Raw genomic sequence first — 66,051 nt, 5'->3', positions numbered from 1 at the left:
GATGAGCCTACTTCTGGTCTTGATTCGACCACTGCTCAGAGGATTGTGTCCATTTTGTGGGAACTAGCTCGCGGTGGAAGAACGGTCGTGACAACAATCCATCAACCTTCTAGTAGGTTGTTTTATATGTTTGATAAGATTCTTCTCTTATCTGAAGGTAACCCGATCTACTTCGGGCTTGGATCCAACGCTATGGATTATTTTGGTAGCGTTGGATACTCCCCATCTGTGGAAAGGATTAATCCATCAGATTTTCTCTTGGATATCGCAAACGGTTAGTCTCTCACCTTGATTTATTTATCATTCATATAGCCTTTTGTCTCTTTGTTGAAACTAAAATTAAAACATGAACATATTATATCTATAGGTGTTGGATCAGATGAACTCCAAAGACCAGAGGCTTTGAAGGAAGCTCTAGTTGCGGTTTACAAGACAACTCTGTTGGACAATGTTATCAATGATCTTAAAGGACAATATGGTCATTGTACCCAATCAATAGAGAGTCTAGGAGATTCCAAGCATTTTGGGGACTGGCCAACGACTTGGTGGCAGCAGTTTTGTGTTCTCTCGGAGAGAGGCCTTAAGCATAGGCGACACGATTCTTTCTCTGGCCTAAAGATCGGTCAGGTTTTTGTCGTGTCTTTCTTATGTGGTCTCCTTTGGTGGAAAACGGATCTTTCACACTTACAAGATCAGGTATTTTAATATATAAATATAATACATGTATTTGCTCAAAAATAATAATAATAATATAATATAATATATATATATATATGTGATGCAATTACTTGTGGTTTATTGTTGTAGATAGGGCTATTGTTCTTTGTGTCATCCTTCTGGGCATTCTTCCCTCTCTTCCAACAAATCTTCACGTTTCCTGAAGAGAGAAGAATGCTTGAGAAAGAACGTTCCTCGGGCATGTACAGGCTCTCGTCTTACTTCATGTCCCGAATTGTCGGGGATCTTCCAATGGAGCTTATTCTACCAACCATTTTTCTCATAATCACATATTGGATGGCTGGTTTAAACCCGAAACCTGTAAACTTTCTTCTGACCCTTCTGGTCCTACTCGCCCACGTCCTTGTATCTGGTGGGCTAGGACTAGCCCTAGGTGCCCTAGTGATGGATCAGAAGACAGCTACGACACTCGGGTCAGTTATAATGCTCACGTTTTTGTTAGCAGGAGGATACTACGTTCGACATGTCCCAGTGTTCATCGCTTGGATTAAATACGTATCAATAAGTTACTATACCTATAAACTACTGATATTGGGTCAGTACACAGAGAGTGAGTGGTATCCTTGTGGTGAAATTGGGAACTCGAAGTGTCATGTTGGTGATTTTGAAGGTATTAAGCTTATAGGGTTTCATAGTGGATTGGCCTCTTCCTTTGCGTTGGCTGCGATGCTTGTTGGCTATAGAGTTGTTGCCTATATTGCTTTGATGAGAATTGGTAAGACCAAGGCTGGCTAATACTTTAGCTATCTCCGCCTTTTTTGGGTTTTAGGATTTTTTGAGTAAGATCGAATGTACAACTTTAATAAGTTCTTATTGCATTACTGTTTTTCATTAGAATCTTTAGTATAATCTATATTTGTGATGAAATATGATGAATTATGTTTCAAAATATTTTGGCCTCTTTTGTTGTTGTGTTTTGTGTAATTAATTGGTCCCGCTCAAGTGGTCCTCTGACAAGTCAAATCTCATTAAAGAGAGTTATATCAGAATCTAATAGTAATGTGAAGAACATGTTATGTGTGTGTTTTGTGTAATTAATTGGTCCCGCTCAAGTGGTCCTCTGACAAGTCAAATCTCATTAAAGAGAGTTATATCAGAATCTAATAGTAATGTGAAGAACATGTTATGTGTGTGTTTAAAAGGAAAGTTCAAAGCCAATTTAATGTTTGCTTATTGGTTTATACGTTCCAAGTCCAACACACTTTATGTAATTGTTCGTACATGTAAAGCAGTAAAGGTATCTGACCTCGCGCGTTTTCTAAATTCGAACGGCTAGCTGATGCAATTCTAGTGCAACTATATATGTTATTTGAATTGTTGGAAGAATGTGTTGAAGTAAAAATTATCTACATAGTCATTTAGACAAAAAAGAAGAGGAACCGTATAAAACCGTCGACCTTACCACCTACGACTAACATAGATGAGCCTAAAATTCAGAATGGAATTGTCACACCAATAACTCATATACAGACCACATTCTGCATATCTTTTACAAGTGGTTTTGAATTAATTAAGCGATGCATTTAGAAAGCATAATGTCTTTTTTTTTTCTTTTAGATAAAGCTTCGTGATCACCTCACGGTCCTCACCTTTTTTCCTTTAAAGCTTTAACAAACATGTAACTTCACAAAGACAGCATACATTACAGACAGGCAATATATATATGTGTATATGCGTGTACAACTCACAATTTGTTAGATGCGTCCATATACAGTAAAACCTTTTAAAAATAATATTATGACTTATAATTTTCTTAATTTACAAAAAAATTAAATATCAGAAAAATTATTACTGTATAAATAATTGTTTTTAGTCCTTTAATATTTAAGTACTCTTAAAATGATGTTATACTTATAAATTAAAATAAATATACTAATACAAAGATATAGAAAACCTTCCAGTAATGATGATAATAATAGTATCACTTATAGATCATTTTTATTGTGTTATGACTTTTCGTGTCATTTTTGTTGCAATTTATTCCCTTATAGATAATTTTGCTCGTTGAAACACACGTAGGAGTGCTTCAAGGCGGGAGTAGAGCCAACCGCATCGTTCTTCTAGAGCTTGTTCGGCCATGCTCGGCAACGACAATTCCAAGGTCTGTGGGGAGGTTGTTTTCTCCATTGCCCAAAAAGTCATATCACTGAGTTTTTTTAAAAACTCATTGCCTCCAAATCCATATCATTATATAAATATTTTTTGACCTTTTGTCAAGATTATAAGAATATTATACACTAACTGAATAGCGATCGCGGAGTTTCATTCAAATCAACACATTTTGCAGTTATGCGAAATCGTTGAACCAAACTCTTGTCGTATCTTTGCTAATATTCAAAATTATTTTCTTATAAAACAAATGGATGAGCATGTCCTCTCAATGAACAAGAATACTCCACGTCCACTAAAATCTAAAATTCAAAAGCAGTCGAAAACGAAATGCAATTATAATAATTAAAAGAGAAATAGAATAATCAAGAAGAAGAAGAATAAAGAATCAAAACTATTATATAAAGGCCTGTGAACTATCCAGCATGGTCTATTGTTTTCACTTGTCAACTTCTAAGGCCATTTATAGTATTTCTTGAGTGAAAGAAAACCTAATTAATCTTTTGATTTGAGTATAGAAATGGAATAAAATATATTCTCTTATGAGAACTGAGATTAATATTCAAACAAAAATTATCAAAACAATAGCCTCCTGGTTTTTGAAGTTTGTGAAAAAAATTAACAATAAAAAGACTCATACTTTAAAAATTAACCAAGCGTAGGAACAAAATAAATCAGACGTAAATTAATAGTGAAAATACATTTCTTCTACATTTACTTAGACAATCTCAGTTGTATAATTAGAAAACGATATTTTGTCATTATATTTCATTAATTTTCTCTAACCTATATACGTGTCTCAAGTTAACGTTGCCTTTCTATTTTTATAGTTAGAACTTTTGTAGTTTGTACACTTATTAAATAGTTTATGGTATTATTTTCATATTTATTTTTTGTCTAGTTTGACTATCTCATTCAAGGCTTGCCTAACTCTCCCAACACGTGTACATTTCACACGAGCAGGACATTGCCTTCCACGCATGTCTAAGCCTTGTTCAGTAGAGATTTATCTGTCGAATAGTTAGTGCTTCTTCCTTTTCTTTTTCTGACTGCAACGTAGTGAGTGCTTCATCAAAAGAAAAATCGAACTATTATTTGGAGAATCCTGATAGAGATACACATCGTTGTTAGCCTTTTTCAGAATTCTAGAAGAAAGGACAACTGGCTTGGCTTGACACATGTCAAATTTATTTCCTCTATTCCTGACGACGGTTCATGAACCCGAACGGCACTAACATATATAGTCGAATAATTGACTTTGAAAGCTTTGGTGATGTTACTATAACTAGCTAGAGGATGTGCTCAGTATAACTATTTATAAAGTTTTATTTGTCACGAATGAACCAAGAAAAAAATAAATTACTGCGATAATGTTTTCTCATACTAAAAATACATATACACAAGAATATTACGCACATTTATCTCGCTCGAAAAGATTGTACAGCTCAGTCGGCAGTTGCATGTACGTGGCTGTATGTCAATGGTCCAAATGGTCCACAAAGAAAATCGTGTTTAGATTTTACAACAGTAAGACAAGAACGACCGTACTTATCCTCGAAGAGCCTTTGCTTTTTTTTTTTTTTTTTTTTTTTTTAAACTCTGGTATCTGGACAGTAACAGCTCCAACCTGGGTGGCGGACAGTGCACCTCTGCCTCTACCACCAAGCTACGAGCTTGGTTGAGCCTTTGCCTTTTACACAGCCTATATATAAAGCAGCTACTTGCATGGTTGTCTAAAAAAGAGATCGACGAACTTAAACATCTAAACACATTATTTTATCTCCTGAAGAATCGAAGTAGAGAAAAAAATGGGCGTTAGAGAGAAGGATCCGTTAGCCCAGTTGAGCTTACCTCCGGGTTTTCGTTTTTACCCGACAGATGAAGAGCTTCTTGTTCAGTATCTCTGTCGGAAAGTTGCAGGCTATCATTTCTCTCTCCAGATCATCGGAGATATCGATCTCTACAAGTTCGATCCTTGGGATTTGCCAAGTAAGCAAACAGTAGAGTGTTATTTTTAATTTTGTGTTTAATTTGAGAAAATGTTAAAAACTAAGAGACTATTATTGTAAAGTTGATTACTTTATGGTGTTTTGTGATGTGTTCGCGCGCAGGTAAGGCCTTGTTCGGGGAGAAGGAATGGTACTTCTTTAGCCCAAGAGACCGGAAATATCCGAACGGGTCAAGACCCAATAGAGTAGCCGGGTCAGGTTATTGGAAGGCGACGGGTACGGACAAGATCATCATGTCGGAAGGTCACCGAGTCGGGATAAAAAAAGCTCTGGTTTTCTACGCCGGGAAAGCTCCAAAAGGCACGAAAACAAACTGGATTATGCACGAGTATCGACTCATCGAGCATTCTCGTAGCCATGGCAGCTCCAAGGTAACAACAACACACAGATTAAATATAGTAAAAACATAAATCGAAATCAAATCGCTAAACTCGTTCTCTTACAGTTGGACGATTGGGTCTTATGTCGAATCTACAAGAAATCGTCAGGATCTCAGAGACAAGCTGTTGCTTCTCCGGTACAAGCTTGCCTTAAAGACCACAGCACGAACATGTCGTCGTCGCCGTCTTCTTCGTCTCAGCTCGACGACGTTCTTGATTCGTTCCCGGAGATGAAAGATCGGTCTTTTGATCTTCCTCGGATGAATTCTCTCAGGACAATTCTCAACGGGAGTTTCGAATGGGCTAGCTTAGCAGGTCTTAATCCCATGCCTGAGCTAGCTCCGATGACCAACGGTTTATCGAATTACGGAGGTTACCACGCGTTCCAGTCGGCGGAGAGCGGGTGTAGAAGTTCGCAAGTCGATCAGGAGCAGAACTCGACCGAGTTGACTCAGAATTTCGGGTACAGCTCGAGCGGGTTCGGACATTCGGGTCAAATGTACGAGTTTAGGCAATGAGAGATGGGATAATGTCACATATGAGTGGACGCGGTAAAGAAAAAGTAAAAAAATCCTAGAGTGGCAATTATGTAAACAAATAGAGAATTATAATGGGCCTTAACCGATTCGGTTAGGCTTAGGATTCCAGAAAGCGAAGGCCTTGAGATTAGTTTTGACCTAATTTGACGGGCCGAAAATGTAATAGCTCACACTACGTTAATGGGCTCTTTTGAAATTATTTCTAACAGGAGAAAAGTAAATAAATATTATAAAGATAAATACATGTCCAAAGCGCTGCGTTGCGAATAAGTAAAAGAAAAAAATTATTGCGGTGAGCGTAGATCGAACACGCGACCTTCAGATCTTCAGTCTGACGCTCTCCCAACTGAGCTATCCCCACATTGCGAAAAAACACGTTAAAGTATTTAAATAGGCTTCAAATATTTATCTTATAATCGAAGTTACGAACTTGAGTGTTGGTTTTTGGCAAACAAATTCAGACGATGGCTTTGATCCCTCAGATGATCCTAAATAGAAATAATATAGAAATACGCATCCATGTGTGTATTTATGTCCTTGACATTGTTGCTACATTTTGATCTTTGTTTACAGTAGTAGCCCCAGTTTACGACTTGTAATGATTTGTGTAAATAATCATTCCTGGTAACAAATATTCCCATATGATAAAATCCATAAATATTAAAAAAATTCTGAAACTAAAGGAGAAGTACAAACTTGTAGAGATTATTTTGCTAGCATAAGCACAAGAACAAAAATAGACTACCCAACCTTGAACCTTAAAAAACTTTTCGCTTTGAGTTTAGAACAAAATCATTCATACAATTTCTTGGCGGAAAGAGTTCTCTGTTTTTTGGAAACGTTCTTGGAAGCTTTCTCTTCATACTTGTCGTTCTTTGCTATAGCTTTAGCCACAGCTTTCACCTTCCTTGCATTCTTCGTTCTCTTCATCGGTTTTCCTTTCTTCGCGCTTGTCCTAGAGAAAACATGAAATAAGCATCATAATTAAACGTAAGGGCAGATGCAAACTCAGACCAGAGCAAATTCACAATGGAAACTTGTAGCCAAGAGAAACCCAACCAAAGATTTATACAAATCTAACTAGCCAAACCAGAAATCCAAATTGATTAATAATATGATAATTTTTCGATCCAAGTTAACAAGTAATGAAACTTGAGCTTACAGGTTACGAGTACGAGCAGCGAGTTTGGCGTCTCCGGTCTCCGAAGTGTCCATGGCTAACCAAATCAAAGAATAAAGATTTGAAAATTAAACATCTGAAGAAGTCGAAGAAACGAGTAATAATAAGCAAAAACGCGATTTTCACCTTGGGGAGCAGATTCAGAGACGCTCTTAGTTTCAGACACATCCATGGAGGAAACGGCGTCGTCGCCTCTCTTCTTCTTGTTCCTGCTCTTCGTCATGGCGCCGATTTTGGTTTCTCGGCTTAGGGCAGGCAGGCGAGAACGAAAAAATCAAAACGAATTGAGATTACTTAACCTATTGTTGGAGCGGGTCAATCTACTAATACTCGGGTCCCTTTATTGGGCCTATAGGTTTCTGCTTAAAGCCCATTCGATTATTTATTTTCAGAAGAAGAAAAATAAATATTTCTTTTTTTTTTTTGAAAAAAGGCTTAAAAAAAATATTTCTTCATCGTTGCGCCTCGTTGGTTTTTCAAATTCTTTCTCTCTGGAATCTCTCTCTCCCTCTCTCCTTCTCTCTCTCTCTAATATTTTTCTTCTCGTTGGCAAAAGGTTCAGTTTTTTATTTACGTAAAGGTTTTGTTATTTTATTTTTTTTGTTTTTCAGTTTGATGTTCATAGTTTTTTCTGTTTGGTTAATTGTTTTTTTTTTTCCTGTTTGGTTAATTGTTACGACAAACTTTCCATATCTGCAATGTTGAGAGATTCTCCGTTATAATTTTTTTTTTCAGATTCCAATGTGTCTGTGAATTCTAGGGAAACCAATGACTATACCGCCGTCTCCTAGGATGAAAACTACACCTGATGAGACGATGGAATCTCTTAGCCAACATGATGATGCGTGCGAGAGGTTGAAGGATTATAAGTCTCCGTCCCTTCCCTCTCGACGCGCTTCACAAATGCCCTCGAATCGTCAATCGCTTCCGACGAGCCTCCGTGATACGATTTGTCCGGAGAGAGATACCAAAGAGAAGGATTGGAGCGAGAAAACGAGGACAGAGGAGCAGATCTCGGAGCCTGAATGGGTCAATAACGTCGAGTTTTTCATCACCAAGGTGAGATTACTTCTTTTGCAAGTTTCGCTGATCATTATTACAGGTTTTTTGCGTTTTTAAACTGCTGCTCTGTTTTGATTATTACAGAAACTTGGTGTTTGGTGTCGAGGTCCTAATGGGGAGTGGCACTTGGGGAAGATACAATCTGCTTCTGGTGATGCGGCTTGTGTTGTCTTGTCCACCACGGAAGTAAGTTCTTTTAATTTTTTTTTTTAATTCATATAACATGGATTTGTAAAATTTGGTTATCTTTAAAGGTTGTGGAAGTATCAATGAAAGAGATTCTCCCTGCAAACCCAGATGTTTTGGAGGGAGTTGATGACCTTATACAGCTTAGTTACTTGAATGAACCATCTGTTCTTTACAACCTCAGAGTCAGATACTCACAAGACTTGATTTACGTGAGTTTGCTCCATAAAAAAAAAATCTGGTTTTGTTTTTGATTGTTCTTCATTTTTTTTAAACAGAGTTTCATGTTTCTTTTCTTATAGAGTAAAGCAGGACCAGTTTTGATTGCAGTGAATCCGTGTAAGAATGTTCAGATTTATGGTAACGACATTCGATCAGCCTATCAAAAGAAGGGTTTGGTTGCTCCTCATGTTTATGCAGTGGCTGATGCAGCTTTTGATGAGATGATGAGAGGTCAGCATAATAATCTTCTTTTTATTTCTTCTCTAGTTCTTTTCCATGGTGTTCAAATAGTTATTTTCTGGTGTTTGCATTTTGAATTTTTCCTTTATGCAGAGGAGAAGAACCAATCTATTATCATAAGGTACAACGAGGCCTTCTATTCTGAATGTTTTTTTCTTTCTAATATATGATAGGAAAAACTAATTGATAGTATCATTCCATATAGTGGAGAAAGTGGAGCTGGGAAAACTGAGACAGCAAAATATGCAATGCAGTACTTGGAAGCTCTTGGTGGAGGTAACTTTGGGGTGGATAATGAAATCCTAAAGACTAACTGTATACTTGAAGCTTTTGGGAATGCTAAAACATCAAGAAATGATAACTCTAGCAGATTTGTGAGTAAATTTTACATACATTTCTTGATGTTTTAAGGATAACTCACATTATGTAAACCGACAAGTGGTCCGGATTCATAGTAGATCTGTTTTGATGCAGGGAAAACTGATGGAGATTCATTTTAGTGCAAAGGGAAAGATATGCGGTGCCAAACTTGAAACTTGTGAGTAAAGAATTTAACATTTGTCTGATTCTTTGTCATATTTTCTTGAATATTGGGCTCACATGCATTTTTGTTTCCTGTGACTACTTGGTGCTGAATGACCCACAGTTCTGCTAGAAAAGGTAATTATTTTTGTTGAGAAGTTTTAATCAAATTCCACAAGTTAGCTATTCATGGACTAATATGTAGTCTATTTGGATCAGTCAAGAGTAGTGCAGCTGTCCAATGGCGAGAGATCCTACCATATCTTTTATGAATTGTGTGCAGGTGCTTCACCAATTCTTAAAGGTAACATTTCAAAGTAAAATGTAGACATATATAAACTTAACTTTCTCATGGCTGAGAAGCTAGAAGTTGCTAGACCATTCCTTATGGTTTTACTCGCAGAGAGATTGAACCTTAAAGCAGCAAGTGAATACAACTATTTGAACCAGAGCAACTGCTTAACCATTGATCGCATCGATGATGTTCAGAAATTTCACAAATTGATGGTAACTCCTTCTGTTTCCTGTGCCTTTCTCTGTTTCCAATGTAGTAAATGCCAAAATTTTGTAATTTCTTATTTCGTTAGAGATTGCTTTGTCATTGTAGGAAGCTTTCAACATTGTTCAGATTCCTCAAGAATATCAAGAACGCGCATTTGCACTGCTTGCAGCTGTATTGTGGTTAGGGAATGTATCTTTTGAAGTCATTGACAATGAAAACCATGTGGACGTGGTAGCAGATGAAGGTAGAATACATTTTCTTGTCCTCTATCATGTTGAATTACTGAACTAATGATGCTTATTATTTTCCTCTTGCTTATGACAGCTGTCACTAACGTAGCTATGTTAATGGGATGCGACTCAAAAGAGCTTATGGTGGTTTTGTCTACATGCAAGCTCCAAGCTGGTAGAGATTGCATTGCTAAAAGACTGACACTGCCACAGGCGACTGATATGAGGGATTCACTAGCGAAAATCATTTATGCAAGCCTTTTCAACTGGCTTGTTGAGCAAATAAACACTTCACTTGAAGTTGGTAAATTAAGGACAGGAAGATCTATTAGTATCCTTGACATATATGGTTTTGAGTCATTCAAGGTTCGTAACCTTGCTCTAGATTTGTTAGTCTTTTATTTCATTTTGACTGTGTAATGATCAGGTCTCGTTGGTTTTAGAATAATAGCTTTGAACAATTTTGCATAAACTATGCAAATGAAAGACTGCAACAACATTTCAACCGACATTTATTCAAACTTGAACAAGAGGTGATCTTCTTCTCTCTGAAGCTTAAACTGTATGTAAATGTGTTTAATCTTATCAGTTAAATCTTCACTGTTCAGGAATATGAAGGGGATGGAATTGATTGGACTAAGGTCGAATTCAAAGACAATCAAGAGTGTCTAGATCTTATTGAGAAGGTAATATCTAGCGTGCCATCTTTAGATTTGGTACTCATTCTTGTTTTTTTTCTTCTATATTTTTTAAAAGACCATCTTGCACATATGATTGCTAGTGCAGAAACCCATTGGTTTGGTATCACTACTAGATGAGGAATCAAATTTTCCAAAGGCAACTGATACGACGTTTGCCAACAAGCTGAAGCATCATTTGAAGGCTAACTCTTGTTTCAGGGGAGAAAGAAGAGGTCATGGCTTCAGAGTTAGTCATTATGCCGGAGAGGTTAGTTTATTACACAAATCAAACAATTTAACGCTGCATGTTGTTTAGCTCTTATTTAAACTTGGGGTACTTATGAGAGTTTATTTACATTATGGTGTTTAATTAATAGGTTCTCTATGATACAAATGGCTTCCTGGAAAAGAACAGAGATCCACTGCATGTTGATCTTATCCAACTTTTGTCATCATGTAAATGTCAATTACTGAACCTGTTTTCTTCTAAGATGCGTGACAAGTCTCTAAAGCCAGCGTCCTTGTCGGAATCCATGAATCAAAGTGTTATTACAAAGTTTAAGGTAACATGGCTTGAGTTTTGCAGTTGAAACCTTACTTCTCTTACATTCAACTCTCTTTCTTTTTTTTTGCTTACAGAGCCAACTATTCAAGCTGATGAACAAGTTAGAAGAGACCACTCCTCACTTTATTCGATGCATAAAGCCAAACTCAAATCAGCTTCCTGGAATTTACGAAGAGAATCATGTTCTACAACAGCTTAGATGTTGTGGCGTTTTGGAGATTGTTAGAATATCAAGATCAGGATATCATACTAGGATGACACATCAGGATCTTGCAGCAAGGTTTGGTCTCTCAACTTTCACTGTTCCCCTTTTTGTTGATAGTTCTCTTGTTACAAACAACTCTCATGCATTCCTAAGCTTTTTTTTTTGTCATTGTTGGCTTGTGCATGGACTAGATATGGATTCTTACTGGACACAAAACTCTCCCAGGATCCACTTAGCACATCAGATTCTATTATGAAACAGTTCAATCTTCCTCCTGAAATGTATCAAGTTGGATATAGAAAAATATACCTTCGAACCGGGCAAGTAAGTTATTTTTACCTGAAGATATATTATGAATTGGTTTCATTATCTATCTACAATAGTAACACTTTCATATTTGTATTCTAATAGATTGGCCTACTTGAGGAAAGAAGAGAATATGTTCTGCAGGGTGTAATTGGATTACAGAAGCATCTTCGTGGTTACAAGTCTCGTGAATACTTCCACAATAGGAAGAAATCAGCATTGATACTTCAATCTTGTAAATCGTTGACATATGTCTCATGTTAACTTTATAGATATGCTTATTTGAATTTTTGGCTAAATTGTTCTGTTTTCACAGATATCCGCGGTGAAAATGCCAGGAGAAACTATATTGTGATGCAAACACCGGCCACAGTTTCCTCAGAAGTAACTAAAGAGCTTGATGCAGTCATTCACTTGCAATCTGGTAAAAATCGGTATCTGATGGCATCAAAGAACTTTGCCTTTCTATCTTGGATAATAATTTTTGAATCAGTTCGCTCTTTATGTAGTGGTACGGAGATGGTTCGTTCGTAAGCAGTTAAAAAACAGTGTGGAACTGAAGAAACAATCACACAATGAGAAGAAAAAAACGAGAAGAAAGTCAAGGAGGAAGGTTTCAGAAGTCAAGGTAATATTTTTTTTGCATGATGTATGCTATTACTATGTGTCTCTAAGTTATCTAAACTTTATTTCATGTTTAGGATCTTCCTTTAGAGAAGTTTCAAGTCCAACCTTGGGATCTAGCTGATCTCCAGAACCGGGTTCAGAAAGTCGAAACAGCTATAATGCAGAAGGAAGATGAAAACACTGCATTGAAGGAGGAGTTGCAGCGGTTTGAGGAAAGATGGATAAAGCACGAAACAAGAATGAAGTCAATGGAGGAAACATGGCAAAAACATATCTCTTCAATGCAGGTAAAAGTGGCTAAAGAGTGTTACACCCATCACTCATTTACATACTTATGATTGTAATATTATCTCTTTACCTTCAGATGAGTCTGGAAGCTGCATGTAATATTATGACTCCAGACAAGACTGCGAGTCACGGTAATGACTCAGAGGACACAATCTCCCCTGGAACTCCAACAAAAGAGCTCAAGGGTGGTAGCTTGGATGATGTTAAGGATATTTATGTAGAAGTTGATCAACGTAGAGTTGTATTCGATGAAGATGTGAAGCGTCATGTGGAAATAGACGAACTGGAACAAGTGTCGATTGCAATCGAGAAGCAGCATGCAGAAGAAGAACTCAGTAGACTGAAGTCAAGATTTGAGAAGTGGAAGAAAGATTACAAAGCGAGACTACGAGGGACAAAGGCAAGGCTCCGGTTAAATGGACACAGGAACTGGTGCGGCAAGAAAAGCTTTTGAAGTTAGATCTCGTTCTCATAATCATCTCATGTATCGAAATTCATATTAGTTTTAGGAGTTTTAACCATGTAAATTCCACAATTTAATCAAATTAACTATCTCTATAGAGTTACAAGCTAGCCGTAGGGTAAGAAAAAAAACCAAGCAAAATTGATCTATGATCGCATGGTTTCACACAGAGTAAATATTATGCTTCTGTCATGACTATGGACTTTAATTTGATGACTAATTCAGCTATGTAGCCTCCAAAAAAAACTTGTGTTTTCATCAACTTGAAGGTGGAGGATCTATTTTACATCTATTTTTTTAAGCAGCTAGTTGGATCTTAAACAATGAAGCAAAGAAAAGCTACTATCTAACAAAAAAAAAGCTACTATCTAACACCTTGAGACTAACTCGTCCTTTTAAAACTTTTTGCACAATGTGAATGTTCTTACAGAATCAGCCTTGAGTATAATTCTTTAGCTATGTGTGGAATAGGACATTCTTTAAGCTATCTTTCTAATAAAATGGTTACAAAATTTGTTGAAATGCATATTTCTTAGCTATGTTTTGGGGTTTTATGTAGTTTCATTAATAAAGTCTCCAGTTGTTTTCTATTCGCTTTTAGATATATAATTTCTCTGCAAATAATCACAATCAGATATAAAATTGTATACTATTATACTATGCATGGTACTAGTAATCACAATCCAGTCTGCTTTTGAACTTATGTGCAAAACTTACAAAATCAAAATCACAATGCAAAGACTAGTTTCAACATTTTTTATTCTTTTTCTTTCTGACTCCAAAAGCAAACAGAAAAATGTTAAGTACAAACCGGAAAAACGATTGAAAATGACTGAAAATGCTAGAATGCATTTTGATTTAACACTAAATAGATCCAAATATAGACTTGATAATTATCACAATGTGTCTGAACTGGTTAGACTGTTGGTCCGGACGCTACTTCACCAGCTGATCCCTTAAAGAGTAAAATGGTAAGGTTGCCAACGGAGAAATGGATGAAGCAGCCACTACAATGAGTCAAGAACGATCCGAAATGCGTCCCCGCAATACACTGCCACCCCAATCCGTATTTTCTATCAAATTCCTGAAAATTTTGAAAAATATATCAAAAATCTTTTTCTTTTTTTTTTTTGTACCTACCGTCTACATATATGATGAAAAATATATCAAAAATCTGTATACCAATGACCGGGAAAGCTACTGGTGGAGTTTGTTATAACATTCATTTTCATAATTTAATTTCATATATCATATATGTAGACGGTAGGTACATATACATGTCCAATCAATATTTATACGCTGACACACACTAAGGTTATATTAGAAAATATTTATACATTATATAACATGTACAGAAATTTTTATTTGTGAACCTTCTTGATGAAACGGGCGATTTGAGTGGGTTCGGTGACATCAAAGCAATCAAGGGCTTTGGCAGCCAAACTAAGAGCATCTTCCTTCATTGTTTGCTTCATATCTGTCTCACCCATCACTGCTTTCCCTTCTAACATCCTTTTACTTTTTCTTAAAGTGATTATTTAGCTTGAGAAATATAAGAGAACCAAGTGAGTTTATGCAACGTATATATGGAAAAAAATGACAGGGTGGAATGTGAATGAAGCTCCTAGATAGTGGTGGAGATTTAGTTGGAACTTACAAGAAGTTTGTTTTGTTTTTTGGTTGGTCGTGTAAATTCATCAACCACATGGATTTGCATGTACAGGTGATATGTGGTCAAAACAAATCATACAATCGATTTCAAATATGAATTTATACAACATAGATCATTAGCTATAATCATTAGCTGATCATTGTATTTGGATTTGGTTCAAGGGTTATATTTTTTTTGGTCCCATCACAATTTTTTTGAATTTTCTTCTCTTGACAATTGTCTCATAAATTAGGGTGAGATAACTTTTTAGAATAAATTTCTAGTTATCCTATTGAACTATACTCCCTCCGTTTTTTAATATAAGTCGTTTTAAAATTGTGCACATAGATTAAGAAATCATTAATTTTTTATATTTTCTAAACAAAAACATCATTAATTATTTAGCTAACCACAAATCAACCAATAATAAAATAGAAGGTATATTATCATTGGTCATATAACATTAAGTGTTAATAAATTTTACATAGAAAACCAAAAATATCATATAATTTTGAACATAAAAATTTCTTTAGAACGACTTATATTAAAAAAACGGAGGGAATATAATATAGTTGAAATATGGTAATTATGTATATGAGAGTTAAGTACACATTAAGCAAAATCCCTCTGATCTCATGTGAGAGTTAAGTAAACGACTTATATCCTGTACAAAATCACCAGTATCGGAAACGTGTCATATAATGCATATCATGTGTTTTAAAAACAATGTTGCTCTTATATTTTATGCACTGATAATAGTACGATATTGTAATATATGTCACACACAAGCAGTCAATGAAAATATAAAACTAATGATATTTAAATGAATGGCATAAGTTCAATAGTATATTTTTTGCGTCAATGTTCAAGTGTCCGGTTGGTGTTACCGTACAAATCATGGTTCATTCAATCAGTTTATAATTCAAGATCATGTTGAATATTACACATGTGACTTGGTCGTCTTAACTGTCATTATTTTTTTAGAAAAAGAAAAGAAATTCACTCCTCCTAATTTGGGATGTTTTGTGATTATGTTGTAAATAAAACAAATTGTGAGTGGATATGGTTGAACAAGTGCACAATCAAGATTACAGAAGCAAAATGAGTGAAGGGAAGAAGAAGGGACAAAACATATGGCCGTCTTCCTTTTGGAAGCTAATTGTTAATTAATGGGAAAAAATCAATAAAACAAGAAAAAATTGGAATGGAACTCATCTAACCAATCGAAGTCAAGTTTAATTAAATTTGGAACTCATAAATAATAAATAAGAAAATAGAGTCGATGTTATTTTTTTCATCAAATAACTTCCAACTCCAGTTTTTATGAGTGTCCGATATTTAAAAATGGTTGTTATAAAATTAATTGAAATTGAATTTTATTAACTGAAATATATAAAACAGGTTATACTTTCTAGATCACTTCCCAAAACTCGCTCATGATTAACTTACGCTGCCTTCTTTGGTACTCTCTTGTGTAGTTGTATGTGTATCCACAATATATGCATATAAGTATTATCACCGATCACTTACAGTGAAGATCTAATCAGAAATCCCAAAGAAAACAAATAGAGTGATATGATATACTATCAAATAGTCAGTGATTAGTAGTTGTGAAAAACAAACAAAAATAGTACACACATGGCGTCGGCTCTCTAACTTTAACCTAACTTCTCCATATATTTTTTATTGAAAACCTTAGAGCATGATTAATGGGGGTTATTAGGGTGGAATTCTTAGCGTAATAATAAAACCGTCTCTTAATTTTTAGGGAAATTTGTCAAAACTAACCCACAAATTGATTTTAACCCCAAACCTATACCAAACTTGAATTAAATGCAAAACTAACCTAAAAACCTTGTGAAATTACAGCACAGCCTCTTGTGACCAAACAAAAAGACAGAATTCATTTTTACGAATATAGCCTCAGTAAGTCGTCTGAGTCGTCCCAAAGTAAGTCTTCTGGTGTAGCTGATCTTAAAAATAATCTATAAATTTTTTAAAAAATATTTTGATAAGCGAAAAATTAAAATCATGTAATTATAACAGTTTTAAGTGATATAAATTAAAATATAACAAATTAAATTGAATTGTTTTCGACATAGATGAGTGTAGGTAGTGAATCATGGTATTCTTTGGTCTAGGGTTTGGCAACATATGTTGTAGTATTGTATGTATTCTTATGGTTAGATTTTGGAAAGCTTGAATGTTTTTTTGAAAAATTAAATTTTTACCTATACGTGTTTATTTTTGTGTATAGTAAACACTTTTGAAGTTTAATTTGATTTTATGAAGTGCTTAGTTAGTTAATTAAGTTTAGTGGTTATGTTTAGGGTCTAGACGGCTTCCATGGAAGTCGTCTAGTGAAGAAATTAAAACAGACGACTTACATGTAAGTCGTCCAAATATTCCCGCCTAAAATTTTTTTTAAAAAATATTTTTCCGCTTAAAATAAGTCGTCTGGGAAGTCTTCTATTTTAGTTTGCCACTAAAAATATTTTAATTTCCCGCTAAAAATATTAAAGTCTTCTGGACGACTTACTGGACGACTTACATGTAAGTCGTCTAGGAAGTCGTTTGAAACAAAAATATTTAACCTAATTGGATTTTTTGTCTCCCTATGTAAAGAAAAATTTACACATTCTCTTTCCTCCTCTCAAATGGCTGCAAGAAAAATGTAATGTTCATCATTCTAAAACTCTTCAACCTCTCTCTAATTTCTTTGACTTGAAAACACCAAACTTTATATGAATTTTTCAGTTTTGTCTCATGTCTTTCTTACTAATCTATCTTTTTTTGCAGGTTTTTAATCAGATGGTATTCATCTCCCACTCATTTAAAGGTAGATCTATTAATTTTAGATATGTATTTTTGTGTGTTCTATAAAGATAAATTTATCTAATTTTCCACTCATTTTCTCTGTTTTTAAGCCATTTGAACGTTTTTGGATATGCAAGTTTTTCAGATCTGGATTTGATATGCAGATTTTTCAGATCTGGAAGATTTCAGGGACGACTTACATGTTAGTCGTCTAAAATATAATGCACTAGACGACTTCCAAGAAGTCTTCCAGACGACTTCCTGGAAGTCTTCTGATGAAGTCTCCCTTTCATAATAGATCTGAGCGTTTTGGTAAGTTTTTATGTCTGATTTTTCTCCATTTGGTAACTTCTTGTTGTATAAAGTTCTTACTTTTTTTCCAAACTAAAACTCTCCAAACCCTCTCTAATCTTTTTGACTTGAAAACTCCAAACTTTATATGAATTTTTCAGTTTTGTCTCATGTCTTTCTTACTAATTTATCTTTTTTTGCAGGTTTTTAATCAGATGGTACTCATCTTCCACTCATTTACAAATCAATGAAATAATAGTTCAATAGCCTTTTTCTTATCTTTGGATCTCTCGTATGCAATAATAAACTCCAATGGCATTTTTCTCATCTTAATAAACAAGAATGTTGGTAACTTCATATTGATACAACATTTTAAGAAGCATTTTAACTCTTCTTCTAACTCATAACAATAATCATCATTAGTGTCTATAACAATAATACTTAAGAGATGGAAACAAACAATAGTAACTAGTCAAAGCATATCATATTTTTTATAAGTTTGTATTGAAAACCTTAGTCAAATTTAGTAAAACTAAGGGAGAAAACATATTTTGAAAATATGAGTTTTACATATCTTGAAGTTACTTACCACTCTTAAAAATACAAGTTATTCAAAAACTAGCGTAAAACACTTAAAAACTAGCGTACAAGACTTCCACGGAAGTCTTCTCGGATCAGTTAGAAACTTTAATTAACGTGAATGTTGGTAACCTCATAAATATCACCAATTAAGTTATAAATTTCATTCAGTAGCTCAAATATTCATTAATAAACAAGAATTAACAAGAAAATGCTAAAAAGTCTTTATAGTTTTAGAGAAAATGTAAGTTTATTAAACATTGACGCAGACGACATCCACGGAGGTCGTCTAGTAGACTTCCAGAGAAGTCGTCCATTTAGTTCATTTTTGTAATTAAAATTTTACAAAGACTCTGTTGTAATGAGTAGGTTAACTCCACAGACTCTGTGTTCATGTCCAGGTACTAATATTCTTTAGCCATTGCAACAAGATCAGCATATGTCGAACCTTCACTCAAAAATAACATTCTCGCTCCTTTGAAATGATCAACCACAACCATTCTCCATACACTGCATGTAACTGACACATCATCTGAAAAAAGTTAAAATAAAACACATTAGCAAACATAGAACAAAGAAAACGAAAGTTTATTAAAGATCGACGCGGACGACTTTAATCTAAGTCTTCCAAACGACTAAAATATAAGTCGTCTGGTCAACGCATATGTTATTTTTGCAATTGACTTTGAAATCTGTTATCTGAGACGACTGAAAAATAAGTTGTCCACTTTTGTTTGGTTAAAAAAAACTCCAAAAAAGCTAGACGACTTACATTTCAGTCGTCATAGGTTAGTTTTGCATTTGACTGGATTATTTCAGAAGTTTGACTTTCCTGGACGACTTACATTTCAGTCGTTTGGTAAAAAATTGAAATATCAATAATTTATTAAAACTCGACGACTTACAATTAAGTCGTCATAGGTTAGTTTTGCAATTGAAAAATAAAACTTTAATATTTAATTATATATAGACGACTTATAATTCAGTCGTCCGTCAGACAACTTACATGTAAGTCGTCCAGGATTTATGAGGTTTGACCAGAATCTCAGAATAAAATCCTGGACGACTTACATGTAAGTCGTCGGGCGGACGACTGAATTGTAAGTTGTCTGGGTATAATTAAATATTGAAGTTTTTTTTTCAATGGCAAAACTAACCTATGACGACTTACATGTAAGTCGTCGGGTTTTAATAAAATATTGATATTTCAATTTTCCACCAGACGACTGAAAAATAAGTCGTCCAGGAAAGTCAAAATTCTGACAAAATCCAGTCAAATGCAAAATTAACTTATGACGACTTACATGTAAGTCGTCTAGGTTCTTTGGAGATTTTTTTGTAACCAAACAAAAGCATACGACTTATATTTCAGTCGTCTCAAAAGACAGATTTCAAAGTTAATTGCAAAAATAACCTCTGCATTGACCACAGCCAGACGACTTAAAATTTCAGTTGTCTACAGCCAGACGACTTCCCTGGGAAGTCGACTTACCTGGGAAGACGTCTGGACGAACAGGAAAAAAACTCGATTTCATACCTTAAATTGGTGAGATAACTTCTTTAGCACACATAAGGCTTCTCCAACACACAAAATCTCAAACGAAAGTGACCCACCCAGAATCGTTAGCTTCTATGACTCTATGAACCATAAAAAAAATGTAAAATCAAATTCTTGGGTTTCCTTAGCTGAATGTGGAGAGAAAGTGAGAGAGATGTTGTGTTTAGTTCATATGAATGGAGAAAGAAGAAGGGTAAATCGATTTTGGGAGCATTAAGAGTTTCAAATTGGTTGTTCATGGTGGTTGGGGTATTGATGACAATGACAATCTTGTAATTACTTGAAGATGATGAGGGTGAGGAAGTAAAAATGTCATTTTCGAAAAGAAAAAAAAAATGATGGCATTTTCGTGAATTATATGAACTTGTGGGGTGAATAGGGCAAAACTAATTTCCAAATAAAAAGGAAGCTAGTTTTGTGTTTGACTTTGAGTTTTAGGTCAATTTTGCAAAAAGCTCTAACTTTTAACTAAAAAAACTAATAACCAGTCCTTAAATAATATTTAAAAACCGGTTATTAGCTTTTTGTAGTTAAAAGTTAAGAGACAGTTTCTTATATTTAAAAACCGGTTATTAACTTTTTTTAGTTAAAAGTTAAGAGACGGTTTCTTATATTCCGCTAAGAACCGGTTATTAGTTTTTTTTAGTTAAAAGTTAAAAAACGGTTTATTATATTCCGTTAAGAACCACACCCTAAGAACCTTCATTGATCATGCTCTAAGTATTTGCACACACACTGCGTGGGATCTCTAAAATATTTCCACACACAATTAATTAAGATTTGCTTACTACACAGGTAGGTGTCGTAGGTCTCTCTCTCGCTAACTGTATAACACACATGGGATCTTTAGTTGCTTTGTGTGGACGCAAGGTTTTTATGCAATGAAATCGGCAGTTCAGTCAGAACAAGCTGACCACCACACCAATGTGATGTGGCTGCAGCCAGGGCCGGCTGATGACCAGGGGCCAGCAGTGCACCCGCCCAGGGCCCATTGTTGGAAGGGGCCCATAATTTTTTTCTTTTAATGTAGTAGTGTAACTCTATTTTTTGTAAACTATACATATACGTTTTAGAAAAACGAAATTAATAAATACAAAATTTATAAATCTAACTTTATGGAAACAAAATCTTATTTATGTTAATTTGATTAAACTTTTACCAAATTATAATTAATATTAAAATATTATAATCAACATTAAAAGTAGTTATCTAATGTGAGCTTTTTAAGCATGAGTGTATTTCATCAATACGTCTTCAGTGACAATACAATTTTAATACTTTCAAAATCGTTGATTCTTCAAGGATTCTTACATTGTTGATTAGTTTATGTAAGTGATCTTTAATATTTTTTTTTACTATCCTGTTTTTTGTTTAGAGATCACTGATTTTTTTTTGGTAGAGCAAAATATTTTTTTCGTTTCTAAAACGTCTGAAGATTTTTTTTTTGTTTTCTTGTTTCAGGTATCCATTTCATTTTCACTTTCAGCTTCATCAATTCATTTTTTTATTCTTAAATCCAGGCGTACTTTTCTTTTTACTTAAATTTTAGAAATTAACTTGACTTTGAAGTATAGCCGACTAAAGATATTATATTTTGAAGGTTTTTGTAGGAACAAATTATTTCATTCTCAAGAAAAAAGAAGCTATAAAAAGAACAAGACTGTTTACTTTTATGGTTGTGCTTACATTTTCAAACGAAAACGATTTTATTTTACCCTGTAACTACAATTTCAAAATTTTAATTTCATCGGTTAAGAGTTAATTTTTTTAATTTTGCCCCAGGACCCGTAAAAAGTTTGAGCCGGCCCTGGCTGCAGCTAATGCAAATCAGCTATGTTTAGTGTCAACGGTAGCTGGGTCTGTTTGTAATGTTGAATAATTCTTTTGTTGTACATTCACTTTTAGAAGGACTAAAAATACATATCAATTGAAAAAAAAAAAAATACATATCAATTGTATATTTGTATTAACTATTAAATCAGTCTGTTTTTCAAAAAAAAAATTCCCTATATATTTCTTTTGCTCTTTGTTCTATTCTATTCATCCCATCAGCAAGCTTTTGATTCCAAAAGTGTTAAATTAATGTGTATTTTATCTATTAGTTTAATTAATAATTAGTAGTGAATATTTGTTTTTCCTTTTTTATTACAGAAAATAAGAAAGTTCGTTGCCGACATCGAACAACCATACACCTGTCTTAACAGACGTGTCACTGACCTTTCTTCCCTTTTTTTCTGTTCACGATTCACTGACCTTTCTTCCCTCATACCAATTCCAAAGCCTATAAAAATAAACTTTCCTAAAATATTTGCCAAACATTACCTTTTCTTTTTAATTTGCCAAACATTACTTTGATTTAACTAAGAGGAAAATTACAGCTTTCGCCACCAAATCTTTATCTAAAATTATATAAATAATAAATAAACTTTAGTAAAGGAGACTTTGCCGCCTTTCTCTCTTTACCTCTCGACGTGTTAGCCTTTTTTTTTTTCTTCCTCCTCAAGATTCTCAATTCGCTGACAATCTCACAATTTCTCGGCGAAAAAAAACATCTTCTTGATTCTCTGTTTCGTTTTCTTTCTCCGCTTTTCCTTCTTTCTAAATATATCTTTGGGAGGCGAAGAGACGGGCAGTTTCCTCCGATGTCGCGCCGTCTTTTCGCCTGTTTCCGCGGCAAGAAACCCTCATCCTCCACGAGTAAACCTGTCTCCGGTAACAACTCCGCCGCCGTCTCCGCTGACGTTCCTGCTGGCGACGGACCCGTTCTCGTCCAGCTTTTCTCGTCGCAGGGATGCAAAACGTCGCCAGCGGCGGAGATGCTGATGTCCCGTCTCGGCCGAGGTGATTTCGACGCTCAGATCCGTGGAGGAGAAGACGCTGGTTCTGGATCTCCGGCGATGGTTCTTGTCTTCCACGTTGATTACTGGGACTACAAGGGTTGGAAGGATCCGTATGGGTCGAGCCAGTGGACGGTGAGGCAGAAGGCGTACGTGGAGGCGTTGAATCTTGACACGATGTTCACTCCGCAGCTTGTAGTCCAAGGAAGATCTCAGTTGAACGAAAACGAGGAAGAGACGCTGCTCAAATCTATCTCTGAAGCTCCTAGGTTTCCTTCTCCTGCGTTCAAGGTGAGTTAATAATATTTTTCTGATGTTTTGAATTTAATGATGATTTTGATGTGAAACACTCTTTGGTTGCTGGTGAATGTGGTGGCAGAGATTCACAAATATAGGTTTAGTAGCAGATTCGTGATGATGAGGACTAGGAGGAATTAGGGTTATGATTTGATTAGAACTCAGGTTTATGTGATATCAAGGTGATACACTGAAACAAAGTTATGAATGTTGAAAGCCTCTCCATGTGAAACTTGCATAATAAGTTACTATGATTGACTCTTTACATATAATTTTTTTCTTCTAACATAGCATTTTCTTGCACACCGTGAATCTGTGTTAGAATAATATGTGTCTTAGAAATTATTTGGTTTCTTAATCAAAGAGTTGCTTTTAGATACAGGGCAATAATCTTTTGTCTTGGTAAACAGACTGTAATTTCTTGAAGATAGTTAATAAGTATATGACATTAGAATGAAAGGTAAGCTTATATGACATTAGAATAAACGAGTTTTGATGATAGATAAAGTTCCTAGGTTCTTGACTAATTAAACATCTATGAGAAACTTTCGATCAAACTTGTCTTCTTGTAGATGTATGTCATATTAGCTACATAGCTAAACTGTTTTGAAGTCAATGAGTTCATGTTAGATACGCTAACAACAATGTGGCTCAATATATTTTTATTGCTGTCTTTCTCTCTACACATGTAATAATTGATCAGAATTTTTGTGTTTAAAAAATAATCTTTTATTTCTCTCTTTTGCCAGGCGAGTTTCCAGAGACCAACCTCAGAGACACTGCAAGTATCACTAACGGGAGCTTTGAGGATGAAAGTAGACGGGGACGGACTAGACATAATGGTTGCGCTATATGAAACGGGGCTAGTGACAGACTGTGAGAGAGGAGAGAACGAAGGAAGAATGTTGTCGAATGACTACATGGTAAGAAAGATGGAGAAGATGTGCACTGTGAAAGACGTAACAGCCAAGAAGTCAGTGTCGGGGACTGCTCATTTCACGCTCTGGGATGGATTCAACAGCAGCAAATGTGGTGTCGCTGTCTTTCTTCAGAACTCGTCTCTTCATATCTTTGGTACTCGGAGTTTTAAGTTGCCTGATGAGATTTGAGTTATCCTCTTATAATCTGAAACTTTTTGCTTTAAAAATGATTTGTATTTTTGTCGCTCATATTTTTCGCTTTGTGAAGAATTACTGTTTGTACAGTTATATATGTGTGACTCTTTACAGGGTTTAGGACTAATATGTGTTTTTGATTTCCATTATTCTAATCGTTCCTTCATTCTCATGCTTAATCATTTGGATGTTATTTCTGTAACCATGGAAGTTCCAGTTCCAGTTCCAGGCCTTAAACTCTCATAAATCTCTCACATGTCATATTCGGCTATTTGGACGTTTTGAGTTGAGCCTTTTATAATTGATAGTTTTGTCATTCTGTTTACAGAAAAGCCAGTCCTGAGGGGATGTTGTATGAACCATTTGAATGTGAGAGTGTTACATAACCCAAGGAATAAATAAATAACAAACAATGTGTGACGTTTTAAGCGACAAGATTCTCCGCTCTTTTGGTATCTTAACCATTGAAACGACGACGTTTTGCCGATAAATCTCTGAAGGCTTCAAAGCCTTGCTGCTATCATCATCTCTCCTTGCCGATGATGATGAATCTCTGATGCGCAAACGCGGGAAATGAGACCTTCACTGTCCCAACAACACCAAACTCCATATCCAACAGAAAGCTAAAGCGAATCAACGTGATGATGTCAAAGCTATCTCTTTTCCGAGCAAATTCGCTTCCTTTCCCAGTCTTATCTTCCTACTCCGCTCGTTTCATCTCTAAACCCTATCTCGCACCTCCTAAAACCCTCATCCTCTGCGCCTTCTCCACCGTTCCGTACGGTCCGTCTCTTCTGAAAGGGAAGAAGCCTTCGCTGAACGACCTTAGATTAGCTTCAATAGGTCGAGACAGAGATGCCCATCGACGCAAAATCGAAGATTTCGAAGATTCAATCGAGAAAGGTGAGCTCTTGGACGAAGACGAGTTCACTAGGATTTTCGAGGTTTCCGCTGTTCGGGTCCCGGCGAAGGACTGTTTCGCGCTCGAGAATCGTCTCCGTGGCCATCTCCTTAACTGGCCTAGGATACGGAACATTGCTAGGGTTCCCGGAGATGAAATCGACGAAGACGTGGTGAAGCTATTGGGACGCGAGAGCGATGAAGAAGAGAGTGTTGTGGATTCTGTTGACAGGAGGATAAGAGGGAAAGCAGAAGGGGATGGGGAGAGACTGAGTACCGTGTTGCACAGAGATCAGCTCGCTAGGACGTTTAACTCAACTGGGTATCTCAAATTCAGAAACTTGGCTAAGATTTCTAGACCTAAGAGGAAGAGGAAGACAGAGAGAGCTGAGGGGAAGGAGAAGGTAAACAAAGGAAGCAGCCGCAATGAGTTCGCTGTGGTTGAAGTTGTGGAGGATCGAGGAGGAGGGGCTGAGGATTTTGAGGGGTTGCTTGGAGAAGGCTATGGTAGTAGTAGTAGTAGAGGAAGGTGGAGAGGTTCAACAAGGTTATTGCTTTTGGATGAGAGATATTCCGTTGATGAGGAAGTTCAAGACTTGCCTGAGGCTATCAAGGTGATAACTCCTCTCTAAAGTTAGTTCTCTGGTGTAGGAATATCTTAGAGAACTATATGGTTTTCTGATTGATAGGTTCTGTTCGAAGAAGCTAAAAAGACCGATGCAAGCTTAAGTTTCGAGCTTGTGAAATGTAGACTGACTCTGTTCTATGACTATTGGCCAATGAATGAGGTAAAATGATGAGCTTTGAATTTAGAAGATGAAGTTGGTTTGTTTGAAGTATGTGTTGTTGGTGTAGGTATTGGAAGCTTTGCTACCAAAGGGTATGATTGTGCCTTCAGCATTTGAGATGGTGGGGCATATTGCGCATCTCAACCTTAGAGACGAGCATCTACCTTACAAGAGGCTCATTGCTAAGGTTATTAGTGGACATTGCTTAAGTCTGAAACAAACAAAAAAAGAAGATCCCCAGCTACAGGAATTTAAATCTTGTGAGTTGTGTTGTATTTTTTTGCTATTTCTTGTCAGGTAGTTCTGGATAAGAATCAGCCAAAGATACAAACGGTTGTGAATAAGATTGATCCTATTCACAATGACTTCAGAACAATGCAGCTAGAGGTTTTAGCCGGAAACCATTCCCTGGTGACCATGGTTGTTGAAAATGGACTGCGCTTTCATGTTGATTTAGCTAGAGTGTATGTATCTTCTTCTTCATTAATGAATCTCTCTTAGTACCAAAATATATTTTGTCTTTCGAGTGATGACTGGAAAGTCTGAGTTCATAACTTGACAACTCTTTTTGTATTTTTTTTTTCTGTGTGCAAGATATTGGAATTCGAAACTTGGGACAGAGAGACAGAGGCTTCTACTTGGGTTCGACCAAAATGACGTTGTCTGTATGTTTGCTACTTAGATCTAACTTTAAGGGTACACCATGAAAAATATCGATGTTGCTCTCTATAGAACTCTCCATTTATGATATAGAACCACTAGTTACCCACTAAAAATGCTTGCCAGTCCATTGTTCTTCCCAATTTCTGGAAAATAACTTAACTGTTGGTCTTGAATCTTGCTGCTCTCTGTTGCAGAAGCATAAGTAGTTGCATCAAATGTCTTATCGGCGTTGCTAGTTTGCAGTTCTTCCGTCTATCTTGGTGTTGCTGTGTTTGATTTCAAATTACTATGTTGTTACTGAACAGGTGATGTTTTCGCTGGAGTGGGTCCAATCGCACTAGCTGCAGCAAGAATAGTAAAACGTGTATACGCCAATGACCTGAACCCTCATGCAGTAGAATTCATGGAGCAAAACAGTGTTGTCAATAAGCTCGAGAAGAGAATCGAGGTTAATACAAACTCCTAGCACTTTTTGCTTCATACTTTTAAACCATTTGTACATTTCTGAATCTTCTAGCTTTGTCTAGGTCTTTAACATGGACGGAAGAAGATTCATAAAGGCTATGTTTTCAAGCGACAAGGGTCAAAAAGTCACCCAAGTAGTCATGAATCTACCCAAAGATGCTGCCGAATCTCTAGGTTTGGATAAGTTTCTACTGTCAGCTTCCTCTTTTTTCTTGCTCACAGTCCCCTCTTAACTCCTTTACTTACGCAGATGCATTTCGAGGAGTATACAACGACAGGTATAGAGATGAAGGCTTATCTTTCCCAACCATCCATGTCTATGGATTCTCCAAGGCTGCTGATCCAGAATTCGACTTCCACGAGGTCTAAACCAATGAAATAAACATCTAATCAAATTTAAAACCATTTATCTAACTATTGATTTAATGTATAATCTGCACAATGTGGTTTTGAATTTTTGCAGCGGATACGGATTGCACTATCGGAGGTGGCCGTGGACGTCAAAATGCGGAAGGTAAGACTCGTGGCTCCTGGAAAATGGATGCTGTGTGCTTCCTTCATACTTCCAAAGAGTGTAGCCTTCTCAAGAAAAACCATTAATGTAGATTAAGAAAGAAAGGGCAATACATGGCAGATTATAGGGTCACATTTGCAAATACAAAAATTGTATTGTACTTTCAGCCTGTTATACTTGCAGTGTCTTGTTGAAGAACGAGGCAACTAACAAGTGAAAGGGACAATAGCTTCCGTTATAATTATTTAGCTTCAATATGGTTTTTTCATTTCTCTCACAAGACCAAGCCACAAACCCTTTTTAAAAGCTTTCTACTCTTGGACACAGAATATCCGGTGCTCAGATTTGTCTCTGTCTATTGGACGGTCCAGATTTCAACATTGTTTCTGATCCTGTCCCTCCATTCTAAATATATTACTTTCAAGTTTTAACTAAGCAGGTTAAAAAAGCCCTTGTAGTTTTTTACTTAGTCCTTGTTTTGGCATGTGTCTTTGTACTTGTAGGTTTAATCAAATCTGGTGATTTTTTGTTATATCAATCAAACCCATCGGTTTAGCATTTTTTCTATTCAAACAAACCAATATTGAGCACTACACGGGTTCATGTCCAGTTTAGAGGTTATAATTAGATGTGGTGAGAATTGAAGAATCTACATACTATTCCAAGGGCAAAGCTGTAATTTAACTGAATAAGGTCTACAACAACTGTACTAGTGAGGGAAAGCAGAGAATCTCAGTTGGAGATTGAGATCTAAAGTAATGATAGTGGAAATCTGGAAATTAAATTCTTAGAAAAGAAGAAATGAAAAAAGAAGATGAGAGATAGAGATGTGGTCCAAAGGGAGGTTTAAGGAAGGGTTTGCAAGTTTGTATGAAAATAGATAGATAAGGAAGACCATGTATAAAGCCAAAACTAACAGTTGCTCTCTTTTCAGTTTTTACTTCTCTATAATTCTCACTGCCCCAAATTTCATCTCATTTATTCACCTACTCTGCTTCCTTTTGTACTCTCTTGTCTACATTTACTTCATTTTATCATTATCCCACAATGTGCATAGTATATTGTTTTTTTTTTTTTTTTTTTTTTGCTAAAAAACATAGTATATTGTTATCATTACATATGTGAAGACTCAAATAGAGATCTCTATAAGAAACAAAAGTATATAACATATTTTTTATACTTGTTTCAAAAAAAAAAAAAGCCATATTTTTATACGAAGTATTGCCACTAGTTACATATTTTGCTGAATGTTTTTACGTAGAGGTAAAATAGTTTACCATTTTGGTAAGGTTTATCAGTGTTCATTATATAAATCTGATCACCGTGCTATGAGTTGCAGCAACATACTCTATATGAAATGTAATCTAAAACATTGGTTATAAAACATAAAATATTTGTCTTATATCATTTTCATTAACCAAAGACAAAGTGTAATTTGTTATCTTGGTTTCTATCTTATACAGAATTAGAAGCAGTAGAATTTTAAAATATCAGTTGGTAAAGAAGAAGATAGGAAGGATCCAATCATTCTTAGAAAGGACACAATATGCTTCACGGATCCCAAAAATCTTTCCATGCCTGCCTAAACCCAGCAATATAAATCAAACCTTCACACACTTCACCTCTCTCACACGTGCCGAAAAAACCCTAGTAGTAGCCGCCCAATGACCCTAAACATGGTCCCCTTCTTACATGGACCACTCTCCGTAACTTAACATGAAAGCACATGTGGGGTCCCCCGTTCGTCCTTTGCCCTACAACAACATCTTCGCACAGTCCCTTGTCCTAGCCCACAATACAATCTACGCGGTATCTACAGTAAATCATCCATATTTATTCCGGTTACATATTAAAAGATGGGAATAATAAATCATTTAGATTACATTCCCATATTAAATTAAAAATATCAGAGCTACGTTTTAGTTCTATTCAGTTTTCTCTCTCAGATTCTCAGTAATTTACCATATAATCTTATCAAACAATTAAACTTGTAGATGGTTTAAACTAAAATAAATATTTAATAATCTTTGCTAACTCAAGGATCAGCTGTTAATTAAGCACAAGATATAACACACTTTGAAAGTCAAGCTAAACTGCATATCTTCTCTCCTCTGTTAAGGATACTTTGTTGTTTATCATCTGATTCATCTCGCCTCCCATTCTATGCTTCTAGGAACAGTGTAGATATGTTGGGTTGGTCACGCGGTTTGGATTTTTTTTCCAATTGATATTATTCCACATTTTACTTTTCATGATATCTTATTGAGTTGTAACAAAATCATTCTGAGCTCAAAAAACGTTTGCATGACAACACTCTTGCATAATTTGCCTAGTGGTCTTCTTCAAAAATCTAGGCTTATATTTGTAATAACATCATGTGATGGACAATGATTTCAGAGGGTTCTCTTAAGATTAATATAGGAAATATATAGTCAATAAAACAAAATATTTTGAAATAATTAAAACTTTCTAATTGTAGGTGTTGGGCTGGAGCAAAAATTAACCTGGAGGCAGCTTTAAAATGTTTCCTTATATGATGCAGCCATCATTTCTACTCTACTACCTATCCCGACCCCTTCTCGTATTTCACGTCACTTACAATTCCTTTTGCTTTATTGATCTATCTTCTCATCTCATGTGTAGCAATAACTATCATATAGTCCAATTTTAAAATGCATACAAACTTTAAATATCATATAGACACTTCTTTAACTTGAAGCTCACGCTTAATTCTTTCATTGTTTACTAAGTTCAATTTTTGGATTCTTTAAGCAAACAATAAAAGATGCACTAGATGTACCACAAGTTTTGATTGAATAAATTTTATTTTCATTAAAAATGCATACAAACCAAAAAATGTAAAATCCAATATCAAGGTAATGAATAAATACACATCTTTTTGCATATAAACATTTTCAAATTTTCTTCGTGTAATGAAAAGATTAGTAAATGTTATCACATATAATACGTTTATATTATAGCTAAAGATGTCCGTCACCGTAATTATTAATTATTATATGGTCTAAATGAAATGATAATATAAAAATAAATATATAACTGCAACTGTAACTCGACTTACTTATTTTGGATGATATGAGGTGAGTAAAATCACGTTGTTTCAGACATTGCTCGCTACAATCGGCGAATGGTCTCATGTCTCGACACCTGTTGCCTTCTCCGCGGGTTTTATATTATATTCGTGTAGAATACGCTCTGTTTCTATTGGAGCGTGGTTCACATGTCACGACTAAAGTCTTGCATCAATCTCTGATACGCTGCCTTTGAAAAATATTAAAATGTCCTTCTTTATTTTTATCAAGCATTTGAATTCCTAAAATTCACTAGTTTATCATTATATATTACACAAATTAATGATTCTCATTGTAAAATGGTGGATACAAGAATTAGGATCCAGCGGAAAAATTGCTATCATTTGCACACTATATTAGTGTATATAAACTCTGAACGTAGTTATTGTATTACAATTCTAAAAAAGGTAGGTTAATAAGTAAAGCAATGAGGAATGAGGAATGAGGAATGAGGAATGAGGAATGAGGATTATCGAAAGAGGGATGCACCGTTTAATGGGGTAGAAGCAAAACAAAGTCAAGATTAGTAGTAATTACCATTCAATTTTGTTGAATTTTTCCTTCTTAGTCCAATGCATGCACAGCATTAATCAATCATGCATTCATGCTATAAGATACGGTAAGTTTCAGTTACGAATTCTTTCATATTTAATCACTTATTCAATTCCATGATTAAAATCAAATACGAACATAATTACATAACACGTAAGTTAGAAATGTATGCAAGGGCAAAAGGAATAATTATATCTGGTTAACTATAAAAGTAAGAAGTTTACAAAAAAAAAAAAAACTATAAAAGTAAGAAGGTAACTAAAGAAAAGCTTCTACTTATCTTTTTTGAATTTAAAAGGGCTTTAATCTAGTATAGGGAGTAAGAATAAGAAGTTAAAAGGTAAAAAAAGATACGTTTTAATATAGTACCTGGAAATAACAGAAAAACAAAAAACAAAGGTAAGTACTTTGCTTGCTTTAAGTATATTATGAACCCAAAAAAAGATTTATACACAAGACACATTAAAAGAGAGAGCAGAAACAAGATACACACACTTAAACCTATATGCCTTTTCTCTCTTCACTTCTCTCTCTAACAAGAAAGCTCTCTCGGTGATCATCATCAATGGCAACTTCTCTCTCCTTCATGTCAACAGACCAAAACTCTTCTCTCTCCTTCATGTCAACAGACCAAAACTCCGTCAGAAACCCAAACGAGCTTCTCAGAAACACTTACCAGCTTGTCAACGGCGAGATCCGGACAGAGCCACCGAAGAAGAGCCGTGGTCGGAAACCTGGATCGAAGACAGGTCAGCAAAACCAGAAGAAACCGACGCTGAGAGGAATGGGTGTGGCTAAGCTCGAGCGAGTCATAGCTGAGGAAGAGAAGAAGAAAACGGTCGTCGTCGGAGGAGAAGGAGACACGTCAGCTGCGAGCCCTAACGTCAACCGTTTACCCGTGTTACCCGACCGGGGTGTTGTGCTGCAAGGCTTTCCAAGCTACGGTGGTGGACCACACAACACGTCTCTCGGAGGGTATACTCGAAGCAGGTTCCTTTGCGGGGGAGGAGCCGGGTCGGGTCAGATCATGATAGACCCGGTTTGTTCTCCTTGGGGTTCTGTTGAGACATCCACTCATGAGCTCTCTTCAATCCCAAATCCTCAAATGTATAACGCCTCCAATAATCACTGTGACACTTGCTTCAAGGTTTAATTTTTAATCATTCTTTTTCATCTAAGATAATATGTTTGGTTAATAAACTAGTTTTGACAATTTCAATGAATTTGATTTGTTATTTGTAGAAGAAACGTTTGGACGGAGATCAAAATGTGGTGAGATCCAACGGTGGTGGGTTTTCGAAATACACAATGATGATTCCTCATCCTCCTCCTCCAATTAACGGCTACGATGATCAGAGGAGCCAAGGCTTCTTTTATGATCAACGAATCGCCAGATCAGCTCCAGTTTCCGCTTCCATGAATCCGTACTTCAACGAGGCGACAAATCTTACGGTAATAAGTCCATTTTGTACATATTATTTATATATATATATGTATGTATGTTACATATGATTGTTGATCTTATTTGGTGTATTATTATTATTAATGGTCGGTTTAGGGATCAACGGAGGAGTTTGGTTGCTTAAACCCTAGGAACGGAACAAGAGGTGTGAAGGAGTACGAATTTTTCCCGGGGAAATACGATGATTTCCAAGGAAAATCGTTTCCAGTGGCTACATCAGTAGGTGATTGCAGTCCTAATACATCATCCACTATCGATCTGTCCTTGAAGCTTTAAATGTTCTTAAATTTTTGCTCTTTCTCTTTCTATAAAATGTTTAAACAAATCGTCTTTTTCTTTTTTTTGTTATAATGAATTAAGTAGAAGAAAGTATGAAACAGAAGAAGAAAAAAAAATCCTTTTTTGGTGTATGCATCTGAAGTGTGAATCAAAGAATGATTCAGCTTTTTGATTACCCGTTCGGTTGTTTATTATGAGATTCTAACCTAAACAGTCAGACATTTGTTCTGTGATCTCTTCCTTAGTTGTGTCACGAAACTTCTCTCTCTCTCTCTTAAGCTGTGTCAGATCTCTTGGGGCTTGGATCCATTTTGTGTTTCTTTAGTTAGGCAATGATGATGTCATGATTCATTTATCACCTACTCCTCGGTTTAAGTACTTATATTATCTAATTCTTGTTAATTTGATGAGATAAACATAAACATATCAAATTGCTCTTCATTATAGTTTTTCACTATGATATTTGCATAAAATATAGGTTGTACAGCTTTGTTTCCGGTTAAGAAAATGTAAAGGTGTTTGTTATTCAAACAAATATAGTAGTATAAATTTTAAAAAGCTCCAAATATAATTCTGATTTTGTCTGCTTCAATACGTTTATTTGTTCATCTATAGAAAAGTACAACTAGTTTAATCCCTTGGTCCGAGGGTTTTAATTAATGATTTAAACGTTGTTATACTTTAGATAAGGTTTGATTTTCATAATATGTTAAACTAATAACTATCGCAGGTTATATGCAAAACCTATGGAAAAATTGCAGTGTAGTTGAGTAAAATAGTTATGTACTACATGTAAATTTGTTTGTGCTGAATATTATATACATACAAACAAGTAATCAACATTGTTTATGGTAGTAGTCTGGTAGATTTGTGTGTGGATTGAGAAATACAGTTATTCGTAAAGATCCATGCATTACAAATAGTTAAATTCATGGAACAGCAATCTATGGTTTCATATATTGCATGTGTTAGAGACGCAAAAGTAAACACCTTTTTCACCAAAACATGCTATATTGGGCCTCTAATAGAAAAATCACGGCCCATCAAAATAGAAACTGATTACCTGAACTTCCTCCTCACTCAGCAGCTGCTCGGCACGTTCCCTACTCGTATTAAATCAATTCCTTTGAAAATTCAGTATATCCATTATCGAACAATTAGCATTAAAGAACATTAAATCTAAAATTAAATTAAATTAAACTTAAAACGGTACTACTAATATAGACGGTTCTCTTCTCTTCTTCTTCGATTGAAAAAATCAAAACTTTCTATAATTTGTTTCAAGTAAGAAGAAGAAAGGAGAAGAATCAATGAATCCAGATTCCGATTACCCTCACCTCCCCAACATCAAGATCCACCACCCTTCCTCCCCTCGCCACTCCCACCACCACTCCTCCTCCACTCCCTCCGCCGCCACTCCCACCCCCACCGCCGGAGCCCGCCGTAAAATCGGAGTCGCCGTTGACCTCTCCGAAGAAAGCGCCTTCGCCGTCCGCTGGGCCGTCGATCACTACATCCGCCCCGGAGACGCCGTCGTCATCCTCCACGTCTCCCCCACCTCCGTCCTCTTCGGCGCCGACTGGGGCCCCCTCCCTCTCCAGTCTCCGCCTCCTCCGGGCCACCCCACCCAGGAGGATTTCGACGCCTTCACGTCCTCCAAGGTCTCCGATCTCGCGAAGCCCCTGAAGGAGGCGGGGTTCCCTCACAAGATCCAGATAGTGAAGGACCACGACATGAGGGAGAGGCTGTGTTTGGAGATCGAGAGGCTGAATCTGAGCGCGGTGATCATGGGGAGCAGAGGGTTTGGAGCTGAGAAGAAGAGAGGGAGCGATGGGAAGCTTGGCTCTGTTAGTGATTATTGTGTTCACCACTGTGTTTGTCCTGTTGTTGTCGTGAGGTATCCTGATGATCGTGACGGTCCTGCTGCTCCTGGGGAGGTGGGTGGAGGTACGAGGGAAGCTATTGTCACTGTGAAGGCGGGGAGGGATGATGATGGCGAGGATGATGAAGCTCATGAGGCTAAGATTGCTGCTGCTTCCGCTCATCATGAACACGTCAAAGGTAACATTTCGTGATCTTTTGATTTATGCACTCTTCCCCCGTTGACTTGTATTATGGTTAGGTTAGGCGTTTGAGAGAGATTGGCATAGAAAGCTTACATCTTTCTAGAGATTTACATTGTAAAAATTAGAGTTAAAAGTGATGTTATGTTCTGTAAATGTTCAAGTATTGATCGATGTTGTTAATGTTCATTCCACTCTGTGCCATCTTGTTAAAGTTGTGTTTCTTTTAAGAATGAACTCTGTTATCTAACTTTCTGCCTTAGTATCGAAATATGGTAATTGGTAGTTGTTTTCCCGTTTTGCTGTGTAGAGTTTTCTTAGCCTCTTCGATGATTATCTTTAGGTTTAGGTAGCATTGCACATTTGCACTGCAAGTGGTGTATAAGCTTCAACAATTTTTTTCTCACTTTATGATTATTATACACTGCTTTATCTCCTGGTCCTCCCTTTGGTGTTTATTCTTTGCTTAACGCATATTGTGTTTTTTTTATTCGAATATTCTTAAATCTCCTAGTTTAGAAGTTAATTGCTTTTGGCCCACCGAGGATGTTTTTTTTTTTCCTTTTGGGTGTTCACTTTACTCTAATCTAAGTATCACAATTCTTGACTTGATAAAGATGTGAAGAAATGAAACTTATGAGAACTTTGAGCTCTCCAGCTTTAATTAGTGAAACATGCATCTACTGGAATGTTGTACATTGTTTTACCTGTAATCTGAAATGTAAAAATCAGGGTCGTTTTACTTTTATTTTCTGAAAAGTTGTCCAGAGGTAGAAAGAAAAAAAAAGAGTTATTTAGAAAGCATATACACACTTCTGTTTGCATAAATCTAGTTGGTCGTTTACTTGTTATTAATTAGACAGTTCTTCTCTCTGGTTATACACATCATATCTCTACGCAGAGTGCTGCGAAACAGGTATGAGATTGAGAAAGCCTAGATTTTTTTTTAAAAATATTATTGTTCGTCTTTGCTTGATTGGTTCAATGATTCCACATGTGTGCTCTTTAGAATCCTATTTTGAGCTCTTTCAAGTTTACAGTTGTAGAAGGAAAATTGACATCATCGGTTGTCACAAGTTGTCTGTTCAAATATCATCGCTGCAAGTGATTTGACTATTTAAAGAGATAACAATTAGTTCACTTTTACAGATGAATAATGCGCCTTAGTATCTCATTGGATTCACCCTCTTGCAAGGTAAATATGAACACTACCTTTTTGACTATGAAACGACCTTGTGAGGAGTAGTCTCTATCGATCATTTCTCTCCTTCTTTGGGGTCTGATTATTTTGAAATTCGCAGGTTGGATGATTCGCTATCTTTTGCAATCATCAAGTCCCTGGAATCTCCTCTGAATTTATTATTTCTTCAATGTCTTTTTTTATATATTATTGACTCGTATGTATGATTTTCGCATTAAAACAATGAAATTGCTACTAACATTAAAAAAAAAAAAAATCCTTTTAGGATTATAATCTTCATAGTTAATTGCTTTGATATCACCTATGATTATACCAAAAGATCGATGATCATCTGCTATATAGCTTTTTTCAAACTTAACCAAGTTATTTATACTGGTCTGCCCCGGATAAAAAGTTGTTTGGGTTACTCTGGCGTGTGTTGATATTATCGATCCAGTTCTAATTATTCAAAAGACAAGTTTCGTCTCCTGTTTCAGTTTTGAATTATATCGCTTAAATAAACAAATGATGTCGTGCAAGTGTTCCCTACATTATGGTTGAACGAGTGTTAGGTTGTGTTTAATTAGTGTAAGGTTAAACTAATTGTCAAACTCAACGTACACCATAGACCGGTCCATTAGGCTTTCGGTTTGACTTTTGCAAACTATGGACTATAAAGCTTGACGAATGACGATAGTCATTGCTTCTGATTGTGAAAGCCACCGAGTTTCCCAACAAATCTTTTTGTTACTTTCTGATATCAATTTATAATGCATGTTTTGTTTTTCTTTTTGTCAAATAATGCTGTTAAGTTTCGAATATACCACATAAGAAACAAAATAACAAATTTAAAAATACCTCCTTATAAATTAAAATATCATTCTATAGTTTGGAAATGACACTAACTAATTGTAATATTTTTGACAAAAAAGTTAAATGAGAACCACATGTTTCTATAATCACATAACCAATAAATAATTTGACAAGACACTGCAACGGTCCAACCCCCACACCATTCTCACTAACCATAGAATTTAATTTGCTTAAACAAAGTTAAACGTGTTTTGGAAGGATCTGAGTATTTTTCGTATATACAACCAAAGCACAAGAAACGAAAGCGTAAACTATTTATCCAATTTTCTCAAAAAGACTATATTTATCCAAAGTACTGTTAACATACAAAGATGAGATCGTGTGCGAGATAATCTCAAGGTGGGAAGTAAGCAAACATGGGGATTGCATTATCTTCAAAGGACCATTGAAAACAGTTTGCAGACTCGACAGATATGACAGGTTCAATGCTTGGCGAATTTAGGACCCATAAGACTTCTAATAAAATCTTAAATTTATATAATTTCTTTTACGTAGTCCCTACGATTTTAATTTTGAGTGGTCGACATTACAAAGCAAACCACAATCACATATATGTCCATTTGTCACCAGTCTCCATCATTCCTCTGAAGTCTGAACCATAGTATCATCTAATTTAATAGAGCCAAAAACTTATAACCAAAATATAAAATTTCAAATCTAATAAACATGCAAATCCAAATCAGTTACAAAGACAAAAAAAAATCAACGATATATGGCATCAATAGATCAAATACAAATGTTTAAAACTGAATTTGTACGACAAACAAGACACAACTTCCTCACTATAACAAGTACTGTTAGAAATGGACGGTAGTGATTTACCAAAGAAAAAGATGGAGAATCAACGGCCAAGATCTCTTCTCATCGCAGAGATGAGAGAAGACGACGATGAAGGAGACGAATCAACGGCGCCGTTCCAACACTCTCTCTCCTTCTAATCTGACTAGAGAGTTAATCTCAGCCGTTGATTTAAACGCGAGTTCATCTCTCGACGGTCGCTTCAACGGAGGAGAAAAGTTTGACTCTTGAGCTGATGATGAACATCCGATCTCCTCCTGCATTAAAAAAAAAAAGACATCATAAATTAAAAACATAAATTTTCTGTTACAATAATCCAAAAGGAAAGAATGTAAATGTTAGATCCGTACATCGGAGTAGTCCCTCGTCCTCTTCGCCGCCAGATCTCCACCTCCGCCGTTAGAAGATGACGAACTCATCACGGGAGGAAGTTGAGCCGCCGCCGCCGCAGACCACGGTACGACTTGATTCTCCGCCTCCTCGTCGTCAGCGTCATCCTCCTCTTCATCTTCATCACTGTACTCCTCATCTTCATCTTCGTCCTCACCATCGTCGTAAGACTCGGCGCTATCACCGTCATCATCCCGGCGCCTGAGCTGACCCTCATTGACCTCCTGGCTTTGATCGGCGCCGACACCTGCTCCACCGCCGGCGGCGGATTTAAGAGCGACGCATGACTCGCAGACGGAGAAGGTTGGGCCGAGACGAAGGCCCGTGGCTTTCCACGGCGTGGGTGACTGGCAGGCGCTGCAGAGGAGGCAACGCGTGTGCTTAGCGACGAGGAAGTTAGCGCCGTGAACTTTGGCGTCGCAGTTCCAGCAGAGACTCGCTTGATCTGACTCGCAGTACATTCGTGCAACACCGTCGCATAAATCACACTTCTTTCCCATTATATTATAATTTTACTTCTGTTTCTCTCTCTCTCTCTTTTGGTTTCTTGTTAGACACAGAAATAAGGTGAAGCGAGAAGAGAGGAAAGTGCAAGTTGCAGGACAAAGGATAATTTATCGTGGCGAGTTTTCTGTGATTCAATTCGTTTTTTGAGGCTACTTTCGTCTTTTTCCGTCTCCAGCAGAAAAATCTATTCCTCTTCTTTGGTGTGTCACAATGGCTTCTTTTTATAAGCACGCATTCTTTATTTATGTGGTTAGGAACATCTCATACTATACTACTTTCTTAAAGTATTGCATTAATTAGAAAGAGATTATTAGTTTAGTCTTTCTGCTAAGATATTTTTTGGTTTGGAACTTTTAATAATTTTCATCTCTATTTGTGTTTTAGTCGATCTTAATTTTGTTTTCTGAATCCTACAAGCAATACTAGTATTGAAGGCAAACAATTATTCATTTTTAAGTTATGCCAGCAGTAATCGGTATTGTCCATCTTTTTTTTTTTTTTTGAGCAAATCGGTATTGTCCATCTAATAATATGATTTACCTCATACCTGAAGTTTATTTTCGTTAATAATCAATTTTTTTTTAACTCTGAGAACATAAAAAATAGCATAGAAGCAAAGACAATGATCAAAGATCAAAATGAAATAGAAACATAAACCGAGCCAAAAACTCATCCATGTCGACACCTCCAACAAACCCCACCCATATCCTTATCATCATTCCATAGCTGGTAAACTCACAGTCTTCCCTCCATAACCCTGTTCCTTCACACACCCACGTAAGGAAAACATAATTCCACACACCACACAGTTCCTCACCTCATTGCCCTGTCTTCATCAAGAACCCGTCTCAACCATTCCGGCTCTCCTTGTGCCACACAAGACTGTAAGCGTTGCTCCTTTGTCACACTTCTCGCCATCAAGAAGGCACATTTATTTTCCTCTCTTGAAATAGACTGCAATTCCCACTCACCTAACCTCTGTAACACCTCAAGAATCTCCGCACCATAGCCCCTAAAGGCAGGCCAAGCCCGAGGTCTCGTAATCGCACCCACCAAATCAGGAGCTTCTACTTCAAAAAACACCTTATTTATCTTATGAAAAGCCATGCTTTCAATCGCCCACACAAGAGCAAGATGTTTAGCTTCTACTAATGAGTCAATTCCACTAAAAGCTCTCCTGCTATGCAACTGAACCACCCCTCTGCTATCTCGAACAAACCAAGCAGCCCCAGCTAATTTAGTACTTTTAGTCCAGGCGACACCTACGTTGCATTTTAAAATACCAGCACTAGGAGTTTTCCACTGCACCTTACTATTTCTTCTGCGACAAGTCTCCTCATTGTTCACCGTGGGGAGATGAACCTGAAACCATTGTCTTGCATCATCTTTAATTTTCTCCACTGTAGCCTCAACTGCGTACTCTTTACCTTCAAACTCAAAAACGTTCTTATTTTTCCATAGCATCCAAAGGACCCACGGGAAGATACGAGTAAGAGCATCAGGGAGCTCCTTATTCGATTTGATTTCCAGTAGATAGGCGAAATTCTCCAGTAAAGATCGATTCTCAAAACTCCTGGGAGGAAAAGGAAACCCAATTTGTGCCCATAGTAGCCTCGCAGCCGGACAAGAAAATAAAATATGATTAATCGATTCACTCGAGAAACCACATCTTTGACATCTTGAGTCAACCTTCATCCCCCTAGCAATCAACTCATCCGTCACTGATAGTGCATTAGATAAAGCTTTCCACAAAAAAATGCGAATTTTTGGCGTTGTATTGACCTTCCACACTTTACTCCTGAGCTCATTCAGAGAAGGTCTTGCCAATGCCTCCTTACGAACCTCCGACTGATCCAAAGAACAGGCTAACCAATACCCCGACTTCACTGTGTATGCTCCCCATCTGTTATGCACCCACTCATAAGCATCCTTCTCCCCCATAGCCGGTTTCTGTTTCAAAATCAGTTTTATATCTGCAGCAAAGAAATTTTCTTGTAGCTTTTCCATGTCCCATGTCTTTGTTTGAGGGCAAATCAGATCACAAACCCGCAAGTCCAGATTGAAAAGGACAGGTTTCCTCAGTGGTGCCTTTGGAACTTCATCAAACAGCCACTTATCCATCCACACATTGATATCCTCCCCTGATCCAACATCTCGACGAAGTCCTTTTTCCAACAGTATCCGACCAAAAAGAATACTCCTCCAAGCATAAGTTGGTCTAGATCCCAGACTAGCCGATAAGAAATCACCATTAGGATAATACCTGCTACGCAGGAACCGTGCGCATAAAGAATCCGAGTTCATAAGCAATCTCCACCCTTGCTTGGCAAGCAAGGCTTGATTAAATTTCTCCAAATCTCGAAACCCTAAACCACCATTCTTTTTCTCAAGGCACATCCTCTCCCAAGAGACCCAATGGATTTTCTTTTTTCCTTCTTGGGCATTCCACCAGAAATTGGTCATTGCACTAGTTAGATTCCGACAGGTGATCTTAGGTAGCTTAAACACTGACATAGCAAACACTGGCATTGCCATAGCCACAGCTTTGAGTAAAACCTCCTTCCCCCCTGCCGAAAGAAACTTGTCATACCAGCCATGAAACCGGGACCTCATCTTCTCGTGAATATACTGTAGCATCTCCACCTTTGATCCGCTAAAATATTCCGGTAACCCAAGATATTTCCCTGTACCTCCTTCATTCGCAATCCCAGTCATCTCTTTGATTTTGGTTCTTATACTGTCTCCAATCTTCTTCCCAAAAGTAATAGCCGACTTGTTAAAGTTAATTAACTGGCCAGATATCTGCTCATACAGCTTCAAGACCTTGCAAACTGCATTACCCTCAGCCTCCTCTGCCTTTAGAATTAACAAGGAATCATCAGCAAAAAATAGATGATGAACTGATGGCCCTTGCTCAGAGAATTGGATACCACTGATTTCTCCTCTACGTTCCGCCTCATTGAGCTGATGTGATAGCCCTTCAGTACACAGATCAAAAAGAAAAGGAGACAAGGGGTCCCCCTGTCTCAACCCTCTCCCCGGACGTATCATCCCTTGAGCTTCTCCGTTAATCAAAACAGTGTATGTAACAGATCGCACACAGAACATAATCCATTGACGAAAAATCTGATGAAAACCAAGGGCGTTGAGAAGCTCATCAAGATAGTTCCACTCAATTCTGTCATATGCTTTTGACATATCAGTTTTAATTGCCATGAATTCCTTAGAGATTCTATCATGTGATCTCAGGCCATGAACCACCTCATGTGCAATAATGATATTATCTGATATCAGTCTCTCTGGAACAAACGCAGACTGGGTAGGCGACACAATAACTTCCAATAGAGGCTTCATCCTAGCAACCAAAATTTTCGAGACTATCTTATACATGACCGAACATAGACTGATAGGACGTACATCAACCATTAGCGTCGGGTTTGGTATTTTTGGAATCAGGCATATTTGTGTGAAGTTCCACTCCTCTGGAAAGACACCGGTGTGAAAGAAATTCTGAACTTCTCTCACCACTTCAGGGCCGATGATCTCCCAATACTGTTGAAAGAATAATCCATTCATCCCATCACAGCCTGGAGCACTCGATGGTTTGATCGCAAACACTGCAGCACGAACATCTTCCTCAGTCACCTCCTTGATCAATTTTTGATTCATTTGCTCTGTCACCTTTGGTTCAAATCCGGTGAAAAAACCGTTGGTCTCAGAAACACCATTTGATTTGAAAAGCTTCTCAAAATACTCTGTTGCTACCTTCCCCATCTAGTCATTAGAAGAAGCAACAACACCTTCATCATCAATAAGCTTAGTAAGTTGATTCCGTTGTCTAAATGCTTTCACAGATGCGTGAAAAAAACTTGTATTATTATCTCCAACTACAAGCCACTTATCTCGACTCTTTTGCTTCCAAAAATCTTCCTCTTCCTTAAAGGCTTTGCCAATCTTGAATTTCAGATCTTGGATCAGCACAAAGTCAGGTGAAGTAGAGGAAGTTTCCAGCTCCAAAGCATCCCTCAGCTGCTGCATCATCACACATGAGTTCTGATTATTCACCCTCTTCCACCTACTCAGAGATTGTCGAACAGCTCCAATTCTCTTCATTAAAGACATACTTCCCAGACCACTCCATGTCTCCTGTATTGTCTCAGCCACTCTAACTTTACCCACCATCCTTTTGTCGAAACGAAACGCCCCTCTTCTTTTCTCATGTTGATTAACCAAGTTCACCATCACCGGCCTGTGATCCGAACCTAATTTCTCCATAAACTCCTGAGACGCTTGATAAAAAACTCTCCTCCACTCCTTATTCGCAAAACATCTATCCAGTTTGCACTGAATATATTTTTGGTATCTCTTCCCCGCCCACGTGAAGGCATCTCCCACACCAGAGATCTCAGCCATCTCACACACTTTCAACATATCAGCAAACTCCTTGAAAGATGTATCACTACGTTTAGGGCCACCAATCTTCTCCTCGTTATTCAGAATTTCATTAAAATCTCCCACCATACACCAAGACTCCTTACGGCCAGCACCCAACCTCATCAGACGTTCCCACACCTTCTCTTTCCCTATCTGACTCGGTTCACCATAGACAAAGGATACACAGAAACTGTAGCCTCCATACGAGATTGCACAGTCAACCACATTCTTATCAGCAAACTTCACAACCACACTTACTTCCCGCTTCCACAATAACGCCAAACCACCACTGAGCCCATTAGGCTCCACCTGAAACACTCTATCATACCCTAAAGACACTTGCAGATCACCGACTAACTCCTTTTTTTGTTTCGTTTCCATAAGAAAAATCATCTCTGGGAAATATTTTTTACGTATTTGTTTGAGATGGGGAATTGTCAAGTCTTGAGACCGTCCCAATCCTTGACAATTCCAACTCATTATCCTCATTACTGATCCGGCAGTCCCCCATTTGGGACCACCTCTGAGTTAGTACGCCTTGCGATTTTTGCATAATTCCCTGCTACTTCCTCTGCCCTTCTCTTAGTAGCCATATTCTCTTGTGTGTCCTCTTCACCTTCTACACCAATATTTGCAGAGCCTGTTGGTTTGGATTTGAAAGTTCTTTGTCTCCTTGGAGGACGTCGACGACCACCGCCCTTTGATCTTGAAGTCCCGGAAGAGCTAGCCACGGTGTAACCCGCACTAAAACCCGTTGAACATTCAATAGATCCACTTGGTGTTGAAAAAATCTGATCCTTCCCATTCGAATTAAAATTCCCGCGTGAAACATCACTCGTTCTGCTCCCTTCTTTCTCCTCTCTAGCCTTCTCGCAGTCCTTGCCGGAATAGTCAAATATCAAACCTTTCTCCCTGTTCACATCTAAAATGACAACTGGAGCCGGCTCTAGCCTCAGAAATTCTTTTTGACCCCTAGGGTTCTTCTCCAAATCCAGGATAGACTGTCTCACGCGTTCTTCCCGCACCCGCTTTTCACCACCATCTGCGGCCAGGATATACTCTCTCATGTTCTGCAACACATCAAGATTGATTTTCCTTCTTCCTGTAGCCCTATCAATGCCCACTTGGTCATCAGACAGAACTCCATAGAGGGGGTCATTCTTCTGAATACAGTGTTCACTGCTCTGTTTCGCTGCCACAACTCTCTGTCTCCTCGCATCAGATTGCTCCCTTCTCGCCTGAATAAGCAAAGGACATTTATCTTTTTCATGGGTCAATCGCTGGCAGTGATAGCATCGCTTCTGAATCCTCTCGAAATCATAACAAAGATTAACAGAGCCACCTCCAGGTAAATTAATAACCTTCTCCTTTCTCACTGGTCGTGACACATCAAAAAACACTCTGACCCGCACATAGTCATGGCTTTGAGCTTTGTTTGGATCAAAAGCAACCACATCCACCCTCCCGATCAAATCCCCAAAGGCTTCAATAGCTTCTGCAGTATAGTGATTCACCGGAATATTTCGAATCTGCACCCACACCAGCAAATACTTTAGGTAATCTTCAGGTGGCTTCTCTACCCACCGATCAATCACAATGCTCCATTCATTAAACGTCCACGCCCGTTTCCTCATCACTTCTTCAAGGTCATGTGGTTGAATAATCAGTTTATGTGGTTGAATAGCTGATGATTAAATTTGGAATTGAAAATTAGATAGTTTAATCCAAATTACAGCACACCATTCTTTACAGAGATCCTAGAAATTAATCTAAATTACATAAAAGGCTATGTTTTAAGTTAAATATGTATAAATGATCGACTTAATGCGTATGGGCCAAACACCGTTTTACGTGGCGACCAACTCGCGGTAGAGTTCCAAGATATTTTGTGGGTGATTTTGTAGTAGATGACGTGGCGAGATCTCAGCCTTGAGGGAAGGAGAGCGAGATTCTGCTCCGTCCTACGTGGACGAATCAGGTTCTCAATGGGCTTAGGAGCCACGTGAGCCCACCTGGGATTTGTCTGGACCTTAAAACAAGTCTAATGGGACCCACTATCTCTCAATGATCTTTCTTTTATAACCACTTGTTTTGTTTTTTACTTCTCCCATACTTCTCTTCCAAAACATTTGTGTTTCTAAGCTTTTTTGATAGACGATAAGATAATGATGAATTTTTAAATACAAAAAATGTATCGGTATGGGAAGAAATAAATCTTTAATAGTTTATAGTACAGGTGAGGATCACATTATTAACTTGGCCCATAATTCTTTAATGTTTCTTGACATAATATTTAACTTGTGTTGTGTGTGGCTCTGGCGAACCCATAAAAATAAAAAAGTTTATTCTGGAGTAAAGTATAATCACATGGTGTGAAATGATGTGAATAAAGAGATTGTGTACCTAGGTAGCATGTTCGATATGGGGAAATCCTACGTGTCAAACAACAGCGGTGTGAAGAATCAAAGGAAGATGAGATGTCGTGATGGAAGCCACAGTCTGATAAAAAGTTTGTGGTGTGTGGTGGTTTGCTTCGTTACTGTGGTTTCTTGTTTTTGTTTGTGGATAAGAATTTTGGAACAATTCGGGAAGAATTTTCAGAATTAAACATAATTTATATACACGATATAAATGAATTTGTCCGAATTGTTGGATGCATCCCTTCTTCTCAGTTCACATATCCTGAGAGGTGTTGGCATGTATGGGATTATAGAGGATATGCATTGCTGACGCCACTTTTTATTTTAAATATTCTTTTTTCACACTGATACAAGCTGCAACAAAAACAAATGTAGCGTTGTAATAAAGAATCACGTGCCTCCAAAAATCTCTCTCAAGCGATAACCCTAGAAAACTTCGATTGCTCATTATTGGCAGCTCCGCCTCTAACAGAGACGTCGCTGCTCCACCGTTCTCTCCTCCTAGGCGAGAACCTTCAGTGTCTTCTCTCTCAGTTAGCTCCATTGCTCATCCTCTCTCCTCCATGGAAGCTTCATCCCCCCTGGAAACAGAACCGCCGATTTCACCTCCTACTGAAGATAAAGGTTACAAATGCGACCCGTCTCTTACCCTTCCACCTCTCTTAGGTTTTTGGGCTAAACCTCTGAAGATAGTCTCAAATGTTAGACTCAATAATCAACCGCTTATTCCTCCTCAAGAGAAACCAACAAAAGAATCCCCCCTCCTGCTCTTAAGGAAAATGGAGAGCTCCGGTTCCCATGGGCTGCGAAGATGAATCCGAAGCACCGCAATCTCCACCGTGCCACTTCCCCTACTTACCTAGAGGATGGTACACCAATGATTGAAATTCCTAACCATGTATTCTTGAAGGGACTCGAAAACCAAAAGGAGTATGTGATTGGGCAGTTTTCCCGTTGCAAAACACCTCCGAGAGGTCTCGTTAACGCTGTTGCAAATCGGATTTGGGGAAAGAATTGTAAGATATTTACCCGCAAACTAGGTGAATCGTCTTATCTATTTCACATTCCTGATACTAACACTAGAGCTTGGGTTCTTCAACGCGGTTTATGGCATGTTGATGAATGTTTATTGTTTGTTGCTCCGTGGACAGAAGAAGCAACATTAGCTGTGCCAGAAATCTCTTCAGTCCCCTTATGGGTCACTTTAAAAAACATCTCAAGTCGTCTGTATTCTCATTTGGAGTTTAGCTGGGTAGCTTCAGGGTTAGGCGAACCAGTTCTCACTGAAAAACCTAGGCTAGATCCTAGTTTGATGGGTGAAGCTAAAATTCTTGTTGAAGTTGAATTAGAAAAAGGCTTCCCTCATAGAATTGCTGCTAGAGACAGGAAAGGCATTGTCTCTTTAGTGGATGTAGAATACGCTTGGATTCCTTCTAAATGCGATAGATGTAGGCAGATTGGCCATAAGGTGAAAAGATGTCTTCTACAACATCAAGCTAATGATGTTTCATTATCTCCTGAGGATACCATCAATGCTACTGCAACTGCTGCTGCTGCTACTACTTCAGCTGATGATTCAGTTGAAACCACCCCTGAAACCAATGTCACTAACACGATTGTGTCTTCAAGCTCGCATGATACCATCCCTGTTCATGATTCTGTCGAGTTTGCTTCTGCCAACTCCGAAAACCCTTCTCACGCTACTGATACACATACTTCTTTATCTGTTACTGCAGATGAATCCTCTCTTCCAAGTACTATGGGTGACCAGACTGAGTCTCTTTCACCCACCCAGGGGCGGACCTAGAAATTTAGTTAGACTGTGGCACATATATATTTTTTAATTTATAATAAATAAAATAATTAATATAATATAAATATTAAAATCAAACTGAAATAATTTATGACAACTAAAACATAAATCTCTAATATAAAAAAGTAATGAAAAAACTTATAAAGTCATTCTTCGATCTTTCATATCTTGGAATCTTTTTATCACCATATCGTTAGTCACTTCGTCAAAGTGCTCTTTTTCAGTATAGCAAACCATGCAATCGTTCAGAAATTCATCACCCATTCGGTTGCGCAAGGTAGTTTTCACAATTTTCATCGCAGAGAAAGATCTCTCGACTGTAGCGGTGGCAACAGGTAGAGTCAAAACTAGCTTCAAAAGTCGATAAACAAGAGGATGTGAAAGATGTTTTTTGGTCTCCACCATCACACGTGCAAGATCTCCAAGACCCTCCAAATTAGCAAACCTTTGATCTTCAGAGATATTGTCGATGTAAATACCAAGTTGATGCCCAAAAGATATTCGTTCCATAGAACTAAAATCTTCAGGATAAAACTCTGACAACCGTACAAGTTTTGATTGATCAAACTGGTGGAATGAATCAGTGGGGCTCAAAGATGCAGTACAACCAAGCAATTCAGTGTTTATCTCGTCAAAACGATCATTGAACTCTTGAATCTGCATATCCAATACAGTGTAAAAACATTCAACTTGATAATGATGCAAGTTAGTTATGTTGCTTCTTTGTCTTGGCCTCTTTGGATTAACAAATTCTTCTTCCATAATAAATAACTCTGTGTTATTGTTCTTGCAAAAAGAGTTCACCTTTCCAATGATTGAATCCCATCCATTTTCTATGAGCTTGCACAATTGTTGCTTGGTAGATTTCACTAGAGACATTGCATTCAAGATGTCCTGATCTTTTCTTTGTAAAGCCTTTGATTGATTATGTGTGAGACCAAGAAGAAGCAACATCAACTGTAAGTAGAACACAAAATCGAACGTGTGAAAGTATTTGAGAAGATCATTAGCTTGACATCTTTTGATACCATCTGACCCATCACTTTCGACATACTCAAGCACTTTAATGATGGAAGTGAATAAATCAGCCAATCTCAATAAGGTTTTGTAGTGAGAACCCCAACGAGTATTACCAGGCCTTTGAAGAGAACACTCCTGATTTAGTCCTTTTCCTGTCTTAATTTTACCATCCCTAACTCTTTCCTCGATTATCTTACGTTGATCTTCTCGAATCTTATATTTTCTCTTACAAGAAGCTCCAACCACATTTAACAAAACATAAATCTTATCAAAAAAATCACTAACTTCAAAATGTTTTTTAGCAACTCCCACGACAACCAACTGAAGCTGATGAGCAAAGCAGTGAACATAATATGCAGAACTATTTTCTCTTAGAATTAAAGATCTCAACCCATTGAATTCACCTTTCATATTGCTAGCTCCATCATAACCCTGTCCTCTTAGCTTTTTCATACTTAATCCATGTTTTGCAAAAAATGAATCGATAGCACATTTTAGAGATGCAAAAGAAGTTTCTTGAACATGAATAATACCAGCAAATCTTTCTTTGACTATCCCCTTTTTATCAACAAAACGAAAAACCACTGCCACTTGCTCTTTAGTAGAAACATCTGCAGACTCATCCACCAGCAAGCAAAATACACCATGATCAACCTCTTGAATAATAGACTGAGTAACTTCTTCTGCAAAGCAATGAGCTAGATCTTTCTGGATTTTATGAGACACCATCTGGTTATTTTTTGGAATTCTCCAATACAACCTTACTAACAATCTCATTTTGATCTGCAGTATACTTCACAAGCTCTACAAAGTTTCCTTTATTAGCTGACTCTGTTGATTCATCATGACCTCGAAAAGGTAATCCTTGCCGTAATAAATATCTACAAGCATCAATTGAAGCATTCAATCTGATCTTGTATTCATTCTTGGCTGCATCATTCTGCTTATAAAAAGCCTGAACGATCGATTGATTTGGATTCATTAGATTGTCAGCCATCTTTAGAGCATTGTTGTGAAAACTATTCACCAATCCAACATGCTCTCCTAATCTCTTTGGATTTTTTCAAGTATCAAAGCCTTTTGTCAAAAATTCATCACTTCCACATTTATTTTCAGTATAGTCTCTAAATAAGTAGCAAACCAAACAAAATGCCTTGTCTGTTTTTATACTATATTCCAACCAATCACCGTAGAGATCAAACCAAGCAGGATTAAATCTTCTAAGCTTATGTCCTTTCAGTGTTTTAGGAAAATCATGACCGCGAGGTTGACAAGGACCTTTAGTAAGATATTTTCGTCTTACCTCATCTCTTTCGTTTGGATGATATTCCTTTATACTTTTTCTCTCTGCAGGATCTGAAGGCAAATTCTCCAAATTAGTTTTTGATGATGACATTGGCGGAGTAGAAGCCAAATTCTCCGTGTTGGTTTTTGGTAGTGAAGAACTAGAAGGCAAATTCTCTGAATTAACTTTTGATGATGATAAACACTGTTTTTTAAAATATTTCTCCATGGATACCTAAAAAAAATTATGTTAGTAACTTAGTAATTAAGGCTAAATAATAATAAAAAGTATTAACAATGATGTATAAACTTACTTAGAAAAGATGTCAAAGAAACAATGAGAAAAGGTATTAAAGATGATGAATAAAGTTTCTGCAAATTTTTTTTTTTCAAAAGAGAAGAACGTAAAGTCTATTTAGGAACATTAGGGTTTTTAAATTTTAGACTAATAATTATTTAGGTTGGATAATTAAAATTGTAACAAAAATTGATGGGCTGTCTACATATTTTATTTTCAATTGGGCTGAAGTTAAAAAACAAATTGTAACAAGACCCATCTCTTTTTCTTTGGTTTGAAGTTAAAAAAAAAAATTGAAAAAAAGAGAGTATGTGGCACGTGCCCCACCCTCTCTGGTGGTGGGTCCGCCCCTGCACCCACCACTATCCCGAGCTGCATGGCACATGTTACCGCTGATGCATTTATCTTTAGAGCGGTTACTCTACCTCCTTTGGATGATGACAATCACAATTTCTCAGAACTCAAGAAGATGAAGACCAAGTGTCTGCATCGTCTCAGAGAACTTTGAGAGAAAGACCTGTCAACAGTCCAAGAAGGGTCAAGATATGTATGACTGGTCACTGGTTAAGAGTCGAGGAAAGCGTGGGCGAGGCCGTGGCTGAAATCATCTAATCTCCAACGCACCAACTTCTTAATTTCCATAATTAAGACTCTCTTTATCTACTCGTATGTTTGTTTCAAATGTATGTTCTCTCAAGCTTCGGTTTAACAATTGTAAACTCTGTTACTTTTATATTTAATGCAACAAATTTAGTAAAAAAAAATAAAAACAAATGTAAATTGTGTTCGTTAATGATTTGATTTATTTTAGTATTTAAGTGGACAAAAAAAAGATTGTTTTCAAAAAAGAAAACTACTAAGATCGTTTTTAAATTCTGGCGCAAGGTAGGCGGGAATTGATGGATCTAGTAGTCTAATTATCAAAAGTCCATGATATCATATAGTACGTATTTTCATCTGGGTAAACATGTTTATTGGAAAACTAATTGATCTTTTATATTGAACTAGAGTTTGTGGTGATGAGTGATGGCCAATGATTTTGTTTCCATTAACGTTTCGTCTAAATTTGGTATCAAAATGTTTTATGTCATTTTGTATCAAAATGTTTTAACGAACAAACGAATATATGTGGAGATATCGGATCATAAAACCCATCAAGAAGTCCACTAATTTTAAGCTTTTTTAAAAGAAGGATCCACTAATCATCCATATCGAAAATCCACACGTTTAAAACCCTTTAGAGGACACGTCTATGCGAAAAAGACGTAAAAGAGACAGTGCATAAGTTTTTTTTTTTTGGTTAAACAAGACTATTGCATAAGCGTAAGCTAAGGCCTAAATGTATTAACATGTGCCTCTTTTGTCCACGTTTCTTTTCCTCTTTCTCTGCATTCACGTTTTCTGGTATACCTTACCTTCTCCACGTCGAAAAGTGTAAGCATTAGATAGATCATTCACTAGAGACAACAAATAATCTTATATCTGTTACGTTTACATGTGCCAAAGTTAGGTATTGAATCTGTATGGTAAATATCAGCTCATGCCATCTTGTCACTAGACGTATGGTCCAGATTCTTAGAAAACTTCGTACTTGCCAAAAAAAGTTGTCCGCTCAAAACCGTGAAGTGTACCAACAACAGTTTGAGTTTCTCTTGCTAACCGGAAAGCGTACTAGTAGTTTGAGTCGCAAAACCACTTTAAAAACCACTTTATAATGTAGTATACTATAATTAAGCTTTTGAATGTTAGTAACCAAAAAGGGTTTCAGTAAGTTGTGTATTATACCATCCTATTATCTAGAAAGAATAATTTGTAACAGTTTAAAACATTTTCATCGTCAAATATGTCGACGTCTGACAAATTATATAAACAATTTTCTTATAGTCGCTATCCAGATTCCAGAATGATATAAACAAACATCATCAAATCAATAGATTAATTCAGCTTATGTTATAAAGCGAAGTTTCATATTGAGGTTTGGGTCGTACTTGGGCTTTCACACAAATACATGCAGCGCCACAACATCTCTAAGTTGACAAGTTTTTGGGTTGACTGAGCCATTCATGTCATTAGGTCATAATGCAGGGTTTCTTGTATTCAAATCTTTCCACATAAAATATTCAAATAAGTTCAAACAATTGATCCTTATCCGCGTAACTACATACATAGCACTGGATGGAAATCGATCCCTAGTATAAATCAATATGGTGATTCCTCGTCCAATAGAAACCATTAGACCACCATAATGTTATTAATCTTTCAGATATTTCCATAAGTTTCTCTTTAAATTATTTTAACATTTTACCAAAAAAAAAAAGTATCTCTTTAAATTTTATGATTTAGCAAGCTAGACCAATAATCATGATGTAGGGTTTTACATGGATCTACTTGAATCGTTGTAATGTTTTTTATCAAACCATCAATGATCTGATTCTGACACCTCACTAGTACCCTTATCTGGACTAAGTCAAGGAAGATTGGCTAGATCTTATTTATTGCTTTTGTCCTTGTTAGGCTTATATACTCTTCTAATCTGACAAACTTCTACAATTGGCCCTCTAACTTTAATGTAGTGGATCATATGTTGTCTCTGTATTCAAACAAAACACCCTAAAAATATCATAGTTTAATACTGAAGAAAAGTTTTATCATTTGAGTTTCAACACTTAAACAGCCACATTCAAGCTGCATTGAATTTCTGTTGACTTCTCGCGTATGCCAAGTTGGGTTGAGGAACTTGATAAAAACAATTATGTATGTGATAATTCTTAACATATATTATTATGATTCACTTTCTTGGGTAAAGAACACAGAGCTAGAGTGAGAAGGGGGTTGTTTATTTTCTAAAAGAGAAAGGCTTTATTCAATGAGAAAGATTCCTTCTATGTTTTGGGTACCTCTGTTCTTACTATCATCTTCTTTCTCTGTTGCTTTGGACTATAGTGTCATCACTCCAAGAGACTCTCTGAAAGATGGAGATACTCTTAGTTCTACAGACCATGTCTTCCAGTTAGGGTTTTTCAGTTTCGACCAAGACGAGCAGCCTCAACATCGGTTTCTTTGCTTGTGGTACAAGCAACCATTTGCAGTCGTTTGGGTAGCCAACCGAAACAATCCTCTCTATGGCACTTCTGGATTCTTGAACTTGAGTGCTAGTGGGGATCTTCAGCTATTCGACGGTGAACACCGAGCCTTGTGGTCATCATCATCATCATCAAAAGCTACTAAACCGGCGAAAAATCCCTACTTAAAGATCAACTGTACAGGGAATCTTCTCTTGGGCGATGATGAGGAAGCTGTGTTGTGGCAAAGTTTTGATGATCCCATGAATACAATACTCGCGGGTATGAAGCTTGGGAAGAACTTCAAGACACAACAAGAATGGTCTCTAACGTCTTGGAAAACCCTAAAAGATCCATCCACTGGTGAGTACACTTTGTCTCTAGACACTCGAGGCTTACCACAGTTGATCTTGAGGAAGAAAGGAGATCCGAGTTATTCATACCGCTTAGGATCTTGGAACGGCTTATCATTCACCGGAGCTCCAGCTATGGGGCGAGAGAACACCTTATTCAACTACAAATTCACGTCGAGTGCGCAAGAAGTAAACTACTCGTGGACCCCTCGACGCGATATCGTCTCAAGATTGGTTCTAAACACCACAGGGAAACTCCAGAGGTTTATACAGTCGAAGCAACACGAGTGGAACTTAGCAAACACAGCACCAGAGGATGAGTGTGACTACTACTCCATATGCGGAGCTTACGCAGTTTGTGGGATCAGTAGCAAAAACACACCTTCATGTTCATGTTTGCAAGGGTTCAAGCCAAAGTCAGGTCGAAAGTGGAATATTTCGAGAGGAGCTGAGGGATGTGTCCATGAGGTTCCAACCAAATGCGGTAAGAAAGATATATTTGTGAAGTTTCCAGGTATGAAGTTACCAGACACTTCATGGTCTTGGTACGATTCAAGAAATGCAATGACACTTGAGGATTGTAAGGTCAAGTGTTCAAGTAACTGCTCTTGCACGGCTTACGCGAATACTGATATTCGTAAGGGAGGAAAAGGCTGTTTGCTTTGGTTTGGTGACTTACTTGATATGAGAGAGTATGCTAGCTTTGGACAAGATGTTTACATAAGAATGGGTTTTGCTAAAAAGGAGTTTAAAGGAAGAGAGAAGGTGGGAATGATTGTTGGATCAGTGATGAGCATCGCAGTTGTTTTGGTTGCTGTATTTGCATGCTACAGAAAGAAGATCATGAAGAGATATCATGGTGAGTTTCTTAAATTAGATTCTCTTTTGTAACTATGTGATTTTTAAGTATTTTGTATTTTTTCAGGAGAAAGTTTGATAAAAAGAGTTGGGGAAGAGGACATGGACATGGGCTTGCCTATTCTTGACATTAAAGCGATTTACATAGCCACTGATGATTTCTCATACATAAACTTTCTAGGAAGAGGAGGGTTTGGACCAGTTTACAAGGTTGTAAAATAATGTATCCATCTTAAAGTCTTAGATAATCTTTGAATTATGATAAAACTTTTTTTTTTGAAAATTATTACAGGGTAGGTTAGAGAATGGACAAGAAATAGCGGTGAAGAGATTATGTGAAAACTCAGGACAAGGAGTGCTAGAGTTCAAGAACGAAGTTAAACTAATAGCAAAACTTCAACATCGTAACCTCGTGAGGCTTTTAGGATGTTGCATTCAAGGTGAAGAACGTATGTTGATCTATGAGTATATGCCTAACAAAAGCTTAGACTTCTTTATCTTCGGTATGTTTACTTTACAAACTCATATCTCATCTTCTTATAATAGCTTTTAAGGTAATGACCATATTCCATAACTTATTAATTGTCAAATGATTGTAAATAAAGATGAAAGGAGACGTAGAGAGTTGGATTGGGGGAAGAGGAGTAACATTATCTATGGAATTGCACGAGGGCTTCTTTATCTTCATCAAGATTCGAGGTTGAGGATCATACATAGAGATCTAAAAGCTGGAAATGTTTTACTAGACAATGATATGAACCCTAAGATCTCAGATTTTGGACTAGCCAAATCTTTTGGTGGAGATCAGAGTGAATCAAGCACAAACAGAGTCGTGGGTACATAGTAAGGATCTCTCTCTATATATATTTACTCATATCTTGCGGTATTGGTTATAGAGTTTATAATGCTCTGCTTGGTCATGACTACTTGCAGTGGTTATATGCCTCCGGAGTATGCAATTGATGGACATTTCTCAGTCAAATCCGATGTGTTCAGCTTCGGTGTATTAGTACTTGAGGTCATAACTGGCAAGACGAACCGTGGGTTTCAACATGCAGATCATGATCTTAACCTTCTTGGACACGTAAGATCATTCTTCTTAAATCAAATCTCATTCTTGAGTTAACTCTAATTTTATGTGAAGTTCATAGAGTCTCCAACTCTAAAACAATTTGCTCTACGTGAAGTGAGTCATGCCTATAGTAAATTAGGTTATAACGATGTAGAACCAGGGCCAGCCCTAAATTTTTGAAAGAAATTTGGAAAGGACAAAGATAATTTAGTAAGAACTGAAATAAAGTTTGGAGGTATATGTCATATATTTATATTCTCTTATAAATTTAGGGGTCCATTGCCAATGTTTCACATCCGTTCTGTGTAGGATTCCTAACCAAATCGGCCGATAGTCTTTAGTGAAAAATCTTGAAAGGTAACTCTTTTTTTTTATTCCTTATATTAGGTGTGGAAACTGTGGGTTGAAGACAGAGCAATAGAAGTGCCGGAGGAAGATTTGCTGGAAGAAACATGTGCTGTCTCGGAGATTCTAAGATGTATCCATGTGGCTTTGCATTGTGTTCAACAGAAACCAGAAGACAGACCAACCATGGCTTCTGTTGTGTTGATGTTTGGGAGTGATGGTTCTCTCCCTGATCCGAAAAAACCTGGTTTTTTCACCAACAGGAACGTTCCAGATGTTTCTTCATCTCTAAGTCGTTCGATAAACCAAGTTTCCATTACAATGATACAAGGTCGGTAGAAGAAACAAAGATCCTTTACAAACTATGGTTGCTAAAATGTGATGTAATAATAATGTCACCAAAGACAAAACAACACACACAAAAATAGTTTGAGATTATAGAATATACAAAAGATCGATTACAAGATTTATCTAGGGTCTATTACACTCATGGTTTGGAAATTTTTGGAAGGAATCTCCAGATTAATCGATGTAGTGTCAGAATACAAGAGATTTCGTTCGTTGTAAAACCCAGGCTCTTTCGGATCAAGAAGCAACATGTCACTACTCAGCATCAGAACCACCACTGACATGGTTGGTCTGTCTTGGGGATCTTGTTGTACACATAACAGACCAATATGAATAGCTCTTAACACTTCAGAAACATCGGTACACGATTCCTTTAAAGCTTCATCGATTAGCTCACATGCTTTATCTTCTGTGTATTGCCTCCAAGCCTAACAAATAACAATTCATTAGTACTGTAACAGAAGCTACGATAACACAAAGATATTATTTAGTCCGAGGATACACAATGAGTAATTTAAGGTTAGACTAAGAAGATGTGTTAAGTTGTGTTGCTTCTACTTACGTGTCCAAGAAGGTTCAGCTTGTGTTCTTGATTGCAGAAACCGCGGTTTCTTCTTCCTGACACTATCTCCAAAACCAAAACCCCGAAGCTGAATACATCGGATTTTAATGAGAAAAACCCATCGATTTGATACTCCGGAGACATATATCCACTGCAGAACGATAGAAAACAAATCTTTAGTAATAATAAAATGTGTAGCTTGCTTTGCGTGGAAAACAAGAAAGATGGCTAGTCTTACTATGTTCCAACCACTCTGGTTGTGTTTGCTTCAGTCTCATCTCCTCCCAAGGTTCTAGCCAATCCAAAATCCGATATCTTTGGAGTCATATCAGAATCAAGCAGAACATTGCTTGCTTTGAGATCACGGTGGATGATTCGAAGCCTTGAATCTTGATGGAGATACATCAGTCCACGAGCAATCCCTTTGATTATCTCCACTCGTTTAGGCCAGTCAAGTTCTTTGCGCCGTTCTTTAACGAAAATGAAAGAATCCAAGCTTTTATTAGGTTGATACTCGTAGATAAGCATTCTTTCATCTTCCTCCACGCAATAGCCAAGAATTTTGACAAGATTACGGTGTTGTAGCTTTGCAATGAGTTTGATCTCGTTCTTGAATTCTTCTATCCCTTGTCTTGACGTTCTTGAAAGCCTCTTTACAGCTATTTCTTGTCCACAAGACAATGTTCCCTGGTAACAAAATAATAAAATCGTATCATATTGAAACTCGGACAAGCATCTGGTTCTGTAAACATTCGCCTTGAACCAAATTTTAAAGAGTCAATTGTTAAAAAATAGTTAAGATTAACCTTAAAATGTTTATAGCCTTTTAAAGTTCAGATTCGGTCCAGCAAACAAAAATGCTGAGTTATTTACCTTATAGACAGGTCCAAAACCACCTTGTCCAAGTTTATTCTCATCAGAGAATCCAGATGTAGCTTCTGCAATGGCCTCAAGATCAAGAAACGGTAACTCAGCATCTTCCTCCTCTTGTTTCCTGCTGGAAACACGGTCTAAATCGCCATGCGAAGTTTCTGAATATATCAAAAGGGTTTTTAATCAGCATATAAGCACAATCTTAAATCAAGACACTTCAGTTCAAAGAGCCACAACTGTTTACCTATTGTTGCAAGTTTCTTTCTCTTCCTCATGTTGCAGAAAGTGAGACATATGCAAAGGCAAATAAGAAGCAATACTGTAGAAAATACTATAATGAGCATGATCCTCATCTTGCCCTTCACGCCATAGTTTTTATACTTTGCTGTGAAAGAAACCAAAAAAAAAAATGATCAAGAGTTGTGTGAAAAAATGTTTGTTGTTTTCACAAAGTCTTTACTTACCTATTTCAGAAGTAGCAAGCCTCACATAAAGATCTTGTCCATTTTCATTATATTCTCTTATATCAATCAAATCACCAAACCAGAGAATACATCCACTTCCTCTATCTCTAATATCAAAAGGTGAATAAGCTGAGCAAGAACAGTTTCTCAAGCATACCCTCTTACATTCACTCAAATCCATTCTCATATCATACCAAGAACCTCTTGTATCAGGTAACTTCAACTTTGAAATCTTCAGAAAGTCTTCTTCTCCTTTACCACAACCCATTTTCACTTCTCTAACACACCCTCCTGACCAGTCCCCTGCATAGTAAGCCTCTGGAGATTTAGGAACAAACCCTTTTAAACACCTACAAGCTGGAGACTCATTGATGTTGCAGCTTCCGTAAGACCCACACAACATGTATTGATCACAGCTATCCATTTGAGCCGATAGATAGAAGTTCCAGCTTTGTAGGCTATCGACCCAAGTGTAACGTTGCAAAGCTCCATTGGGATTCAGCTGCATTCTTGTGATCACTGAAGGGTTTTCAAGCTTGTAAGTGTAGTAAACTTCTTCCTCCGTGAAGACAAACTCATATCGGTAAATAGGGTTAGGTTTTAGGTGAGGCATACCGGTGAATCTTAGACCATTCCATGGACCAGCCCTGAAAACATCAACCGAGTTTTTCTTTAAGAAAAACTGTGGAACACCGCTTGGATCCATTTTGTTCGTGTAATTACCAGTTGATGGATTGTCTGGAGATATCCAAGAAGTCAAGAACCGGTTTATTCCGGTTGAAAAATCTATACCGTATTTCATTCCTGGAAGAAACGTATCTCCTGGGTAATCTAAACTCTGCCATATGTAATCTTGATCATACCCTGAGTTTCTCACGACTAAGTTACCTGTATCAAGAATCTGAACGATAGGGTTTCTTACAACGGGCTTCTCCAAAGAAGATGATGACCAGATGATGTAGTCTCTGCCACTGAAGAGACGTAAACTCCCGTTTTCAGAGACTTTTAGGGTTCCTGAGAGGTCGTAGAGAGGAGAATCTCTGTTTGCGACCCAAACAACGGTCTGGAGAGAGACTTTCTTGTACCAGATACCGAGATAACGGTTTCTTGATCCTCCCGGAGAGAAAAAACCGAGCTCGAAGCTACCACCTTTTGAAACAATGGTGTCCCCATCTTTTAGAGTCTGGTTTGCTGTGATGATATCGGTTGCTTCCGTGACAAGAAAGGTTAAAAGCAGTGAGATGAGGAGCAGAGGAAGCACATTAATTGCTTCCATAGCGGTTCACGTGGAACCGGAGAGCGTTGGAAGCAATGTTGCTACATAAACAACTGATGTTAATCTCTTAGTTATTTATTTAAATATTGCAATTAGAGAGGAAATGGTATTGGTAATCTACGATGGCATAGGTTTTTATTATTTGTTAATGTGAGACATGGAAGATAATTGCAATGAGTAGCTGTGCAATATCTTGCATCATGTTATTATTGGCTCTTGATGTCAACCACAACGTGCCCGGTACTATGTTTATGTTGATAATATACTTTAGGACAATTGGCAAAAGAATGAACGATTCAATGAAGATGCAAATTTATTTATTTATCATTTGGAACCTTTTGTCCATTTGGAACTAGAAAATGTAATGGAAAGAAGAGTCTACGGAAAAAAATGTAATTAAACAAAGTTTAAAAATAAAATAAACTCAAGTGGGAAACTTCTCAATTTACAGAAATAAGCTCAGAGACGACGAAACTTAAACACTAACACTCTCTGCACAATGAATATATGTTGTGAGCTTGTGATGGGCTTTCTCGGCCCGACCTGTTTAAACTCTTGCCATTAACGATCAGTGTTACTGATTCAGCCTGTGGGCCAAACGTCAGGTTGTGTAGAAAAAACGCGATGATGCATGTTGAACTAAGTACAAATCAGTAAAGGCCTCGGATTATGTATACTTAAGGATTCAATTGATTTTTTTTAACACAATGTACATCATCTTATAATCTTTTATCTCTATTATAAATGATAATAAACTATTTGCAAATATGTGATATTTTCGAACAACTTCACAGACAGTTTTAGGAAATTCTCTATTTAAAGCTTAAATTGACGGACAATTTTGAATGTAAAACATTTTCGATGGACATACTCTTTCCGCATCACACAATCACAGCAACACCTGGAACATTCTTGAAAATTCTGTTAAACTTGCACGGAAATTATATTATTTGAGAATCAAACATTACAAAGCTACACTCCCTCCGTTTTTTAATGTTTTTTAATATAAGTCGTTTTAGAATTGTGCACATAGAAATCATTAATTTTTTATATTTTCTAAACAAAAAATCATTAATTATTTACCTAACCACAAATCAACCAATAATAAAATAAAAGGTATATTATCATTGGTCATATAACATTAAGTGTTAATAAATTTTACCTAAAAAACCGAAAACGTCATATAATTTGGAACATAAAAATTCTTTTAAAACGACTTATATAAAAAGAACGGAGGGAGTATATCGTACCTACTGGTTAATCACCATTAAGACAAGCGAATACTTTTAGGGTTACATTTATGAGTGGTTTTAGTTATAGCATAGTTAATGGTTAATCACCATTAATACAAGCCAATAAACGAGGCAAGATTAACCCAAACCTAAGATATCATTACTCAGGATTCAGGAATCATGATTCAATGTTCGTTCTTTGAACCTGAGCCTTTTTAATGTGTAAGCATTATTGCAGTGTGATTTTTGGTTTTATATAGATGGATATGAGGATATCTATGAAGATAATGACAATGGATATTCCTAAGCAAGATTTGGTTAGATTTTTTTCGATACTAGTGCTAATTAAAAAGAGACGTGTGAGAGACCAATCTGTATAATATTCTGCGCTGCATTAAATTTTCCATGGTGTTGTCTTTTAATGAGGGCACCAGAATACGAATATATAAAATCATTCACAGAAACTTCATACCAAAGCTACGAAAATTCTTAGTCGAACATATTTATACAGTTTTAAATTCAATAGTATTAGATACCAAACAAATCAAAATTTTATTCGAAATAGACAAATTAACAGGACTATCAAACCAACGGTGTGTTAAAATTCCTCATAAGGTATCAGAGAGTTAAACTAACTAATCCCCCACACATCGTTAACTTTTTACTAAATTGATCGTTACCCAAGAGGCCATAATCCACATATTTACACAAAATATTGAATACTGTATAAGTTTTGTAACAACGTCTCCAAAAAAAACTATATAACTTCAAATGTAGACTTTTTTGCTCTCCGAAAAAAAAACTTCAAAACTTCAAATTAAGAAGTTTCACTATTCAAAACTTCAAATTTGAAGTTTCATATTTTATTTACATTTTGGTTCTCACAATTAATTACACATCACATTTATGATTTTTAACTATTTTTTTGTTTATCGCTTTAATCATAAAAAAATAATGTCATAAATATTTTATTTTTTTATTAATTCAAGTTTTGAACATAAAAATAATTAAAATTTTAAAAATAAGATTTATAATATTTTAAAACTAAAATTACACAACAAGAATATTACAAAAGAAATTTGATAAAAAACTTTATAAAAAGGTACATGAAGAGATTATTATTATTGTTATTATACAAATTTAAATATTACAATAACAGTCCTAGTATGGTAAATTTGCTCTGGAATCTCTAAAATATTATCCAATTTTTTTTGTGTAAATGAAGATAGAGCATTACAAAATAATTTTATGGAATATTGTGGTATTTTACTTGTAATTTAATATTTAATTATGTATTTTTATTTATAATTTTATATTTTAGTATAAGATTTTATTAATTAATATTGCTGTAATATTTTTTATATATGTGCTAGTTATTTATAAAAAAATTATGAGTTTATATTAATTATGACAAATATAAGGATTATAGTGTAAAATATAAATAATTTTGAAGTTAAGATGAAGTTTTGATTTTGGAAAATAACACTTTGAAACTTCAAATATAGGGTTTGGTAAACTTTAAAATAAATAATTTTTTTGAACTTGCTCTGAGAATATTTGCATAAAAACAATATAAAAAATTATATTTGACCGGTTTTCTGGAGTTGCTCTAAGAATATTTGCATAAGAACAATATAAAAAATCATAATTGGACCGGCTTTGGTTTCTCCCCCTTACGTTTCTTTATTCTTTTTCATGTTATTTTGTGTTCGATAAGATAATAAAAGGAAAGTCTGGAGTAATTTCCAAATTCTCTAAGAAAAATATCACAAAGCCACTTGCGGAGGAAAGTGGCAGAAAACTTGCATGAATAAACAAAAGAAAACTCTGTTACAAAAAAAAAAAAAAAAAAAAAAACCAAAAGAAAACTCCTCCTTTACTTAACTCTAGTTTCTATTTCTATATAAAACGGCAGAAGATTTTATCTTCTGCGACATTTCCTTTTCCGTGTCCGTGGAAACAGAGACAACACGTTAGCGAATTGACGATTATACCCCTAAGCAAGCTTCCAAGATGAAGCCCCACAACAGCACAACTGAGGGCATTATCGGCAATTTCTGAGACGCGGACCTGACCTTCCATTGTCTTAGTTGGCTTCCATAAGGTATGTGTTCCTTCCCGGAAATCACAAAACCTCTTCCTTTATATACTCTCTTCCCACGTTATGTTCAAATCTCAAAGCAAATAACACAAAGAAATAAACTTTTGATAACTAATCCTCTCAGACAACAATCTTCAGAGTTTCATCTCTAAAATGGCGTCACCAAAGTCACCAACCAGACCGACCCAACAAAACCCAGAACCCAGTTTCCACGATTTCCTTCCAGCCATGGCCGGGAAGCTAGGAGGCGAGGGTCTGATCGGAGAGCTCTGCAACGGATTCGAGCTGTTGATGGACCGAGAGAAGGGTGTCATCACGTTCGAGAGCCTCCGGCGTAACGCGGCGGTGGTGCTGGGTCTCGGAGATCTGACGGACGAAGACGTAAGGTCTATGATCAAGGAAGGAGATTTCGACTGCGACGGGGCGTTGAACCAGATGGAGTTCTGCGTGTTGATGTTCAGGCTTAGTCCCGACTTGATGGATGCGTCGAGGTGTCTGGTCACGGAAGCCATCGAGGAGGAATACGGCCGGTATTGACACCGGAGAGAAATGAAACACTCTGGATGACACCGAGGGTTTCTCCTCTCCCTTAGATTTTATTTTAACTGATTCGTTTGTTTCTATTTTACATTTATTTTTTACTCATGTTACCATCATTCATAAAATTCTTGGAATTATACGTATAAATTGAAAAAAAAAAACTTGAAAAAAATAGGAAGTTGCAGCTTATTTTTCGTATATTCATAGTTCCATGTGTTCATTGATACTTTGATAAGATCAATCCAACCTAGAAATTACAATGAAATGGTTTCTTAGCACCAAAAAAAAAAAAAAAGGAGTGAAATATAAATAGATCAAATTACGAGAGAAATTCTCCAAAGAGAATACGAGTTGGACTTGTTTGAGCTCGATTTTTTCCGGAATTAAGAATAATAATCAGAAGAAAAAAACTTTTCAGAGATTCTCGAGAAGATTGAACGAAAGCACTTCTATCAATGGCGACCAAAGTTCATATCGTGTATGTAGAGCAAATCATTTTCTCTTTACGAAATGCTCAACAAATGTTGGATCATCAAGTAATCGATCGGTCAACTTTAATTGACTCAATATGATTGATCTGTGATCTGGACGGGTAATGACGTAGTATAGCACGATTTTTTGTATTGGGGATCGAAGATTTTAGCTGTGGTTTAATGGCTGATCTTTGCTATTCGCGACTGTAATTGAATAGTTTTTCATTGTTTGCTAATTTAAATTGTAAGCTGCGTTTTAGAATCACTGCGTCTGTAGAACATGGATGATACTCTTGTGATGGGTTTGGATTTGAAATTCTGCTATTTATGATGAGAGACTTCGCGCTTACGATGATTTAATTTATTCAGTGGTGGTTGAGTGTGACAGGTACTACTCAATGCACGGACATGTGGAGAAATTAGCTCAAGAGATTAGGAAAGGTGCTGCTTCTGTTGATGGTGTCGAAGTCAAACTCTAGCAGGTGAGTGAGCCTCCCTTGTTCTCTTTAGTGGCTTTTTTATGAAGCATAATTCTAGGCTACAATGAGAGACAGGGTTTAGAACTGATTATAAAAATCTTGGAATACATTTTTTTGGAATAGAAACTTTCCACATAATGTTCACCAGTTATAATGAAAAAAATGAATGAGTATTCCATCTCATTCCATATTATTCATTTTCATTCCAAAAAAATTATTAACATTCTTTTGAAAAATCATTCCACGTAAAAATAGTTCCGGAAAAAATGGAATACTATTATCAACATTCTTTTGATTGTTTTGGGGTTTTTAAATTAGTTTTTGGTTTTTGTTTTTCCAAAAACCATTTTACATCCAATCAAGATTTCGAAAAAATGGATTCCCTAGAATGTAGGGAAACTAATTTTTGGAAATAACTGATTTCTCAACATAAAAACCAAAAACCAAATTTTCATGGTTTTTTCTTAACTCACGTTGATTTTCTAATTTTTTAAAAAAAATAATTATATTTTTGCTTTTATATAAGAAAAAAAATAAAGAAGATAATTACTATACACAAATAATGTTTAGTAAGAATCATTTGCTAACTATTGGTACTTTCTACTAAAAGTCGTGGTATATTATTTTAGTAATTTTTTATTTTGTTAAAAAAAAAGAAATTAACTTATAAGTTAATTTAAAAAATAAAAATAACAGACCAAAAAATCATTAATCAAAATTTTAAAAGCCCAAAAAGATAATAAAATTTTAAATTGAGAATTTAATATATATTTATAATTTTTTTCAGTTTCCCAAAATTCTAAAAATATATTTAAATTTTATTTACTATGTTTGAATAATAAACTAACTGTCAATTTTATACTGTTTAATATGTGTGAAATTGTATAGTAATTTTAAAATCTAACTATTTATATTTTTATAAAATTTGAATTATAGAAGATTTTAAAATATAACTATTTTGATTTTGTTTAAATTTTAATAATGTAACCAAACAAAAAAAATATACATGATCAAATGTGGTTTAGATCATAGATGAATATACAATGAGAAAGATATACATGATCAAATGTGGTTTCGGACTTGGACTTAGCAAGATAAATGTACTGATATAAATCATGTGATTCATAAATTGATATAACAATTGTTAGGACCAAACGAAAGTCGAAATGATGGTATCCTAAAGCAATCGAACTCATTGATTCAAGAAAATTCAGGTGGGTCATTATACTATAAAGAATTGATTTCATAACTAAATATTATCAGAAAAGCATAGTATCTGGTAATTGCAACCATTCCGTTGGTTAATGTACCTTCTTTTTTTTATCATCATAGTTCATGTAAGTTGGCATATTTAAAAATGTAACAAATTTCATGTTATTGGTCGTGGACTAACTAATTGGTTCGACAAAATTAGGACAAGAAAAGAAGATGTATATGATGGTTTCTCAAAAAAACAATGGGCTTGATTGAGACAAAAAAAAAACATTGCATAACGCGTTTTGCATGTATACTATATTGTCCCAGTTTCGAACAACCCATGATGAACTTGTTTAATTATAGTTTTACATCTAATACACAATATTATAATGTTCATGTCACCGTCCCAATGTAGCAAAAATAATCATTAACATGGGCATGTTTACTGTTTAATTATTAATTTTAGAGCATCTCCAATGGTGTCACCGTCCCAATGTAGCAAAAATAATCATTAACATGGGCATGTTTACTGTTTAATTATTAATCTTAGAGTCCTTAAGTATATTTTTTTATTTTTTTATTTTAAGAGTTAAGGATTCTAATGAAATTTGTATGTACCATTGAAATCCTTAAAAATATAAAATTAATAAATTTTTAAAAAGTTAAAAAAAGATAATTATTATTTTTTTATTAGTAACTATCATTAAAAAAACAAAATCTAGTTTACCGCTTAGTTTATTATATTACCATTATCCCGATTCAATGACAAATACTATACATTTTGATTACTCAAAGAAAAGAGAGTTGGAAGTTGTTTGTACATTAC

At 36.3% G+C, this 66,051-nt stretch overlaps 15 protein-coding genes, 1 long non-coding RNA gene, 1 other non-coding gene and 1 pseudogene across 20 annotated transcripts in view; 9 read left to right on the top strand and 9 right to left on the bottom strand.

The window, feature by feature from the left end:
- LOC106374486 (ABC transporter G family member 9) overlaps positions 1-1,627 on the top strand; it is a 2,830-nt gene extending 1,203 nt beyond the window's left edge. The window contains exons 2-4 of the mRNA XM_013814499.3: positions 1-274; positions 368-696; positions 808-1,627. The exon at positions 1-274 is cut by the window's left edge and continues 534 nt beyond it. Of these exons, the coding sequence (XP_013669953.2) occupies positions 1-274; positions 368-696; positions 808-1,473 (1,269 nt within the window). The 3' untranslated portion in view covers positions 1,474-1,627. The remainder of the gene's footprint in view (positions 275-367; positions 697-807) is intronic.
- Positions 1,628-4,186: 2,559 nt separating this feature from the next.
- LOC125580169 lies at positions 4,187-5,398 on the bottom strand. The gene is made up of 2 exons (XR_007317912.1): positions 4,927-5,398; positions 4,187-4,821 (listed from the first exon to the last, which is right to left on the bottom strand). It is a non-coding gene; the product is annotated as an uncharacterized LOC125580169 (long non-coding RNA).
- Positions 4,596-6,015, top strand: LOC106376095 (NAC domain-containing protein 72). 2 transcript variants are annotated; one of them, XM_013816141.3, is made up of 3 exons: positions 4,596-4,836; positions 4,959-5,227; positions 5,302-6,015. In XM_013816141.3, the coding sequence occupies exons 1-3, from the start codon at positions 4,656-4,658 to the stop codon at positions 5,752-5,754; spliced, it is 903 nt and encodes a 300-aa protein (XP_013671595.1). In that variant the 5' UTR covers positions 4,596-4,655; the 3' UTR covers positions 5,755-6,015. The 2 variants fall into 2 exon arrangements, with proteins under 2 accessions (XP_013671595.1, XP_013671596.1); XM_013816142.3 differs by having other exon boundaries at positions 4,656-4,847; positions 4,919-5,227.
- A 48-nt stretch (positions 6,016-6,063) lies between these two features.
- Positions 6,064-6,136, bottom strand: TRNAF-GAA. The gene has a single exon. It is a non-coding gene; the product is annotated as a tRNA-Phe (tRNA).
- A 279-nt stretch (positions 6,137-6,415) lies between these two features.
- Positions 6,416-7,260, bottom strand: BNAC01G19540D. Its single transcript, XM_013816143.3, has 3 exons — positions 7,082-7,260; positions 6,938-6,992; positions 6,416-6,730 (listed from the first exon to the last, which is right to left on the bottom strand). The coding sequence occupies exons 1-3, from the start codon at positions 7,176-7,178 to the stop codon at positions 6,568-6,570; spliced, it is 315 nt and encodes a 104-aa protein (XP_013671597.1). The 5' UTR covers positions 7,179-7,260; the 3' UTR covers positions 6,416-6,567.
- A 116-nt stretch (positions 7,261-7,376) lies between these two features.
- On the top strand, positions 7,377-13,306 carry LOC106373194 (myosin-4). The gene is made up of 24 exons (XM_022694807.2): positions 7,377-7,511; positions 7,691-8,014; positions 8,102-8,203; positions 8,272-8,415; positions 8,506-8,656; positions 8,759-8,786; positions 8,871-9,039; positions 9,140-9,203; positions 9,312-9,325; positions 9,407-9,491; positions 9,591-9,694; positions 9,795-9,933; positions 10,014-10,285; positions 10,363-10,452; positions 10,528-10,605; positions 10,706-10,867; positions 10,977-11,162; positions 11,239-11,444; positions 11,561-11,693; positions 11,781-11,910; positions 11,992-12,099; positions 12,185-12,303; positions 12,377-12,589; positions 12,667-13,306. Exons 2-24 carry the CDS (start codon positions 7,724-7,726, stop codon positions 13,042-13,044), a joined length of 3,366 nt encoding a protein of 1,121 aa, XP_022550528.1. The 5' UTR covers positions 7,377-7,511; positions 7,691-7,723; the 3' UTR covers positions 13,045-13,306.
- A 492-nt stretch (positions 13,307-13,798) lies between these two features.
- Positions 13,799-14,972, bottom strand: LOC106374485 (dynein light chain 2, cytoplasmic-like). The gene is made up of 2 exons (XM_013814498.3): positions 14,427-14,972; positions 13,799-14,137 (listed from the first exon to the last, which is right to left on the bottom strand). The coding sequence occupies exons 1-2, from the start codon at positions 14,562-14,564 to the stop codon at positions 13,970-13,972; spliced, it is 306 nt and encodes a 101-aa protein (XP_013669952.1). The 5' UTR covers positions 14,565-14,972; the 3' UTR covers positions 13,799-13,969.
- A 7,295-nt stretch (positions 14,973-22,267) lies between these two features.
- On the top strand, positions 22,268-24,364 carry LOC106376093. Its single transcript, XM_013816140.3, has 2 exons — positions 22,268-23,077; positions 23,833-24,364. Exons 1-2 carry the CDS (start codon positions 22,592-22,594, stop codon positions 24,190-24,192), a joined length of 846 nt encoding a protein of 281 aa, XP_013671594.1. The 5' UTR covers positions 22,268-22,591; the 3' UTR covers positions 24,193-24,364.
- A 273-nt stretch (positions 24,365-24,637) lies between these two features.
- Positions 24,638-27,783, top strand: LOC106376092 (tRNA (guanine(37)-N1)-methyltransferase 2-like). 2 transcript variants are annotated; one of them, XM_013816139.3, is made up of 9 exons: positions 24,641-25,712; positions 25,788-25,886; positions 25,954-26,073; positions 26,184-26,350; positions 26,481-26,551; positions 26,855-26,997; positions 27,077-27,188; positions 27,265-27,377; positions 27,478-27,783. In XM_013816139.3, the coding sequence occupies exons 1-9, from the start codon at positions 24,840-24,842 to the stop codon at positions 27,622-27,624; spliced, it is 1,845 nt and encodes a 614-aa protein (XP_013671593.1). In that variant the 5' UTR covers positions 24,641-24,839; the 3' UTR covers positions 27,625-27,783. The 2 variants fall into 2 exon arrangements, 1 of the variants encoding a protein (XP_013671593.1); XR_007317911.1 differs by lacking the exons at positions 27,265-27,377; positions 27,478-27,783 and having other exon boundaries at positions 24,638-25,712; positions 26,481-26,582; positions 27,077-27,102.
- Positions 27,784-31,469: 3,686 nt separating this feature from the next.
- On the top strand, positions 31,470-33,041 carry LOC106374484 (protein SPOROCYTELESS-like). The gene is made up of 3 exons (XM_013814497.3): positions 31,470-32,316; positions 32,412-32,621; positions 32,728-33,041. Exons 1-3 carry the CDS (start codon positions 31,735-31,737, stop codon positions 32,905-32,907), a joined length of 972 nt encoding a protein of 323 aa, XP_013669951.2. The 5' UTR covers positions 31,470-31,734; the 3' UTR covers positions 32,908-33,041.
- Positions 33,042-34,056: 1,015 nt separating this feature from the next.
- Positions 34,057-36,414, top strand: LOC111202251 (universal stress protein PHOS34). The gene is made up of 3 exons (XM_022694805.2): positions 34,057-34,971; positions 36,123-36,168; positions 36,275-36,414. The coding sequence occupies exons 1-2, from the start codon at positions 34,221-34,223 to the stop codon at positions 36,128-36,130; spliced, it is 759 nt and encodes a 252-aa protein (XP_022550526.2). The 5' UTR covers positions 34,057-34,220; the 3' UTR covers positions 36,131-36,168; positions 36,275-36,414.
- Positions 36,415-37,656: 1,242 nt separating this feature from the next.
- Positions 37,657-38,931, bottom strand: LOC106376091 (protein BFR2-like). The gene is made up of 2 exons (XM_013816138.3): positions 38,175-38,931; positions 37,657-38,081 (listed from the first exon to the last, which is right to left on the bottom strand). Exons 1-2 carry the CDS (start codon positions 38,712-38,714, stop codon positions 37,929-37,931), a joined length of 693 nt encoding a protein of 230 aa, XP_013671592.1. The 5' UTR covers positions 38,715-38,931; the 3' UTR covers positions 37,657-37,928.
- A 603-nt stretch (positions 38,932-39,534) lies between these two features.
- Positions 39,535-42,495, bottom strand: LOC125579836. The gene has a single exon (XM_048743707.1). The coding sequence runs from the start codon at positions 42,493-42,495 to the stop codon at positions 39,535-39,537; it is 2,961 nt and encodes a 986-aa protein (XP_048599664.1).
- Positions 42,496-43,643: 1,148 nt separating this feature from the next.
- On the bottom strand, positions 43,644-44,789 carry LOC106373192. Its single transcript, XM_013813406.2, has one exon. The coding sequence runs from the start codon at positions 44,787-44,789 to the stop codon at positions 43,644-43,646; it is 1,146 nt and encodes a 381-aa protein (XP_013668860.2).
- A 2,701-nt stretch (positions 44,790-47,490) lies between these two features.
- LOC106373191 lies at positions 47,491-51,037 on the bottom strand (annotated as a pseudogene).
- Positions 51,038-52,543: 1,506 nt separating this feature from the next.
- Positions 52,544-56,150, top strand: LOC106376090 (G-type lectin S-receptor-like serine/threonine-protein kinase SD1-1). Of its 2 annotated transcripts, XM_048744284.1 has the most exons (7): positions 52,581-52,744; positions 52,934-54,264; positions 54,331-54,473; positions 54,556-54,766; positions 54,869-55,106; positions 55,197-55,347; positions 55,723-56,150. In XM_048744284.1, the coding sequence occupies exons 2-7, from the start codon at positions 53,316-53,318 to the stop codon at positions 56,017-56,019; spliced, it is 1,989 nt and encodes a 662-aa protein (XP_048600241.1). In that variant the 5' UTR covers positions 52,581-52,744; positions 52,934-53,315; the 3' UTR covers positions 56,020-56,150. The 2 variants fall into 2 exon arrangements, with proteins under 2 accessions (XP_013671591.1, XP_048600241.1); XM_013816137.3 differs by having other exon boundaries at positions 52,544-54,264.
- LOC106376089 (G-type lectin S-receptor-like serine/threonine-protein kinase At4g27290) lies at positions 55,888-60,283 on the bottom strand. The gene is made up of 5 exons (XM_048744285.1): positions 57,928-60,283; positions 57,464-57,621; positions 56,829-57,277; positions 56,591-56,741; positions 55,888-56,456 (listed from the first exon to the last, which is right to left on the bottom strand). The coding sequence occupies exons 1-5, from the start codon at positions 59,201-59,203 to the stop codon at positions 56,148-56,150; spliced, it is 2,343 nt and encodes a 780-aa protein (XP_048600242.1). The 5' UTR covers positions 59,204-60,283; the 3' UTR covers positions 55,888-56,147.
- Positions 60,284-62,569: 2,286 nt separating this feature from the next.
- Positions 62,570-63,274, top strand: LOC106376088 (calcium-binding protein KRP1). The gene has a single exon (XM_013816135.3). It carries the CDS (start codon positions 62,690-62,692, stop codon positions 63,071-63,073), a length of 384 nt encoding a protein of 127 aa, XP_013671589.1. The 5' UTR covers positions 62,570-62,689; the 3' UTR covers positions 63,074-63,274.
- The last annotated feature ends 2,777 nt before the right edge of the window (positions 63,275-66,051 follow it).

Source organism: Brassica napus, chromosome C1 (assembly GCF_020379485.1).
Source record: "Brassica napus cultivar Da-Ae chromosome C1, Da-Ae, whole genome shotgun sequence".
Taxonomy (NCBI): Eukaryota; Viridiplantae; Streptophyta; class Magnoliopsida; order Brassicales; family Brassicaceae; genus Brassica; species Brassica napus.
This window is presented reverse-complemented; position numbering and strand designations above follow the sequence as displayed.

Bases quoted from the DNA above. Each gene is read 5' to 3' on its own strand.
- LOC106376095 (XM_013816142.3), top strand. From the start codon at position 4,656: ATGGGCGTTAGAGAGAAGGATCCGTTAGCCCAGTTGAGCTTACCTCCG. The intron at 4,848-4,918 runs GTAGAGTGTTAT...ATTATTGTAAAG, and splicing joins ATTTGCCAAGTAAGCAAACA to TTGATTACTTTATGGTGTTT. The intron at 5,228-5,301 runs GTAACAACAACA...GTTCTCTTACAG, and splicing joins GTAGCCATGGCAGCTCCAAG to TTGGACGATTGGGTCTTATG.
- BNAC01G19540D (XM_013816143.3), bottom strand. From the start codon at position 7,178: ATGACGAAGAGCAGGAACAAGAAGAAGAGAGGCGACGACGCCGTTTCC. The intron at 6,993-7,081 runs GTGAAAATCGCG...TGATTTGGTTAG, and splicing joins CTCTGAATCTGCTCCCCAAG to CCATGGACACTTCGGAGACC. The intron at 6,731-6,937 runs GTAAGCTCAAGT...TGTTTTCTCTAG, and splicing joins GCTGCTCGTACTCGTAACCT to GACAAGCGCGAAGAAAGGAA.
- LOC106373194 (XM_022694807.2), top strand. From the start codon at position 7,724: ATGACTATACCGCCGTCTCCTAGGATGAAAACTACACCTGATGAGACG. The intron at 8,787-8,870 runs GTACAACGAGGC...CATTCCATATAG, and splicing joins AACCAATCTATTATCATAAG to TGGAGAAAGTGGAGCTGGGA. The intron at 11,163-11,238 runs GTAACATGGCTT...TTTTGCTTACAG, and splicing joins GTGTTATTACAAAGTTTAAG to AGCCAACTATTCAAGCTGAT.
- LOC106374485 (XM_013814498.3), bottom strand. From the start codon at position 14,564: ATGTTAGAAGGGAAAGCAGTGATGGGTGAGACAGATATGAAGCAAACA. The intron at 14,138-14,426 runs GTTCACAAATAA...CAAAATTTTCAG, and splicing joins TCGCCCGTTTCATCAAGAAG to GAATTTGATAGAAAATACGG.
- LOC106376093 (XM_013816140.3), top strand. From the start codon at position 22,592: ATGTCGCGCCGTCTTTTCGCCTGTTTCCGCGGCAAGAAACCCTCATCC. The intron at 23,078-23,832 runs GTGAGTTAATAA...CTCTTTTGCCAG, and splicing joins TTCCTTCTCCTGCGTTCAAG to GCGAGTTTCCAGAGACCAAC.
- LOC106376092 (XM_013816139.3), top strand. From the start codon at position 24,840: ATGATGTCAAAGCTATCTCTTTTCCGAGCAAATTCGCTTCCTTTCCCA. The intron at 26,074-26,183 runs GTTATTAGTGGA...ATTTCTTGTCAG, and splicing joins ACAAGAGGCTCATTGCTAAG to GTAGTTCTGGATAAGAATCA. The intron at 26,998-27,076 runs GTTAATACAAAC...AGCTTTGTCTAG, and splicing joins AGCTCGAGAAGAGAATCGAG to GTCTTTAACATGGACGGAAG.
- LOC106374484 (XM_013814497.3), top strand. From the start codon at position 31,735: ATGGCAACTTCTCTCTCCTTCATGTCAACAGACCAAAACTCTTCTCTC. The intron at 32,317-32,411 runs GTTTAATTTTTA...TGTTATTTGTAG, and splicing joins ACTGTGACACTTGCTTCAAG to AAGAAACGTTTGGACGGAGA. The intron at 32,622-32,727 runs GTAATAAGTCCA...TGGTCGGTTTAG, and splicing joins ACGAGGCGACAAATCTTACG to GGATCAACGGAGGAGTTTGG.
- LOC111202251 (XM_022694805.2), top strand. From the start codon at position 34,221: ATGAATCCAGATTCCGATTACCCTCACCTCCCCAACATCAAGATCCAC.
- LOC106376091 (XM_013816138.3), bottom strand. From the start codon at position 38,714: ATGGGAAAGAAGTGTGATTTATGCGACGGTGTTGCACGAATGTACTGC. The intron at 38,082-38,174 runs GTACGGATCTAA...TTTTTAATGCAG, and splicing joins GGACGAGGGACTACTCCGAT to GAGGAGATCGGATGTTCATC.
- LOC125579836 (XM_048743707.1), bottom strand. From the start codon at position 42,495: ATGGGGAAGGTAGCAACAGAGTATTTTGAGAAGCTTTTCAAATCAAAT.
- LOC106373192 (XM_013813406.2), bottom strand. From the start codon at position 44,789: ATGAGGAAACGGGCGTGGACGTTTAATGAATGGAGCATTGTGATTGAT.
- LOC106376090 (XM_013816137.3), top strand. From the start codon at position 52,857: ATGAGAAAGATTCCTTCTATGTTTTGGGTACCTCTGTTCTTACTATCA. The intron at 54,265-54,330 runs GTGAGTTTCTTA...GTATTTTTTCAG, and splicing joins GATCATGAAGAGATATCATG to GAGAAAGTTTGATAAAAAGA. The intron at 55,348-55,722 runs GTAAGATCATTC...TCCTTATATTAG, and splicing joins ATCTTAACCTTCTTGGACAC to GTGTGGAAACTGTGGGTTGA.
- LOC106376089 (XM_048744285.1), bottom strand. From the start codon at position 59,203: ATGGAAGCAATTAATGTGCTTCCTCTGCTCCTCATCTCACTGCTTTTA. The intron at 57,278-57,463 runs GTAAATAACTCA...TTTTGTTACCAG, and splicing joins GTTTTGGACCTGTCTATAAG to GGAACATTGTCTTGTGGACA. The intron at 56,457-56,590 runs GTAAGTAGAAGC...GTTATTTGTTAG, and splicing joins AGCTGAACCTTCTTGGACAC to GCTTGGAGGCAATACACAGA.
- LOC106376088 (XM_013816135.3), top strand. From the start codon at position 62,690: ATGGCGTCACCAAAGTCACCAACCAGACCGACCCAACAAAACCCAGAA.